General features: G+C 38.0%; 3 protein-coding genes across 5 annotated transcripts; 1 reads left to right on the top strand and 2 right to left on the bottom strand.

The window, feature by feature from the left end:
* Window positions 1-5,563: 5,563 nt before the first annotated feature.
* On the bottom strand, window positions 5,564-6,226 carry LOC142165328 (uncharacterized). Its single transcript, XM_075223905.1, has 2 exons — window positions 5,962-6,226; window positions 5,564-5,907 (listed from the first exon to the last, which is right to left on the bottom strand). Exons 1-2 carry the CDS (start codon window positions 6,224-6,226, stop codon window positions 5,564-5,566), a joined length of 609 nt encoding a protein of 202 aa, XP_075080006.1.
* An 11,835-nt stretch (window positions 6,227-18,061) lies between these two features.
* Window positions 18,062-26,465, top strand: LOC107771419 (C2 domain-containing protein At1g53590-like). The gene is made up of 12 exons (XM_016590777.2): window positions 18,062-18,715; window positions 18,866-18,940; window positions 19,391-19,534; window positions 19,805-19,900; window positions 20,004-20,135; window positions 21,306-21,458; window positions 21,544-21,585; window positions 21,838-21,886; window positions 23,414-23,506; window positions 23,585-23,771; window positions 24,828-24,951; window positions 25,162-26,465. Exons 1-12 carry the CDS (start codon window positions 18,587-18,589, stop codon window positions 26,155-26,157), a joined length of 2,220 nt encoding a protein of 739 aa, XP_016446263.1. The 5' UTR covers window positions 18,062-18,586; the 3' UTR covers window positions 26,158-26,465.
* A 502-nt stretch (window positions 26,466-26,967) lies between these two features.
* LOC107771418 (putative callose synthase 8) lies at window positions 26,968-50,469 on the bottom strand. Of its 3 annotated transcripts, XM_075223238.1 has the most exons (41): window positions 50,075-50,465; window positions 48,960-49,060; window positions 48,353-48,474; window positions 48,182-48,263; window positions 47,980-48,090; window positions 47,696-47,815; window positions 47,416-47,508; window positions 47,242-47,333; window positions 46,994-47,120; window positions 45,577-45,714; window positions 45,422-45,498; window positions 45,161-45,317; window positions 44,549-44,674; window positions 44,327-44,444; window positions 43,085-43,413; window positions 42,478-42,530; window positions 42,325-42,385; window positions 36,191-36,272; window positions 36,061-36,110; window positions 35,880-35,966; window positions 35,680-35,814; window positions 35,495-35,598; window positions 35,291-35,375; window positions 35,031-35,191; window positions 34,783-34,906; window positions 34,583-34,677; window positions 34,369-34,507; window positions 34,047-34,198; window positions 32,859-32,965; window positions 32,621-32,740; window positions 32,445-32,513; window positions 32,182-32,350; window positions 31,936-32,047; window positions 31,169-31,288; window positions 30,974-31,089; window positions 30,519-30,602; window positions 30,170-30,282; window positions 29,856-30,085; window positions 28,137-28,985; window positions 27,482-27,667; window positions 26,968-27,400 (listed from the first exon to the last, which is right to left on the bottom strand). In XM_075223238.1, the coding sequence occupies exons 1-41, from the start codon at window positions 50,319-50,321 to the stop codon at window positions 27,173-27,175; spliced, it is 5,871 nt and encodes a 1,956-aa protein (XP_075079339.1). In that variant the 5' UTR covers window positions 50,322-50,465; the 3' UTR covers window positions 26,968-27,172. The 3 variants fall into 3 exon arrangements, with proteins under 3 accessions (XP_075079339.1, XP_075079340.1, XP_075079341.1); XM_075223240.1 differs by lacking the exons at window positions 26,968-27,400; window positions 27,482-27,667; window positions 28,137-28,985 and adding an exon at window positions 29,041-29,174 and having other exon boundaries at window positions 50,075-50,469; XM_075223239.1 differs by lacking the exons at window positions 48,353-48,474; window positions 48,960-49,060; window positions 50,075-50,465 and having other exon boundaries at window positions 48,190-48,262.
* Window positions 50,470-72,089: the final 21,620 nt, after the last annotated feature.

Consider the following 72,089-nt stretch of genomic DNA (forward strand, 5'->3'; position numbering starts at 1 on the left):
ACGGGCCTATAAGGCCGACATGACCATTTGTAAACTCAAAACATAGGCCGACAAGGCCATACAAGTATCCATACACCTGACATCTGTCTACAAGCCTCTAAGAGTACATAAAATCATAAAGGTCGGGACAGGGCCCTGCCATACCAGTCGATACATATCCAAAGCATACTGACCAAATAGGCAACTCCAGAGCAAGTGGAGTGCACCAACACCTTCGTTGAGCTGATAGCCTACTAGGAGGACTGTCAACCTATCAATCGGGACCTGCGGGCATGAAACGCAGCGTCCCCAAACAAAAGGGACGTCAGTACGAATAAAGTACCGAATATGTAAGGCAGGAAAGCATAAACAAGAACAGTAATGTAAAGTGAGAGATAGAGGAGATACAACCTGTAACATCTGAGTGCCTCTAGGGGCTACTGATATGAAATGCATAATACATATATATACATAAACTTTTTAAAACATTCGCCTCTGTGGGCATCATCATCATATCGTACCCGACCTCAAAGAAGACTCGCTAAAAGCGTACCCGACCATCATAAGGTTCGGTAGAATCGTACCCGACCACGTGCAGCTCGGTAAACCAACTGATCAGTGGTTGCACAATAGGTGTTGTACCCGGTCGACTATAGCGCGGCTCGGTAGAGTAAAATAGATACATATATATAATGCATGCTCAACTCATGAAATCACATTCTAAACCTTTTGGAGTGACTTAAGAACATTATGGACATCCCTACCATCAGTATGAACCTTAGTAGGATTTAAGGATCATACACACTTGTTTAGAATAATTTTATAAGGAAAGAACAACATGGACAACCTTAGTTGCTAGGAGTAGAGTCATTATGAAATAGCGTAGCGTTTATGTTCATTTCATTTTAAATCATGCCAAAAGAAAGAAGAAAGTGCCTTAACATACCTTAAACCCGTTGAGTCCTTAATCCCTTCCAAGCAACTCTTCAAACAAGTCAACTCAATCTATCATAGTATACGGATATTCAAAATCAGTGCTGAGCAAAGGCTAAGTCTATAACTTAAGCTAATAGCTCGTTTACGTAAATTTGGGCAGCATCTCCCTTGTAACAAGGGCCTCCTCCAATACCATATACCAACAACAATGACCAGAGCAATCCATCAATACATAATTATCAATATCAAGACACCATATAATAACAACAAGTCACAACTACATTACGACGAGCGGCAAGCTCCGATTGGAATCCGTATACCCCTTATCAATCCTTATAGCCTTCTTACTTCAACATAAAAGTATCATTAAAATAATAATGAAGTTATTAATCAATGATTCCAACCTTATACCATATATTTATAACAACGAAAATAATCCACAACTTCAACTATCCTCAACTAGCAACTTTATTCACTAGTTCATGTCTAGCCCATCCATTTAACTTAGTCAGCATCAATATAACCTAAGGAACAAGCAAGAACACAATATACATACCTCCTACAGTAACTTCAAGTCAAAATCCAAGTTATATTCAGTTTACAACAACCCTTAATAGCAATACAACACCATAGAAGTGACTTAAGTTAATCCAAGTATTATCTTGTAGTTTATCATCCTAACAACTTAACCAACATACAAGCAAGCTTAAGCACAATTAGTAGGCTATTACACTCACCTTAGACAACAGCAACAACTTGGAATTTCATCCAAATACAGCCCACAACAATCCTCAATGACAACACAACCTCAAAGAGGTGTTGTTCTTCACTAGAACTAAGTTTTGATGTTGAAATATGGTGTAATCACTTTGAAATCACTTCAAACCCTTGTGGTATATGTTTAGGAGGGTTAGTAGAAGTTTGGAGACAAATTTTAGTTAAAAAATGTGCAAAAATAGGCGTCCAAATCATTTATAAATTGAAGTAGGTCAACCACCGCCTAAGTGGGTTCCATTGGGAGCTGCTTGCATGGTCTCGCAAAAACATAAATATCTCTCTACTCCGATGTCATATTGACGAACGTTTAATGCGTTAGAAAGTAGACTCGTAGACCTTCAATTTGGTAGGTAGAACATCCCATGATTCCAAGTATATTTGGAGAAATTCTCAGATACATTTGACCTAAATTTTAGCAAATTTATGAATGTAACTTGTGATGACCTTTGCCAACTCTTGTTCCACAACTTGCTTGCCTTCAAAATGTAGAAAATGAATATCATACGACTAAAATAACTCATAGAATAACCTCCTTATCATGTTAAGAACCCAAAGTACATGTTATAACATTCCAAACTTGTAGATTTTTGACGAAACTTATTTTCTTCAATTGGTTTAGCTTCTAAGATTTTCAACCCTCTTGGTACTCGTTATTCATGATCTTAAATATTTGTAACCTCCAAGGTAACATGATTAACTTACTTTATTTTCTTCCAAATATAATATCATTTCCGAGCTTACATCAATGACTTACGACGTACTCTCACGTATGAAAACTTGGGGTGTAACATCCGGGTCATCATAGCATATATCAAACATACCCAGAGGCGCGAAATAGTGGAATCATTGCTACTTGGTAAAATCTTCTTATTGATAAACCGTAATAACACTTTGGCTGGTAGCTGCAAATTGGCTCGAGTTATGATGGAATGTCAGTCTTCCATATCCTATTCCAAGCAGCCAAAGAATTAGGTCCGCAAAGAAGTTCGCGGATTGCTTGGTAAGCAGACCTCTTTCTAAATGCCATGAATTGAGCATGAGACTCATTCCTGAACCCCAACTCATCATTAATTATCTCAACCGAAAACTTGACTCTCTTCCCATGAATTTGGACAGTGTACCCCCCATCATAATGGAATCCAGGTACCTAGTTGGCATAGAACTCCTTCACTACACCAAAATTAGCTCCTCTGATGGAATCATACAGGTCATCCAATTTCATCGCGGCGATGTTGGTATATAACTCTGGATACTTCTTATAAAACTTCCACCAATCAATCCCAACATCAGTAGTAGGCTTCCTAGATGGGACAAAATCATGAAACCACTCGCGTGATTTGGACATCACTGATAACACCCCATATGTAGGCTCTGGAATATCAGAATCCGAGTATGGAATATCAGGGTATGAGCCATCTAAGGAGTCCACAGTTGAGGGTTCCCTCCGAGCTGGCAGACGACTACTGGAAGCACCTGCAAGAGCACCAGAATTTATACGTTTGCTAGCTTAGTGAGGCATTTTTCCTGCACAAGACGAACAATTTAGCTGCGACACAACAAAAGCAGAAGCAAGGCCAAAACAAGGGGAGAGCCACCCCACACTTATGTCACTAGCATGCTCACATGTAAGAACCAAGGGAATCAGACTACCCCATTTTTTCAACAAAACAAAACATTCACAACTCGCCAATAGAGATACAAAGGCTCAACAACCACCACAATTGTAGCAATGTATTTAGTCCGTGATCGCCCACCCCACACTTCCAATCCCTGAACACTCTATGAACAAAATATGCATCACCTCAAGCATTAACAAAAGTGCATCATTCTTCCATTCAAGCAATTAGTTAAACTCCTACCATACTCAATTTCTTGATGACAATATCGAGAACAAACGCACACAAGCCACTTATTTTCTAAGTACAACAAAGTATCATTTAGGCGTTACATGCTCAGGGTGGCTGTCGATTAGCACTAGTGACCAATTATACACATATTTCATTTATAGACTATGACCAACCACCCCTTGCGCACAATTCCATAATTTCCATCACATTCTAGCCAATACAACCCAACATGACCAAAAACCCCATCATTCCCATTCAAGCAATTAATCGAACACCTAGCATGCAATAGGAGAGAGGCACAACTACACACTTTATCAAAGAACAATTTTGCCCAAAATCAACCAATCCAAGAGCAATCACATCCCAAACAACACCCACACCAAGAATGCATTGGGTAACCAACTACAAAATTTCGAAGTTCATCTTCTTCATATCTTTTTTTCTTTGTTTTCTGATTTTTTATTTTGTTTTTTAGTTTTTTTATTTAAAATCTCCTAACAAAGACTACACAAAAAGAAACCACAAGAGAGAAAGAGAGAGAGAGAACTTACCTGGTTGAAAGAAGAGAGACAGAGAAGGGAGTTGAGGTAGACAAGTGCAAAGCGAGTGAGAGAGAGAGAGAGAGGGGGAACTTGGTGTGGAAAAGGTTTCTGGTTTCCTTTCTTTTTAAGGGTTTAAAGAAAGAGAATGAGGGCTTGGTGTGTTTGGGGATGGGTATGTTTAGTATTTTAGGGGATGGGGTGGAGTTTACTGTCTTTTCTTTTTCGATTTCCCTTTTTTTCAAAAAAAAAGCGTACCTGATGCGTCACATAATGCGACACATGCTGCGACGCACTTGTATCTTTTACCGTCTGCCAACTCTCTGATGTTCAAAATCCTCTGCTAAAAACATGTGTTGATGCGATGCACCATGCGACACACTAGTTCATTTCGGGGTTTGCCAACTCTCTAATTTATTCCTGAGCTCTGAACATTAATCGCATTAATGCGACCTCTAATGTGTGGCACTCAGCGACGCAGAAGATGCAAAAACTTGTGTCATTCTAATTTCCTGCTTCTTGACTACTCCCTCGAGCTTCATTCTACGTCAAAGTCATTACGATAGCTCCTAAAATACAATTAGTCCTAATCTATAATCAATTAAACTATTCTAAGAACAAGAATAAAAAGAAGGGTTAGAAGTAGTTCTGAGTTATAGTTGTCAGCTTGACTCCGTCACTTAGGCTCATTTAATCACGATGCTAGAGGATTGCTTGTCAAATCCTCCAACAAGGTACGGTTTCAACCTGTGCCCATTCATTTTAAATCTCTCATTCCCCCCCCCCATCTTGTGTCTCAATGACGCCATACGGTGAGACATGTTTCACCACATATGGACCTGTCCATCTTGACTTGAATTTTTTGGGGAACAACCTTAGTTTACTATTGTATAGTAAGACTTTGCCCCCTTCATGAAACTCCATTGGCTTAATCAGGCGATCATGCCATCTCTTTGTCTTCTCCTTAAAGATTCACGCATTTTCATACGCGTCTAATCTAAACTCCTACAATTCATTCATCTGCACCAACTTGTGTTCACCTGTAAGACTAAGATCAAGATTAAGCATCTTAATTGTCCAATAAGCTTTATGTTCTATTTCAACAGGTAGATGACACGATTTTCCATATATTAAATTGAATGGTAAAGACCCTATGGTTATTTTGAACACAGTTCTGTATGCCCATAGAGCTTCATACAACTTTATAGACCAATCCTTATGAGAAGCAGTAACTGTCTTTTCAAGAATTCGTTTAAGTTCACAGTTAGCCATTTCAACTTGCCTACTAGTTTGGGCATGGTACGGGGTTCCTGTTTTATGCGTGACCCCATACTTCGACAATAATGCAGTGAACTACTTGTTCACAAAATGCGACCTATTGTCAATGATAATCACTCGAGGTGTCCCAAAGCAGGTAAAGATGTTCTTCCGTAAGAACTCACACACCACCCAAACATCATTGATCCTAGTAGGGATTACTTCGACCTATTTAGAGACGTAGTCAATGGCTACTAGGATATACTCATAAGAATGAGATGATAGGAACAAGACCATGAAGCCAATGCCCCAAACATAAAAAATTTCACATACTAGAATGGAGTTTAGTGGCATCTCATCCCTCTTGCTAATGTTACCTGCCCTCTGACACTTGTCACGTGCAGCTACATATGCTCGTGCGTCTTTGTACAAAGTAGGACAATAGAAACCAGCTTCCATGATGTTTGTTGCAGTGTGATTTCCACCATAGTGTCCTCCAGCTGCTCCTCCATGGCAATGAGAAAGAATGCTTGCCATCTCTCCTTCAGGCACACCTCTTCGAATCACACCATCTGCACACAGTTTAAACAAGAAAGGGTCATTCCAAAAATAAATTTTTACCTCACCTTGAAGCTTCCTTCTTTGAGCACAAGATAGGTCACGAGGCAACCATCCGCTAGCCAAAAAGTTGGCTACATCAGCATACCAACGCGGCCTTTCAGAGACCACAACAATGGAGAAAATTTGCTCATCAAAGAACTCTTCCCTTATTTCAACTGTTTCAACCGGAGGTTTCTCAAGTCGAGACAGATGATCTGCGACTTGATTTTCTATGCCCTTCCTATCTTTTATATCAAAGTCAAACTCTTGGAGAAACAATACCCACCACATCAGATGCGGCTTGGACTCCTTCTTACTCAATATATATTTCAAGGGTGAGTGATCACTGTGTAAAATCACTTTACTCCCTATATACGGTCAAGATCAAATGCCTTCGATCTCTATACTTGAGAGGTCATCCTGAGTTCGAGTTCGGGTAAGATCAAGTCCGAGCTCGAGGGACCAGACCCAAGTTCGAAGGCGAAGCACGATGCATACTGAGGTCAAGTGTGTCCAACCCCGAAATAGTACCGTTGTAAATTTTTACCAGAATGAGTTAGATTCATGCTATGTCTCCAAAATCATAGCGCAAATCCCGGAATATAATTGTACTATTCTGTACTAGGCACTTAGGCAACTGCACCAAGAATATTCCTTACTGTAAATAGAAATATTCCTTATTTAGGGCTCCCCTATTATATAAAGGGGACCCCAATCATTTGTAAAATCATATTATGATCACTGAAAAAAGAATATACTTTCTACCTTTTTGCCTACTCTTCATCAGCATTGTTCTTTAGCTCCATTGTTCTTACTTTATTTTTATCACTCAATCGTTCTTACTACCCTAAGCCACCTCGAGATCACTAAGCTCGAGGTCACTGCTGCTAAGTAACATTGGTTTGATTCACTTCTATCTTCCATTTCTACTTCATATTTCTTGATTATTAATTGGTATTGAACTAAATCACATATCTTTAAAACCACTAATCAAATTTAACTGTTACTCGTATTTTCGAGGTAAACATTTTGGCGCCCACCGTAGGGCTAAATATAATAGTGATTATTTCTTTACTGATTCTCGTTACACATGTTGTTTTTACACTTTCTCTTGTCAAGATTTGTTGATTTTCAGGCTGAAACATGTCTAGCTCACAAAACGCACCCATTCACGATAACAAAGGTCTTGGAGAAAATAGCAACGCAGGAGTCGGTGTACCACTGATAAACCCAGGGGAAGCGCCAACCTGTTGATGTTAGTTCGTACATTACTTTGAATGCAAATCTAGGGACCCCGAAGCAGATATACGCAGGGAAGCCTGGCCTAGTGGCCAAAGAACTAACACATGATCCTCGTATTGGAGTTCCTTTACTTCAGTTACTAAAGAGGATGTTGTTGTATCCTAAATAGTAATTCCAAGACTAGCTAGGTGATGAACCTCATCAGCTATTCCCCTCTTTTCTGCCTGTAAATACGACAGGCTACCCATAGATCTACGACTGAGGGCGTCGGCTACTACGTTCGCCTTCCCTGGATGGTATAAAATATCAATGTCATAGTCTTTAAGTAACTCCAACCATCTCCTTTGACGTAAATTCAATTCCTTTTGCTTGAAGATATACTGGAGGCTTTTATGATCTATATAAATATCAACATGAATGCCATACAAGTAGTGCCTCCATATTCTTAGTGCATGAATCACCGCGGCTAACTCTAAATCGTGGGTTGGGTAGTTCTTCTCGTGCTTTCTTAGTTATCTAGAAGCATAAGCCACAACCTTACCATGCTGCATCAGCATACAACCCAACCTAACGCCTGAAGCGTTACAATAGATCACATAACCATTGGTCCCTTCTGGGAGCGTTAGAGCCGGTGCTGAAGTTAATCTATCTTTTAATGCTTGGAAACTCCATTCGCAAGTATCAGTCCATTGAAACTTTGCTCCCTTCTGAGTCAACTTTGTCAAAGGTGCGGAAAGGGAAGAAAATCCCTCTACAAATCTCCTGTAATAACCTGCCGAACCGAGAAAACTACGAACCTCCGTCGGTGTTGTGGGTCTAGGCCAAGTCTTCACTGCCTCAATCTTTTGTGTATCCACCCGGATGCCTTCACCCGAAATGATATGCCCAAGGAAAGCTACAGAGTTTAACCAGAATTCACATTTAGAGAATTTTGCATATAACTTCCCTTTTTGTAGAGTTGTGAGCACAATACGCAAATGATCTGCATGTTCAGCCTCTGAACGAGAATACACCAATATGTCGTCGATAAATATAATTATGAACAGAACTAAAAAGGGCATGAACACACGGTTCATCAAATCTATGAATACTACTGGGGCATTGGTCAAACCAAACGACATAACACGAAACTCAAAGTGCCCGTATCTGGTCCTGAATGTTGTCTTCGGAATATCTTCCTCATTAACCCTTACTTGATAGTACCCGGACCTCAAGTCTATCTTTGAAAAACACTTGGCACTTTGCAACTGATCAAATAAATCATCAATCCTCGGGAGCGGGTACATATTATTGATTGTCACCTTATTCAACTGTCTATAATCAATACACATCCGTAAGGAACCATCTTTGTTCCTCACAAATAACACAGGTGCTCCCTATGGTGATGTACTAGGTCTGATAAAACATTTTTCAAGCAAGTCCTTTAGTTGTTCTTTCAACTCTTTCAGCTCAGCGGGGGCCATTCTATAGGGAGGAATAGATATTGGATGAGTATTTTGTAGTAAGTCAATAGCAAACTCAATTTCTCGCTCTGGAAGAAGACTTGGAAGCTCATCGGGAAACTCATTAACCACAGGGATAAACTAAATGGTTGGTGACTCCACTTCCACATCCTAAACCCGAACTAAGTGATAAATACAGCCCTTTCTGATCATCTTCCTTGCCTTGAGATATGAAATGAATCTTTCTCTCGGCGATGCCATATTACCTTTCCACTCCAAAACAGGCTCCCCTGGAAATTGAAATCGGACTATCTTTGATCTACAATCAACATTGGCATGACAAGAAGCCAACCAATCCATACCCATTATAACATAAAATTCTACCATATCTAACTCGATTAAGCATGTTACGGTAGATCAACCATGAACTACTATTATACAACCCCTATATACTTGCTTAGCTATCACTGAGTCTCCAACAGGTGTAGACACCTCAAAAGGTTTAACCAATTCAGGTTTTATTTCAAACTTACTAGCAACCAATATGGTAATGTATGATAAGGTGGAACTTGAGTCAATTAGTGCATATACATCATATGAGGAGACTGATAATATACCTATAACAACATCAGGCGATGACTCCTAGTCCTGTCGTCCTACCAAAGCATAAATGCGGTTTTGAAGACTGCTCGAGCTAGATGCTCCGCCTCTACCTCTACCACGACTTATTAGTGCTTGTGGACCTTACTCTGGGAGGCATACTGAGGATGACGAACTAGCTACAGATCCCGCTGGCTGAGCCATGATTGCATCACCTCTCGTCGGATAATCCCTCATACGTGGCCTAGATAACCACAAGTATAACAAACACCCAATACCACACGGCACTACCCGGTATGCTGCTTAACATATTGATCACATCGTGGCAAGGGTGGCATCATCTGACTTGGCTCACCCCTATACTGAGAACCTGAGGCCCTGAAATTCTGACCAGACCCTGAATATGTGGAATGATCAAATCTCTTACCGCCAAACTGAGGGGGCGCGCTAGCCAATGATTGGGCTAGATACCTCGGGTACTGCTACCTCTGACCACTTTGAAACTCACTAGAAGGACTCGAAGACCTCGCTCTCTTATTCTGTCCCCTATCGTGCTCACGATCGGCCCTCTATTTCTGTTTACGCTCCTCAACACCCTGAGCGTATGCCTGAATATGAGAAATATCCATGTCTCGATAAAGTGAGATTGACATATAATCATTAAAGCAAGTGAGGCTCTAATCCGATCACAAAACCAGTGAACCCGATCTTCCATCTTACATACAATAGTGGGTGCAGACCTAGCCAATGAATCAAACTGAAGATTGTACTCCCGAACACTCATGTTACCCTGCCAAAGGGTCAAGAACCTATCAACTCTTGCCCGTCTAAGCTCTGGTGGCAGATAATGACGAAGAAAAGCTTCTGTAGTCTCCTGCCATAATGCTGGAGGGGCATCCTCACCTCTCGACAATTCCCAAGACTCGTACCAATTAACTACAACATCTCGGAGTCTATAGGAAGATAACTCAATTGATTCAGTTGCAGTGGCCTTTATTACCTATAACGTCCTCTGCACTCTATCAATAAATACCTGAGGGTCCTCGTTTGGATCTACCCTAGTGAATACCGAAGGGTCTAAATCAATGAAGTCACGAACCCTCACACTGACGGACTTATCTGCATGACCAATACCTATTTCCTGACGCCAAGCCTGTGCGGCAACTAATCGGGTTAATAGCTAAATAACATCTCTCATCTCCTGACCCAGTGCATCCGGCTGAGGTGTTGAATGTATAGGGGCGGGCGCTGGAGCTGGTGCCCCTCGGAGCTCTTCTGGAAAGGGTGTGGTATGTAACGTCTGAGATGGAATCTCACTATGAGACTCTCCCCGACCCCTGGTAACTCGTGGCGCTCGATTAGTAGTCTCACCAGCCATAGACTTTCCCTTCTGGGCGGCTGTAGTCTTTGGAGGCATCACTAAAAATATAACATAAAGTTATGAACATGAATTTCTTATATTGCACGATATAAGATAAGAAGAGAGGATAACATCCTATATGTCATGTAGCCTCATATTTATAAGTGTGGTGCACAAAACACCCATAAACAAGACTCTACTAGACACGGTCTGTAGACAATCCTAGGACAGAACTACTCTGATACCACTTTTATCACGACCCAAACCGATGGACCGCGACGGGTGCCTGAGTCCTACATGTCAAACACCCCTAAGCATGCGTCTAAGATATAAACCCGAATAACATTTTTTGAATTACGAAAATAACATACATGAATGAAACCTTCCAAAAAGGTATATGTACGTATACATGCAAAATACAGTGGGCGAGCCGGCAAGGCTGCTATAGACAACTATACACCCAAAACTGAAAGCCGACAAAACTACATACAACCCAACTAGACATACTATCTACAGACCTCTAATAGAAATATAATTGTACAAAGACGGGACTAAGCCACATCATACCCATATGTATATACAAACATATCGTAACAAAATCAAAAACAACTCCGAATCAAGTGGAGCACGCCAACTCTTGCTGATCAAGGATCCTAAGAAGGGGGACCATCAGCTTGCCTACCTGCACCTGCGTGCATGAAACGCAAGCCCCGTGAAATAGGGTGTTAGTACGAAAAATGTACTGAGTATGTAAGGCATGAAAATCAGTACGTAAAATACATGGATGAAACATGGAATAGAGAAATCTATCTGTAAATCTAACTATCTTTGTAAATTCTGAAAGATTTATAATGTCACGCACGTGCGTATAAATGTCATGTCATGCATAGGTATGAGTGTACATAATATCATCAAGCCACTGAGAGCATCCCATCATATCGTCTCGGCCACTGTGGGCAACATCATCAACATATACCAGTTGATCAGGTGGTGGTGCGTATATAACGTCGTAACCTTTTCCCATATCCCATATACATATATTTACACACACACACACACACACACACACACACACACACACACACATATATATATATATATATATATATATATATATATATATATATATATATATATATATATATATATATATATATATATATATATATATATATATATATATATATATATATATATATATATATATATATACACACACACACACACACACACACACACACACACACATATATATATATATATATATATATATATATATATATATATATATATATATATATATATATATATATATAACACCATCTAGTCATGGATCAATGTACATGTATAAATGAATGAAATGCATGAAAAATATATAATAATCTCAATATTCCTTCCGGATAAACTTTTTCAACTGCGTATTATTCTGAGACCCATGAACAGAAGATATAATAATATGTCACATGGGGAGTCAAGAACACAGAGACCCCTAGTATTTCTATGAATAGAGCCGTTTATGAAAACTGTGCATTTGCTCGTTTCTTCTGGATAACTTGGACCATTCCAAAAGAAAGAAGGGCTGACCTTAACATACCTGGAGTAGGAAAAACTCTATATAATATTCTTGAAGAAGATTTCACCGTACTCCTTTAGAACCGCAAATTTTTTACGTTGAACTATTGAAGACTTACGTTGCTACATGCTTAACCATGTTACTTAACGTATAAATTTTGATAGTGTTCTTTTGAGAATGAGAAGTAGAAGTGTTATACTTACGTTCAGAAATGAAAATGATGAAGTTATGTAACCTTTGAATAGAATATTAAAGTTGTCAAGAAATGAAATCCTTGAAATTGGAAAGGATATGTAGTCTTGTGACACATAATCTAGGAATGACCTTAGTCATATACTTATAAGGTGGCTAGCTGCCACGTTGCTTTTGGGGGTAAAAATTATTATTCTTTATCCACTTATTAGTTAATTAAGTAATGTCCCGTTACCTGGTAATTAACCAATTACCCGCATAATTAAAAATTATCTCAAATTGCTTAAAATTCTATTTATTTTTAATATACTTAATACATCATACTATCACGACCATACGGTATCTTGTATGGTACTAGTCCATAAATATCGGGTAGTATCGCTCGACCCGTATTTTATCCCAAATTGGCCACTTTCAACGAAACTCATTTTCTTTAATCCGTGTACCCTTTATCCTTCATATAACTTATTGATCGCTTGTTATAAATAACGTAAATACATTAACCCCAAGATAATCTCATCCCCGAGTCCATGTCAATTAACTGAAGACGAAACTTTTAACGTACGAAAACGCGAGATGTAACAAATTGTTCCTGGAAAAATCTCACTGCCTCCGCAGCCATATCTTTACTGTTTTCTAACCACTGCCTAGTGCTATTTTGAATTCTTCTCAAATGCAATCTCTTTCTTCTCCCATTCACTTGTGCATGAAATAATTTTGTATTTCGATCACCATCATTGAACCAGTTCATCCCAGATTTTTGTTTCCAAAATTCCTCCTCCAAGTGAAGATATCTAATGAATTCTGCCTATACCTTCAGAATCCTTTCTCGATTGTGTGGTGTTAGATGCAGTTCAAACTGTCTTTCATGGACTATGACAAGCTCCTCCAAGCTAGCAATCTTCTGGAAAATGTTACCATATGTGGCCTTGCTCCACAATGAGAGTGTTTTTTTTAGTTTTTTCATCTTATGGTTGAACAAGATGAAAGGATTACCACTGAAAATCTGCTAGCCAATTTTCTCTAACCACATCCAAAAATGTGTCATGTTCAGTCTAGAATTTCAGGAATCTGAATGATTTCTTGATGGGAGGAGCATTAGGATCACAAGATATAAGCATAGGGCAATGGTCTGATCCAGTTTTTGAAATATGTGTGATCTCCAATCCAGGTAACATCTATTGAAACCCCATATTACCTAAGAACCTATCCAACCTCTTAAAAATACAATCATCATCAGTTCTTCATTCCAACATGTGTAGATACTGCCCTTGAAGCCCAAATCAAACAAGTTACAAGTGTTGATACAATGTCTAAAATCTTCAATTTCATTCAAAGAAATCGGCCTCCCCCCAAACTTTTCTTTATTATCACTATAACATTAAAATCACCTCCGACAAGCCATGGAAGAGTCATATCACTGGCCAGTGCATACATCGTATCCCATAATTCAATTCTTTTAATTACATCACATTTGGCATACACTAAGGTGACTATAAATTCCTTATGCGTCTGGTTATTTAATAGTCTTAGTGTAAGATGTTGCTCTATATCAATAATCACCTCTATTTCATAGTCTTCCTCCACAAAATCCCATACCTTGTTAGAAATATTTACAAAAGTGTGAGGCATTCCAAGCTTTATCCTATATGTTTCCAGCTTGTTTCTATTTTGCTTTGGCCCCATTAATCTAATAAAATAAAAATTATACTGTCTATGCATTGTAACAAGCCTTTCAAAAGATTGAATTGTATTGACTAACCGGATATTCCAGATAATCGCATTCATATATAATTACTAGATTTAAAAAATCTCATTCTCATTTGTAAAACAATGACAGGGACACTAGTGTTCTCCTTTTGTTGTTTCTTTCTTCCTTTGCTCACTGATTTTGCTTTCTCAATCTTTGTTGGTGATAAATCTCCTTGTCTAGCAACCTTAATGAAATTTTGAACTGTGGATTCTACATCAATATCTTTTCCTCCTCTTGTGTGTGGGTCTTCCTCCTCCTGTGCCTGATTTTGCCCCACAATTTGAGTTTGCACAGGTTTTGGAATCATTAACTTGTTCAAGTTTTCCTTTGCCACCTTCAGAGGTTGATTATTTGGATACGTAGACACCACTGGTAGGTTCTTTGTAGCTGGATCATTCTCAACAATATCGGTGGTAATAGGGTTCAAATTGGTTAAGGTTCCATCTATCAGGCTAGGGTTAGGGTTAGGTATTTCAAGTGGATTAGTGATTCTGGAAGGTTTTTCTTTAGTTTTTGAGTTGGTTTCGTGCATTATAGGTTTGTCAACACCTTTAGTTCCCTTCGACTTGCCTTGATAGCTTCAGCTAAAGTCACACGATCCTCCTCTTCATCAACATCTACCAAAGCATCATTCTCCACTGATTGTTCATCATCTTCCATGTGTTCTTCATCATCTTCCTCTTGAATTTCTTCTTCTTCTTTTGAAAATTCCTCCGTTTGATCGCTCCATAATTTGTCCAGTTTTACATTGTCTGTGTCTTGCATTTGAGAAGGCAGTTCTTGGCATGACTGATTTGTAGTAACAAAACGAGCAAGGTCATCACACATTAATTCCTTAACAGCCTCCGGCCCATTACCATCTCCAGTTGTTGCATTGTTGCTGCCAAAAGCACGGCTAACTCATTTAGCAGTAGACTCTTTCCTTGTTGCACTTTCCTTCTCCCTGTCCCTAGTATTTATACTAGTTGATTCCCCATTCTTTGTAGCCCTAGTTCCACCAGGAGTAGGAGTGAAGCCTGACGCAACTGGGTTTAAACTTTTCCCAGTACTCGAAGGATTAGGATTAGGGCTGCGTTGATCAGTAGACTTTTCCACAAGAGTCAGTTGATTCCTACCTTTAGTTGGAGAAGATTTATATACCTGAATTACTTCTTGGACTTCATCTATCACTGCCAATTGTTTATTCTGCACTTCTCCAGCATCAATGCCATCTAAGGCTGCAAATTTGTTGGATGTTTGGACCTGCTTATCACCAACAAAAGCAACTGGAATGAGCTCTTTTCCAGTATTGGATATAGTACCTTGTTTAGCACCTGGCTTAACACAATTGTTCCTCACTTCCTTCCATTGCTTGCTAACATTAGCCACAACCTTTCCACTTGATAAAATCATCAAATGACCTTTATCATGTTCGTTAGTATTTTCAGCTTGTTTGTCATCACCGTCGTTCTCTATTAACTTAGGATGCAATCTCCAACATTCCATCTCATGGCCTTGAAGTTTACACTCCTTGAAATACTTAGGTAAATAGTCATAGTTCACCTTCAGCCATTCCATCCTTATTTCCCCAGTAATATCATTCTCAATATCTATACAGATTTTCTTAGGCAAGTCAATTAGAAGATCAATGAGCACTTTCACACGAGTACAACTAGGTCTAGTTTTATTTATTGTTGCCATGTCCAGGTGTCTGGGCTTACCAACTGCTAAAGCTACAGAGAAAAGATACTCCTTAACAAAAAATGTAGGCAACAAGTTTGAGAAGGAAATCCAAGCCATTACCTTAGGAGTTTCTTCTCCAGCTTTGAATTTTGCATCATATATTAATGTCCTCAACTGATATTCATATCCATCTTTGGCCTTGACATAGTACACACTTTTGGACGTAAAATCTATGTAATCCTGCCATAATGTCAATCTAACCAAGACATGTCTGTCTCTCAAAAACCAACGTTGCATTCACCTTTAATCTCACATTGACCAGGGATAATCCTCCGTAATTCATTAAGCTCGGGCCATCTATATGAAAATTTACACACTACAGCATAATGGAGACCTTCAATTATGTTCATATGTTCCATTTCTGATTCAGTGAGCTTCACAAGAGGCTGTCCATGCAGAAAAGTTACACGTCGAAGCAGAATGGGATCAACAATGTGGTTTGCATTAGGGTTCGCATGTGCTCAGTTATTTATCGCAGCCGATTTTAATATGTTTGAATAATTTAAATGATTGGGAATTGTTTTTGTAGGGTTAGGATCATTGGGGGATGATTGGGGGGGGGGTGACCAGTCAAGTTTGAGGGCTGGTCATGGCAGTGAGTCGCCAGTCAATCACCTCTGATCGCCTAAATCGCCAGAGAGAAGCTCTCAAGCGAGGGTTTATTACTCCATAATTATATTTTATCCTTTATGTTTTTTTTGTTTTACCCAAATCTCCAACCTATTGATCTTTGTCCATCTTTTCAAGAATTCGTTCTATTGTTCTTTTCAATCAAACCTCCTTTCGTTTCTCTTGTCCTCGTACATGGTTCTATGTTTTTTTGGTGCTAAGGATAGTTAACCTTTTTTTTAAAGGTTTTTGCTCTCGTTTCCAAGCTATATAATTGGCGATAAATCAGTAAAAAGGGATTTTTAAAATTATTTTTATGCGTAATTCTTGATAAATTTAATATTTTATTGAGGGTATTTTAATAAACTTATTACAGTACAGTACGATACAATCAAACCAAACGACAAAAATATTATTGAACAACAACAAATGATATAATCTATCTAAATATTATATTCATAAAATTTATAATATAATATGAATCGATAAATAACAATGACTCAAATAGAGTGTTCAATCATTAGAGGCGTCAAAATGGCCTTGGCCCATGAGGCCAGTCCCACCCAGCCCGCTATTTGGGTAGGGTTGGGTTGAGATTGTTTTAGCCCATTTAAAATTGAGGCTTATAAGCCCGGCCCAAATCAGCTCGCTGGCCCTTGAGACTTGACCGAGGCTGGGCCTGAGCTGGCCCGTGGGCCAAACATTAATTAAATTCATATTTAAATATTTAAAAAAAGTAAAAACTAAAAAATATTAACTATAATCCACATTTTCCACTCTTAGAATTCTCATTTATCCTTCCATATCAATTAGAGTTTATATTTTTGATATGTATGTAGTATGACAAGATTAGCTTTTCTTTTGCTTAATTAACAACGAACTAGGAAAGTTTTAAGTGGCCAATAGTAATTTTTTTCAAAAGAAATATTACTTTAAGTGGCCAATGATCGGTTTGGTTACTTTAATATATTATTAATTATTAAATTGCTCTTCAGTATAGAAAAAGGTCAAGTTTTAATACCCAAAGAAAATTGAAAAACACTAGCAAATTTCATAAATTTTAAAAAATTTCATGGACTATAATGATGAAATCAACAAATAATGTTACACCTAAATTTAAAAACCTGAACATATAAACTTATCGAAGCACTACTTGAATCTAAGGAAAGTGTAAGAAAAGTATTAAAAAAATATTCATGTAACGTTAAAAAAAGAAGAGCTAGAGATATAAAGAATTTGCATTTCAATTACGAGATTCTGTATCAAATATCAAGATTCTTGTACACTCTAAATAAACAGAAGTCGTTCATATGATGAAAAAGTTATGTCACGAAAAAATATCTAAAAATTTGAAGAAATATTTTTTTCTAAAAAAGTTGAAGGGCCGGCCCGCCCTAGCCCACGAACCTCTTAGGGCTGGGCTGGGCTGACCATTTTAAGGTCCGTATAGATGGAGGGCCAGCCCGTCCTAGCCCAGCAAATTTAAAAGCCCACAAAACTTAAACTGGGTTGGGCTGAGCTAACCCGTTTTGACAGCTCTATCAATCATGTTGCAGATACGTTCAGTTGGTTAAATTAGTACATTATTTTCTAACAAGTTGGTTAAATAATCGATAATTGAAAATCATCTCCTAGGCTATCCATTAAGTTATCCTTCATATGACAGACCGATTACCGAAGATGGAGCCCACAAACATAACTGGGAAAATTCTGCGGAAAAACACCAAAAACACGGACGCTACTCTTCCCAGATGGAGTCTCTTTTCAATTGAAAATCTTCACTCTCTTTTGATAAACTTCCGCCGATTTGCTTGACCACCGCGTCTCCGCTTCGTCCCCGTGAAGCTCAATTACCCCCCCTGCTAAACCCATTTCCAAACATTAACCCGATTCATCTGCCCGGTTTGAACACCCCCAAGTCAGTTTCAGTACGTATACTTGTGTGCAAATGTAATAAATGGCTAGGTTACTTTTTGGGCAATTAATGAGATTGAAGGAGAATAGACTTTGATGTTCGGCAATTGCTGGAGTTGTTTTGATCAGAATTGTGGGTTACATATTTTGAAGAGTCAGGCGTTTATGCTAGCGGGTCTCCTGTCATTTTTGGATCAACAACTCTGTGTACTAAAGAAGAAAGGAGTTTTTTGGGGATTAAGAAATGACTAGTATAACGGATGCTACAATAATTCATCATGTGGGCATTGTGTTGCTGCTACTATGGCTGCTTAATTCCTTTGATTGTTGCCACCCTTTTGCTTACTTCCTCTCCCTCATCTATCTCTACATGGTAAGTTGCTAAAAGATTGTATTTTTATCACTTCATGTACAGTTTCTTCGTCGACTGTCAAGTTTAGATGGTCTTATGTCAATTCTTTTTACTTCAATTTTCAGTTTTTTGATGTGGGATTTATCAAGATTATGCTCTTAAATTTTGAAGGTTCATGAGCAGTATGTGACTAAATTACGGAGGAAACTACAGTTTGAGGAAAAAAGACAGTCTTCTCAGCGCCGAGTAAGCTTTTTGCAATTTGTTTCCATCTTTTCTTAGTTGTCTTGTTTCCCTTTTTTCGGTCTGTTGAAGATACTCTATTTAATAAATTTGGAAACTTTATTACTTTTCTGTTGTTGGATTTACCAGACAAAACTAGTTAATTGAAGTGTGAAAAGCACAAGAATATTCTGATAGATTTGGGAACTTCTAAGATTTACTAGTAACAATTTCTAAAGTGACATATGCCTGAATTTATTCTGATTCTTGCTGTTAATAAGAAGTGAAAGTTTTAAATGTGTCTTTTTTCCTTGGTGTTCCTTTAAGACCAAAATTGTAATTCTAGTCTTTCATTATTAAGGGAATCTTTTAAGAGCTAGAGCAAGCAGCATCTTCCTGCTGAATCTAGATGTGGTTTCGAGTTATGACTTTTTTTTTTGGTTTGTTTAAAGCATATTTTTGGGCTTTTACCAGGTCCTTTCAGACTCTGAATCAGTGCGATGGTTAAACTATGCGATTGAGAAGATATGGCCTATCTGTATGGAGGAGATTGTTTCACAGAAAATTCTCCTCCCTATCATTCCATGGTTTATGCAAAAGTACAAACCCTGGACTGCTGTAAGTGTTCAAACTATGTGTGCTTTCTGCTAAACTACCTTCTTACCTTCTTGATTCGATGCATCATATGTCATGTAGTGCTTCTGTTTTCTACATTTTTCCTGTATTTAGTGTCTTTCTTGAATTCAAGCAGTTCTACTTTTCTTTGACAATATAGTTGTTCATTTTATGCCATAACCAGCAAATTTGTAATTTTTACTCTTAGTAATTAAGTTGTTTGTTGAGCTGAGTTATCAGGAGTTTTTTTTCCCTTTCCGCTAATGCATACAGAAAGAAGCTGCAATTCAGCACCTCTACTTGGGAAGAAATCCACCTATGTTCACAGAAATGAGGGTTCTTCGTGAATCTACTGGAGATGATCACTTGGTATGTAATTCTGACTCAAGAATGTTTGACTTATGGCAGCAGTTGGCTTCTGCACATTTTTGCTCTATTTGCCGTGGCTTAGATTTATTTATAACATGTGCAGGTCCTGGAGTTGGGAATGAATTTTCGTACTGCTGATGACATGAGTGCAATTCTTGCCGTGAAACTGAGAAAAAGGTTGGGCTTTGGGATGTGGGCAAAGTTGCATCTGTTGGGCATGCATGTTGAGGGAAAGGTGATTCACGAATGGCAATTAATATTGTGAAAACCTGATACTGAAGAGGGAAATGAGTTTTTTATTTTGTGTGTGTGTTTTGGGGTTTTTTTTGGGGGAGGGGGGGGGGATTAGTAGTATCAGTTTAATGTTCAGTACTTATAGTTGCAGACTCTGTGAAGGCTTGAAATATTCGTATCGAGTAATAAAAAACTTTGATGAGTATGTTTCGAATGACTCTCTTTTCACATAGAACTGCTTTACACACTCTTGATGTGAGCAATATTTAGCTTAGAAGAGCTGATTAAAATTAATTAGCTAGAAAGATAGTTGAAGATTGGATTTTAAGGCTTGAAATTCAAGGATTTGCGGCACCCAAATTCTTGTGTGCTTAGGACATACCATTCCCCCTTGGTATTCTTTTTATATTATTGCTATATTATCTTAATCATTACTAGGGTAAAGAACATGGTTTCACAATGTTTTCTTCTTTGTTTTTTACCTGGTGAAGTGAGGCTTGAACAGAGTTGTTATGTTAAAGCCTAAAGAAATATCTGATGATGAGAAATTAGCTGATTCTAGACATTACCATTCTCAGATAAAGAACATGCTCAATGTAAACTGGTAGGATCACATGAGATCGTGATAGAGTGACACTTCACATATTAACTAACTTTTCAGAAGGCCTGAGAGATTCTAAGGTGAATTGCTACAGAAATCTTTCAATCATAGGTTTAAGTAGCTCTTCCTGATGCTTTGCGAAAGGATTCTCCTGGTCTATTCTGGTTGTTCTTTGTTTATCCCATATTGTGCTCCACAGTCAGTGGGTGCATGAGTGCGCCACATAACATATAAATTACCAAGTGGTTCACATCTTCTCCTGATTTCCTGCACATGAAGCACCAAGTTTTGTGAGCTACCCTTCTATTCCTCAAGTTTTTAGCTGTAAAAATGGCTTTCCCTGCTGCTAGCCAAGCAAACAAGCACACTTTTCTAGGTGTTCTGGGCATGCATACAGCATACCAAATGAGGAAACTCATGACACTTTTAGAGAATTCTATGTTCAGCATTGATAGTTTAGCCGTTGAATATGTTTATTCTCCTCTCAACTCTTTTATTCCTCTGTATTGTTTGATGGCCATATTTTAATTCCTAAAATAATATATTTGAACGTATCGCTGTTCCATATAGGTCTTGGTTGGGGTAAAGTTCTTAAGGAAGTGGCCGTTTATCAGTCGTTTGCGGGTGTGCTTTGTGGAGCCTCCTTATTTTCAGATGACTGTGAAGCCAATTTTCACACATGGGCTTGATGTAACAGAACTTCCTGGAATTGCTGGATGGATGGTTAGTTCAATGGGTATCTCTGTGTCTGAAACATTGAATTCACATTTAGACAATCTTCCTAAGATTTGTTTGTCATCCTTATCAGGATAAACTACTTGCTGTTGCCTTTGAGCAGACACTTGTCGAGGTGCGGTTCGTTCATATTTAAGTCTGTCTTATATTTAACGTTATTCCCCTACTATGCTTGTGGTAGAAGCACATTTTAGACTTTGATATGCTTCAGAATGGTGAAAAAAGTTTCAAATAACTTACGTTTTTGCTGAAAATGGTTTGAATAGCATACAATCAGGTAATGTGGTCTCCAAGTATCCAAAAGAAAAGGAAAAACAGACAGCCTTTGTAGAGAGCTTTAGACTAAGTTATTCATAATATCTTGCAGCCCAACATGCTGGTGGTGGATGTTGAGAAGTTTGTGTCACCACAACCAGGTAATGGTCACGCTAGCTCCCGCTCCCCCTACCTTTTTGGTGCTTGGTTTGCCCCAATATTATTGGCTCCAACTCATTGACAGGGAATTTGAATTTAATTTTAGATACAAGAATTATCAATGCTCAAGAAACTATAATTAGAGAATGTTTCAATTAGTTGAGATGGAAATTTCATTTTTTTGAAAAAAATCATTATGAAGATTGTTAAAATTTGAAAAATGATGTCTTAATATATAAAAAAGATTTATATGCATTTTTGAAGTTTGATTTCAATCTATAAGTTTTACTATTTATAAAAAGTAGGTAAATAAGTGAAAACGGGCTTTTGAGAGTTTAAAAAGGCAAAAAGAGTCACGTGCATGGCACGTGACTTTTCTCCATCCAAAAGTTGAACCTTTTAGATCAAGTCTCGTTTTCCGGTAAGTTTACTTTCTCCATCCAAAAGTTGAACCTTTTAGATCAAGTCTCGTTTTCCGGTAAGTTTAGAGTATTATGTGCACAATTCAAAAATTAAGACAAAAAGCGCACATCCGCTTAAACCAGTTATCAAGAATGCAATCTTGTCTTTTTTGTTGTTCTTTTACTTTTGTTAAGGGGTTACCCTAACCGGTTCTGAACTTGTAACCTACTTAACCCATTCAGACATCAGGTTATTTATCTGGATTAAAGTAAATCAAGGAAAAGAAGTTTTACAAGGCCACCTCCTGCTTGAGTAAATAGATAATTATCCCTAGTTATGTTGTGATAGAGGGAAGATTATAGCGGCTTGCAAGCATTTTTATTCTACCAATATATGCTAGTGTTGTGGAAGAAGTCCCGATTACATGAATGGCAGTGAAGTTAACTTGAATGTGTGGAAAGCCTGGAATGGTGATATTGGGTGGTGAGTGAACCATGTCAGTTACTCATTTTTGAGAACTAAAACTGGTTGATAGTCTGATACACAACTTGTTGATGATAAAATTCTAACATGAGCCATTCTGCACCTGTAGGGGGTTGAATAGGATTTGAGGTGGTGGTCATGTTTTCTCGAATATTTAGTGTGTTGTAGTGGGTGTCTCGACCTAATCAATAATTGAAATTACATACAAGCATGCAAGTTTTGCTACCATTCACATCCCCACCCCCAGGAATAATAAAAAAGGAAACGAGTAAAAACCTTAGCACCTCAATGTGCTTGAATTTAGTCTATTTGATTTCTAGAACAGTAGGCAAGATGTGATATTTGAAATCTTTTTTATATTAATGGTGGAGATGCTCATAGAATTGAACACTGCATGCTGATAGTCAAACACAACACTTTTCATCTTTCATGAGTATAATAGTATAATACATACTAATTAATCATACGTTTGTACATGCTGCAGAACTTGTGTAGATGGAAATAAATGGGATTAGAGTTGTTGGGCTTCTGTTTTTGGAATGATGGAATTCAATTAAATGTGTACTGCTGTTATCAACAACAAAAAAAATAAATTAAATGTGTACAACTGCTGCTAGATAAGTCTTTCGTTCTCATTTTGTCAGAAAACTGGTTCTCGGTTGATGCTAAGGAGCCCATTGCTTTTGTTATTTTAGAAGTTCTTGAAGCAGCTGACATGAAGCCGTCAGATTTAAATGGTAGGTGAAAAATTGTCTTGCTGTACTTCTGTCAAATCATTAGAAATATATGCCTAAGAGCTGGGTGCTCTTTTTCAGGATTCGCTGATCCATATGTTAAGGGACGCCTTGGCCCCTACAGATTCAGGACTAAAACTCGGAAGAAGACATTGACTCCACAGTGGAATGAGGAGTTCAAGATTCCAGTCTGTACATGGGAGTCTCCTAACAACATGCTCAATGTAGAAGTTCGTGACAAGGACCATTTTATTGATGATACATTGGGGTTCGTCCTATTCTCTCTTGGCAATTTAAATACTAGCCACCTTTCACCCCTTGACCATGTAGTGATTGGGTTACGCTCAGAAATTTTCCTTGTTTTGTGGTCTCTTTCCGGTCTTGTGACGATCATGCTTTAGGGGCTTGAGTTCTATTTCTATACTCATCTTGTGCCCACAGTTTTTATCATGTTTAGCGTTGTGCTTCAGCTGTCTCTCTTGCTAATCTGGTTGCTATCGTACTATGCTGACATGCAAAATACCGATACTAGTTTTTGACCTATGTTTTATCATTTTCTTCACATCTGGAGTTTTCTCATACATGAGAGGAATTAGGGGTTTCTTATTTATGGGTCCTGAAACATCAGAATGCCTTGTGCCCATTTGCACATAGTGATTTTACCAGACAAATCTCATTACAATCTATTTGTTTGGATTTGTTGTTTTAGATTTGGTATTTTCTCCAGCAGACCCCACATCAACCCTCTGGAAGAGAATGAAAGCGGAAAATAAAATTTTTAAATAAAGGATCTGCATTTAGAATTTTGTTTTCTATTTCTACTATTGAACTAGACTTGTAAAAGTTCTTCTGTACTTTGACTGCTAAAATAGAGAAGTGTCTTTTTTGATGTTAATAACTGCATGAATCACCTCATCTAAAAGTTTTAAGTTACATAAGGGATCACTTCTAAGTATTTATTTTAAACCTGCAACACGCCCCTTAATGCATAGAGTTGATACTTCTTTGTGGGGCTACGCATGCAGAAATATATCCTTGGTGAGTGGAGGTGAGACTCGATCTTAGGTCTGCCTACTTTGATACCATGTTGAACTATGTGTACTGTGTCATCTAAAAGTTAAAACTATTAGATTATACTACTCTTCTAATCATTTATTTTGGCATGCACCAAACTTACTGGACGATAAATTTTTCCCTTTTGGTGTATGCATTATCTGTCATTTTCCTTTTTTCATTTTGACATCAGTATGTTCTCCAACTGGAATATTATTCAACGCTGACATAAGCAGCTTATTTACTTGAATGTTCTTTTTTGTGTGAACAGAGATTGTTCCATCAACATCTGCGATTTTAGGGATGGGCAGAGGCGTGATATGTGGTTGTCTCTTCAGAACATTAAAATGGGGAGATTGCATCTTGCCATAACTGTTGTTGACTGTAGCAAAAAGGTATATTTTCTTATGAAATTTGTCATGAACAAGAAATTAGAATGTTAAGAAGCAAAGTTTTCACAGGGATTATCTTCTTTGCACCTGAAAGTTCTTTCCGTTATTCTGCTGATGAATCATGAATGCACTAAAACTAGATAAGGACTATGCTAAGTTTAAGGCAGTGCTATTATGAAAATAAGCCAGCGCTAAGTTTTCAGCAATTTTCAGCGCGCGGAGCAGTCATATGAGCGAGGAAGCGTGGACGATGAACAGGATATCAAATCTGCTGAGATGGATACAACTGAACAAAGCTCCTTAACCACTGAATCAGCCGATAAATCATCAAAAGCTGGAGATAAGTATGAACCTATTAATATCGAAGGGCAGCAGGAGACTGGTATATGGGTACACCACCCAGGGAGTGAAGTAGCACAAGTCTGGGAACCAAGAAAGGGAAAAAGCAGGGTTGATGGGGAAGTTCTTGGCGTGAGTGGTGATTCCAAGGGAAGTTTTAAGTCAACTGCAGGGGGCTCCCCGCACAATGATGAGTGCAGGTCTGATGGAAGTGTTAATGGAAGTAAGCCAGATTCTCCTAGTCGAATTCACAGGGGTTTACATAAGATCAGCTCGCTTTTCCACAGAAGTCCTAGACACGAGGATAAGTCGGGCAATCTCGGAGAACCTGAGACATCTCAACACGAGAATCTTAGGGCAGTTAGTGCCAAGGAAATTGGAGTGAAGATTATAGTGGATGACACGGTTTCCCTTTCATCATTGGTCACAACACCTACAGAAGATGGAAAAGAGAGTCATGAGGGAAATGGGGAACGCCCCAAAAAGGGGAGAGTGAGAGACAAGGCAAAGAACATTCTTAAACATGCTGGTAAGTCTGTTGGTGGTGGCATAAAGAAAGTGGTGTCGCGGAAGTCATCAGGAAAATCTAAAGGGGAGCTAGAATCATCAGAGACAGAGAGAGTGAGCTCCCTTGAATCTGATTCTTCTGATGCAGAGTCTCAACCTTCATCAATTGATTCACCTCGAGTTGTAGCACCTTCAGTTGGCAACACTTCCTTAGCCAGCTCTGGTATTGAGAGTTTTGACACCACAATAAAGACCAGTGGACCAGTAGAGAGGGAAAGCATTAAAGCTCCAGATGAGGTAGCAGGGAACGCAAAAGACAATCATGCCTTTGGTCAGACTTCAAGTTTCAAAAGTTCGAGTTAGACCAATGAAGCGAGCTCTGTACGTGTTAAGGACAGTTTTCTCATTTTCCCCCTTGTACAGTCTCTTTAAGCAGATTGATGTTCTTATTCCGTTCTACTTGTATATGCTGTTATGTCCTGCCTGTAATAGCTTCATGTAGGCTAAAGCAAACTGTACCATAGGTTCAAAGTGTCTAGTTCGTTCAAGTTCTGTAAATCATGAAAATTTTGGAAAGATCAGTTTTTTTTAAATTCATTTTTCCTTGTTGGATTCCTCTCCACTGTAAAAGTACTGGTTTATCTTAGTCAAGTTTGAAGGTCATGAAACAATTTAATTGCATTTCTTTGTTGGTTCTTTTATTTTTTTCCCGTCTAGACGCCGAGCAATTTCAGGTGCTCCTCTTTCACATGGATTTTGCGTTAGAGGTCTTTGAACTGGTCTTGTTTGAGCTAAAGGAAAGAGGTCTAACTAATTCAATTAATGATCCAGGGATTTCTCCGTATTACTATCTAAAGTCACTTCACAAATTGTGTAATCTTCGGGTTGCTATTGTATTTTGTTCTTCTGCTCAATCATTTTCTTTTCATAAAATTAGTAGTTGTGCCAAGGGGACTACGTAAAGATGTACCATATTAGCAGTCTCTTCGATTCATGCCACAAGTTACCCCATGCAGGAAATATTGCCAAATTCCAAATTGGACCATTCAATGGTAACCATACAAGGAGACCAGCTAAGGCTAGGTCGACATAAATTGTGTAGTTATCCTATGTGATTAGGTATGTAGCAAAAATAATACTACGTACTACTAACTTTTCAGAAGGATAATAAATTGTGATAAATGTGGAGTATTCATCAATGTCTATGTACTGTACCTTGTCAAAGTAGTATATCTATACATAAAAAAAATATAACCTAATGCTACCCTATCCACATGACAAGATGTTTTTACAAAATTATGTAGACATCTTGCTCTTCTATAGTACTAAAAAATGAAGTATATGCACGTGCAAGTTATGTAGTGACCGAGTTGTATCACTAATGATTCTTCTTTCCTGCGAGAATTGGCTGAATTTGCAACCTCCTACTGAAAGCCTCATTAAACAGAAACCGAGTTTGGAAAGCTGAAATTACTGGAAGCCAAGCCAATGAAGCTATAGGTGCAAAAAGAACTACACCCATTCCATAGTCATAAGCCCGAGCAAACACCCGAGTGAAGTGCCATAATCCAGTACCTTCAATCTTGGGTCTCACTGCTTGCCCAACCTGAGGAAACAACAACCATTTATGCAAAGCAGAAAGTAGTACAACATCAAGGCTTTTAGGAAGAACATATTCTGCACTTACCAATATGAAGCCCCAACCAGTTGGTAGAAAAGCTAGACAGCAGACAATCAAGTCTTTCACGGACAGATGACATATGATTGACAGGGTAATAATAGTAGCCACAACTCCTAGGAAAATAAAAGCTTTAAACAGCCGGAAAGTTAAGTGATGGTTTGCACTTAAAATCCGCCTTCCAATATTCAGCACCTGTGTCATGTTTGAGAATTCATTAAAAAAGTGAACAAGAATGTATCAATAATAGTACACTTAATACAAAAATAATGGTCAGATTCTCAATTTTAGTATTTCTTCTGCCATCCATTATATGTAAAGTATGTCAGCGTTGCAAAGACACTGAAAATTATATATTCTGTCAAAAGAGAAGTTCATGACACGAAACAGAAAAAGGAAAAGAAAAAAGGGATGCGAGGTTCAGAGTCTCAATTTCTTTGTTGTTTATATTTAAATTTAGTTTATACAACCCTTCTACATGGTCTTGTGTCACAAATTATGTAAATGATTTTGTCAAAACTCAAATTAAAGTTGGATTGTTGACGAAAGAATTCTGGATCAGATGTTCAATGCTTATAGCAGTTTTAAGGGGGACATACAAGCACCATGCAAATAGAACAAGAACTTAGATACTAGTCAAAACAATGTGGAGAAAGAAGCTTACCTTGACCAAGAGGAAAATAAAAGCAATGACAACCCATGAGAGCACATAGACCAGGAAATTTTTATGGGAGCCGGATATGTCTAGGTGATACACCAGTCCATACTGGTAAAGGAAAAATCTTAGTGAAAGGAGTATCTCAATTAACCGAGAAAATAGCCCTGCATGACGAAGATGAGCTTGTTCGTCATTCCACCAAGACTGCCAACTTTTGTCTTGTTGTATCCCTATACCACCTTGCTGATTGATCCACTTGTTCCAATCTTTCCAGTCATCCATTATCTTGCCCCAGTCAAATCCAGAAGGATTAAATAGAAATGGCGCAAACAACCAAGTCAATGACATGAACCATATCGCATAAGTTGTTAAAACATATGCAATGTTGCTCTCGTATGATCGCCTATACAAATCATAAACAATCAACAGAAGCAGAAGTTCAAATCCTTTGATGAAGTGACTCCTAGAGTAAAGTCTATAATTTTCGGTGAAGCTGGCGTGAAAAACCACAACTTTACGACCAGTGGGTCTATACTTGGCACCCCCATGAAGAATTGTTCTGCCATAATAGTGAGATTTTGTTCCAAAGGAAAAAGTAAAGAAAACAGCAGCCAGTTGCAATTGCATGAGAACAAAATCTTTAAGGGCATTAAGATACCCTCGCTCAAGTCCCAACTCTATGACCATTGGTAAACCCGTTAAAAGTCCAAGCTGGATAAATGACTGAGAGGCTAGAGCTGTTTCCAGTGATTTTATGTTTTGCAATTTCGCCTCAATGAGAAGCGCTCTTTGTAGACCACTTAATACCAGGTACAGCTGCCCGTATAGAAACACATATATCGTAATCACTGATAGCTGCAAAGTTTTGAGAACAGGGATTAAAAGAGACATAGAAATCAGCATAGCCAAGTGTATCTCAGGAGACCAAGAGAATATGGAAGCTGAAACGCTTGAGTAATTCATAAGAATTACCATTTACCACTATAAATTTCTTGATTAAGCAATAAGGTACTCCCTTGGACTCAGAAAATATCACAGTCTAACCTACACAGTTAATCAGAGTAAAATGTTTGAATTGATTATTCTATGAGTTTAATAGAAATAATTCTTAGAAATACGAAGAAGTAGTTGATTCAGATGATGTTCCATCAAATTTGAAGTAGTGGTTCATAATAGTTTCACGTGTTAAAGTGAACAAGAGTCCAGTTTTCTGGTAAGGACTGAAGGAAAATAGGTCAAGTATTGGGTTGGATGGAGTAATAATAAAATTGCAGCATTTTTTTTTTTTGGTTAAAGGGAAATATTTTATTGATAATCACACCACGGTTCCAAGTCGCGCATACTAATGCTCAGTTATAAAGTCTCGTACTCGGAGACAGTAAAAAAGGATAAACTCCAAGTTTGACTAAAAACTACTGAGTACTGAGTATTAATAAAAGTTACAAGTGAAGTATTGGTTATGTTAATTTCACTTGTTGGAGGAAGAAAGAGGTCGCCTTTTTCAAGGACCTAACAGAAAGCAGGAAAAGCATTTCCGGCTGGAGGAAGAGAGAATTGCATCAGTTAAGCCATTTTGATCCCTCACCATGCAAAGATTTTATTAAAAAAGGTTGCAAGTGTGACGAAGCAGGTCAAGTTTCCAAGTAGCTCATTCATGACTTACTAACAAATTTCATGTTCAAAGACAGCAAAAAGAAGATAAACTACAGGATGTAACGTAGTTACCAGGCTGTTGAAGTAGAAGCCAACGGTTGTAAAATAACACGAGAGCATTCGGAAGAAGTCAAATCTATGACCAAGGCGGTATATATCACGGCTGATTGTTTGTTCGCTGTTTCCATTGGCAACTTTAGCTTCAAACTTTGAAATCTGGTTAAGGCCTACATCACGGCCTTTTCCGACTTGCATGTACTCAAGATACATGACATATCCCCGTCTCAGAGTTGTGTTAAATCCTACATTACATCAGAGTGGCAAGTGTTTGCTAATCTGTACAACTTTACGATGTTCAAATAAACATTTTGCATTAACTGGAAAACCTGCAAAAACATCTTCGCTCAAGTTGATTGTTTTGGATGCTTTGCTAATGCCACCTCTTGTCAAATGAAATACTCGGTCAAACAAATCCGGGTGCCCATAATGGAACCTGACCCTGAAATTTTCGATGGAAAAGAAGGGAAAAAAATTATAAAAAGAAAAGAAGCGACAGTTGCTGTAAGCAAACTGAATATATTCTTATTTTCCTTTATGCAGAGAACAAGAGAAACACAATGTCACTATTGGAAAGGAATATAGAACTGATATTTTATCCCCAAAGACTACTTCCTTATTACTCATTTGATTATTATAACATAACAGTAAGCATGTCAAAAATAATCCTTAAATTACCTGAGTGGATTAGCCAGAAGCCTCTGGCCAATGGTAACAAAACTGGTCTCTTGATAGGACATAAACCAAGCTAAAGAAGAAACACTGCAATCAGAGAAGTGGATGAAAGCTTCTTTAGCATTTAATTCAAAAATTTCTCTTCTTTATTTTCCTCTTTTTAGAGTTAACTCGTTCTGCGAAACAAGCATTAATTGATGCAGGAATTCCCAATCCACATGTATAGCTAAAAACAAATGGCACTGGATTCAAATAGCCAACTATGGTAATTCAACTTAGTAAAGTTCAGAACTCAAACTTTAACTTTAACCCAAGAACAATGTGTAAAACTGGCTATCTCCATATTGGAGATTAACAATGAAAAATGAACTCCAGATAACATTCTTACCCCTAACTAAAGCTGGCTATTATATAATTGTATAATCAGGTCATTGTAGTCATAATTCTCAGATGCTGACCTTCCTGTAAATATGTGCTCTCTCATGCCAAGTACCGTGGGATGCCGCCGACCATGATCTTTCAGGAACTCTTGCAAGATATTTCGCACTTTCAAAGCTTCTTCTAAATAGCTATCCTGTAAGAACAAACTATTAGAACAGATATATGAGATTATTCTTTTTTCTTTTTCCAAAAAACTGAAGGCTGATGAATACCTGGTTCATGTCAATGGTTTGGAGAGCTTCACCACGTGTGAAAATTATGGAATGATTTTGATTTTCCGGTTTCCCCTCTCCAATATTTGGTGGGCCAGGAAGCTTTATGCGGTATACTTCCTATAACAGTTGACAAACAATTGTAAGAATAAGATAGACCACTAACAGACATTGTTCATTCAGATTAATTAAGGTACCTTATTCAACTCAATTAGAAGTACCTATATCAGAAGAATTTGATACTAAAAGGCCTAAGCAAGTGAAAAAAAGGACAGAGTAGGGATATTCACCCTAAGAATAATAACATAGGGAATAATAAAAACTTCTTGTTGTTTTTCTAATAAGGAGTATTCATCCGAACACAATAGAGTATATATCATTTACAAGTTTCCAGACTTCAAATCTATTAAACAGCACTAGAACAATCAAATTAAAATTGTCTTATGCAGTCCAAAAGTATCACAAGTAAAGTAAAACTGGAAGGAGGTAGTATCATCTCATTAACATATTAACTACATACACTCTTTTGATAAAAGCCAACTATTAACTTTGAGCCTCTTCAATTAACACCAGCAATACAGCATGCAGGAAATCACTTGTCCTTGACCCTAGTAAAATGCCACAGAATATGGATACAAAGATATACAAAATCCATTAATGATCATGAAAACCCGGGGGTAACAACTCATTTCCTATCTGACAAGCATGGTGGCATTACACTTTCTTGAAGTTAATATATTCAACCGCTGAGAGATTTCTTTTCATACCTGGTCAAAACCGTTAACAGCTTTAACTAGAATAGATGAATAAACTTTTCGCGGCTTGTCTGCCGTAATTTCTTCTTTCTCCTCAACATAAGCAACACGCAAGGAAGGGTACCTTTAATTACCCAAAAAAAAGAAGGAAAGGGTACCTTTCATCAATACATCCGCAAAATAACATTTCTAAATTGCTGAAGAACTTCTATTCAAGTACAATAATATCCAGAACGAAGTTTCATTGAAAAAAAGCACCTTATCATCAAATCAAGTATGTCTTTGGCCTGAGGGTCGCCAGAGTTCTTCTGTGATCCATATATTTGACAAGACACAACATGTGTAAATTTCATGTCTGCTAAGGCTTCAAGTTGAGCTGATAATGTATCATTTTTCTTCTCAATTGCATCATAACCTTGGAGGATATCTGGGGAAAGATAGAAAATGCAAACGACATCCTCTTTAATCAACTATGGGGATGGGGTGAAAAGCAAAACATCTGAACTGTTGTTTTGACAAACCATCATCCTCAGCCATGTCAAGAAAAGCTTGCAACTTCAGCGCTTTCCTGTAATACATCATTCCTCGGACTGTTTTGTTGAAAGAAAGAAAACAGAATAAAGAACATCTCTAGTAAGAACAGAGTTTAGATTTACAGTTTTAATGGAATTCACATTTAAATGAAAGATTATTCCACCTGTTCTGCTTAGAGTTTGCCCTCGGAAAGAAGCCCAATTTCGTTCTTCTTCTTCGAGTTCATCATTAGATTCATCTGATCTTTCCCTTTCCATGCGCTCCAAAAAGTTTTCCCATTCATCTGACAATATATAACTAAAATTAAGATTTAATGAATCACAATTGGTCCCTAACTTATGAGATGGAAAGAGCTCTCTCCCACAATCTCTAAAGCCACAGATAAGTTTTGTGGTAGCAACCTGGAAATATGTTTTTCATATAGAAAAGGATAGCGACCCCTTGTTTTCTTGAATTGAGCTCCTTCTTTGAAAATTTAACTTCCTCCATGTAGTGTGGAGTTAAAACACTGAGAGATAAACAAGTTTCATAAGTTGATCTATTGATGAAATCTGTTTACAAGAATATTGAGACTCTCATCTCAAAATGTTGTGCTTGACAAGTTCAATTGATTTGTCAGCTTTAGATGAAACAGGAAGAATTGAGACAGCATTTTGATAACCGAGAAATTCCCTAGGGCCAGTGGCATGGTTTGAAACTCGGTGGATAATGGGCCCATCCTCTACCCTTCTCCACTTAAATATCAGGATTTTATCTGCAACAAGGTTTGAACCTGTGATGTGCACCTAATCCACACATCACACGATGCGCTTTTGTATACATATTTATATTAGTTTTATAACCATCTCTTTATTTTGAAGAAAGATCTTTTGGTCCTTAACGAATTTTTGATCTTTAGTGAACCTTGATCATCTAGCAGAAAAGAAAGAACAGAAGCATCTTGCAGTTCCCAGGAAATCCTTCGACTTTTCTAAAGAAACAAAGGATTAAACATCTACTCAGATTCTATGAACAGCCGGAGAATTAAATAACCAAAAAGGTTTCAGAAACATGAGAAAGGAAGGTCCCAAAGATCCAATATTTCTTTACGTTGTTGAATCTCTCTTTGATCAATGACAATGCGATATTTCACATTCCTCACTACTAACAGAATTCAAATATCTTTAATAACGAGATCCTTTATACTACCTGAACTAGATCTTGTGCAATTATATTGATGAAAAGGTCGATCCTTGTTTACCATCCATATATTGTCTAACCAAAGCATTCTCTACATGTTTTATCCAAAAATGTTATTTGACCGAGTTCTTCTCCCAACTAACGAGGAGATCTTGGTGGCATGTCCAAGAATGAAACTGAACATAGTTTCGCAAAGAAATAGCACACTTGTTTCTCGAGAATAGATGAGAAACATGCTCTATATCATGTGATTGAATAGCTGACCCAGATATTTGTTGTTTGAAGGAAAAAAAACCTTCCACTATGATTGATATTTCTTTTCACAAAAAGCAAAAATGAGATAAGAAATTTAAAGTTACGCTAAGAGTTTGAAGTGACAAAAATATTAAGCAAATGTGATGAAATCTGACCTGAATGATAACATGTTCCGCACCTTTGGGGCATTAGGCATGTTCATAAACAGAGAAGTGGCGAAAAAGGAAATCCGCCTGCGAGCCTCCAAGTTCGTCGGTATATCCAGTGCTTTATCTTCGACAGTAAGCAGTAAACGGAACCGCTTGACCTACCATTGAAATTAAACAAGTCTCCATAAATGCAATGGGTTTGTGTAGCTATGCATACGTTTTTAGTAAGAGGGAAGTTCGTGGATGAAAAAAAGATGAACCTTTCAGATATAAGAACTTGCATATACAAGAGTAAGAGAAAGATAAGTAGTAAAGTGAGTTGCAGCACCTTTTCCATTAAAGAACCACTATCTGGCAATGGAAAATGGATTGAATGCTTAGATGCAAACAGTGGTGGTTCAATCCAACTGAAAAGTTCAGCGACCTCTTCCCCACTTTGCAGGTGAGCATAAAGTAACTCCATTGTTCTACAACCATGCAGGATGATTAGACACACAACAAATATAAGAATCTTATGACTTTAAATTCTTCAGCCATCTAACCTTGATCCATTTGACATCAAATCACTTGTTACGAGCTCAAAGATATCTTGAAGTGCCAATACGACTTTATTATGGTGGCTTTCATTTCCCTCAATCTTGATATATAACGATTTGCGTCAATATGGAAATCATGAGTGGGACAAATGAAGAAATTGGTAATAGTAAGGGAGCAAAAGGTTGATGTTTGTGTGCAAAGTTACCAGAAGCTCAAGCAAGGTAATACACTTAGCATTTAGAACCGGTAATTCACTCATTTTCAAGTCCTTGAGAAGTGTTGATCTTTGAATACTTTCCTCAATCTCATCTAATATGCCAGAAATGACCCTGAAAATTGGACACCCATGCCATGAATTGGGACTCTAAAAAGATAAGAGTAAAATTGCAGAAAGTGTTGTCCGCAGTATTGGTATCAATAGTAAATTGCATTTGAAATAATAGTCTGTACAACCTTCTCTCAAGGTCACCAACAACAAGAATTTCGAGGATGTATTTCAGTGATTCATAACACTCTGTCACAACCATGTACATGTACGTGTCCTTCTTTATTGTTCTTAAAAGCACTTCATCCTTTCCCTCAAAGTCTCGTGCAATACTTAGTGCTTTCGAAAGCTACCAAAACATGGAGAATAAGTCAACACACTCAACACAATAATGAATAACATGTAAGCTAATGTAAAATTAGACAAAGCTCCAAGCTTAACATGGTACCTTATCTGCTAAAAGAAAAACAGGCCAACAAACTCGACCAGAGAATAATTCTGAAAATACAGGCATTTTCATCAAATCCATCTCCCTGTTGTCAGTTATTACAGAGTTCTTAGCTTTTTAGTAAAGAACATCATGTCCACATAAGCTAGAGAGAAACAATTCTTTTTTTTTTTATCGGGATAGAGCTAGAGAGAAATAATTAACCTGTCACTTATCACGTCCTCCTCCCGGAAGCTACTGATGATTTGGTTCCATACAAGAACAAACTTTACGACGTTGTTCTTTTCCCTTTCTGAAAAGTGAAAGTTCTGCTAAACGGAACTCCAGAGGGATGAGATAGAGAATTTTAAAGAATTGGAAAGTAAACTTAAAAAACCAATTGTAAAAACCTTTTGGAACGTCAGAGGGATGAGCCAATTCTTTAGAATGTTTCCAGTATCTTTTGCTTGGGGTGGGACAAGACAAGCATTGAAAGCATCAGGTAACGTGTGAAATCTACTTCTCAGCATTCCTAGCGTCCGAATCTGTGGTGAACAAAAGATATGAGAGTATCCATATAATGGTTTAAAATTAACTAAAAATAACTCACCTCACCAAGATGGTGGAGGATTCCATACACTCCGCCAAAGATGGAACAGTAAACAGAATACCAGATTTGTGCATCCATGAAATATACCTGAAACAACAACAAATTCAGCACTGAAGAGATTTATGTAAACAAAAGAAAATGAAGCTTCATAAAGATAAGATGAAATCTTAATAGAACTTACAAGTACAATTGGAGCCCATATAGCAGCTATTGCTCCAGCATTGCTCTTGACTAAATTGAAGAAATCATTCAGAGGGATTTACATATCTACACTCTTCAGCTATTTAAGAAAATAAAAGGTTAGACATTACCTTTCGGGAAAAGCTCGTGCCAGTCGAAATTTTTCACTCCGATTGCCATGATCTGTCTTGTAGGTGATATAAGTGGTTTTATCTGGATATTCATGAAAAGTTAACAGGAGCTTGTGGGCAAAGATTTCAACACAGGTTAATTGAAAAGATGTTTCTTCCCAAGTTTTTCAGAGAAGACAAATAAACATATCCAGATGAATATTAAAGAATTTCTCTACAAGTCAAGGACTTGGGATTTACACATAATTTTAACATTCGTTGCTAACATCATTGTAAAGAAGGGATATCAATTTTTGCATCTGATAGTATGCTGTTTAATTGCAACGTTCAGAAAATCAAATTGTAAGGCCTATTTGCTATAACATAAAATGTTTTCGACAGAAAATATATTCATTGGGAACAGTTCCACTCAAGAAAATCATTTCCCACGTCAATTTCAGTGTCATTGGATACTGTTAAATATGGCAAGAATTGATACTATGTAAATATGAAAAGATACACAAATCCCTATAATCACACAAATCCCTATAATTAAGTAATTAGGAGATTTTGTAGGCTTGTAATTGTAGTCTTTCCTTATTTGTATTTCTGTCAAAGGTTATTTAAACCCAACAGCTTGAGGGAATAATAAAGAACTCTATTCACCATTTTTCTTCTCTTCTTCTTTCACATGGTATCAGAGCTAGGGTTTTTTAGTCCCTGCTCCATCTCATTTTTCTTCCTTGAACTAAAAGACTATAAAAGAACCAGATCCTCCTTGGTCGACTCTTCAGTTTTCTCTATTTCTTCCTGTTTCTCTTGTTTTTTGTAGTTACTCTCATTCACTTTCAGCTGTTCGTGTGTAATAAATACAACAATGGGAGATGATAAAGCAGTTGAAAATCAAATAACTGGAAAGTCAATTTTTTCCTCTTCACCATCTCCAACAATTACTACTGTTAAGTTGGATGGAAGTGGAAATTATACTTCTTGGGCAGCTTCGGTACAACTGTGGTTCATAGGTCAAGGATATGAAGATCACTTGATCAAGAATTATACAGAGATTGGAGCATCTGACAAACCAACTTGGGTTAAAATAGATGCTCAGTTATGCAGTCTTCTATGGAACTCTCTTGACAGTAAGCTACTTAATCTTTTTCAGTCATGTAAGACATGTTGCAGGGTTTGGAACAAGGCCAAAACCTTGTATACAAATGACATACAACTTATTTACAAGGTAGTCTCAAACATTGTCCACCTGCAACAGAATCAACAAGACATGGCAAGCTATCTTGGTCAGGTAGAATCTTTAAAGGATCAATTTGATTCTCTTATGCCTTTTACTGACAAGTTGAATGATCAGGAGAGACAGAGAGACAGATTTTTTATGGTTCTAGCCTTGATTGGATTAAGATCTGATCTCTCCTCAGTTCGAGACCAGATTCTTGCTAGCGCATCCGTTCCTACCTTGGAGGAAGTATCTGCCAGATTGTTGCGCATCACATCTACACCAGAGGTAAACTCATATGACACTTCTATAATGGCTGTACAAACTAACACTTTTCAAAATGGACCCAGAAAAGGAAAAGGGAAAAACACTAAACATTGCACATACTGTGATAAGGGAGGACATACACGTGATGTTTGTTGGTTGCTTCATGGTAAGCCTCCACGTAACAATGATCGTCATCGACATGCAATCAATGTGGCTCACAGCGGAGATGGTATTCTACCTACACCAGATGTCAAGGATAGATCATCTCACTCTATCACTTTGACTGGAACAGATTATAATGATTATCTTCAGTACCAGGCATCAAAGCAACAGTCATCTACCTCATCTACAGCTTGCACAGTGCAACCTGGTAACTCTTTTGCCTATGTCGCACAGTCTTCCTTTCCTGGACCATGGATTCTTGACTCTGGTGCTACTGATCATATATCCGGTAACCAAAATTTTCTTTCTGTCCTTAATTCTCCATCTGTCTTTTCTACTATTACCTTAGCTAATGGATCAAAGACTGCTATCAAAGGAATAGGTGCAGCTCACCCTCTACCTTCTTTACCTTTAACCTCAGTTCTTTTTGCACCTGAGTGTCCGTATAATCTTATTTCCATTAGTAAATTAACCAAGAACCTCAAGTGTCTTGTAATCTTCTCTGAGGATTCTGTTTTTGTGCAGGACCGGAGTACGGGACAGGTGATTGGAAGAGGACATGAGTCACACGGTCTATATAAACTATCTATTCCAAAACCACCAGTTGCCTTCACTTCCGCTATTTCCTCTGATTTGCTTCATTGTCAATTGGGACATCCAAGTCTTTCAAAGTTGCAGAAGATGGTCCCCAATCTATCTAGTTTACCTTTGTTAGAATGTGAGTCATGTCAGCTTGGGAAACACACTCGTGCTTCTTTCCCAAAGCGTGTCAATAATAGGTCATCCTCTATGTTTGAAGTTGTTCACTCGGACATATGGGGTCCAAGTCGTTTCAGTTCTTCACTAGGATTTCATTATTTTGTTACATTTATTGATGATTATTCTCGGTGCACTTGGTTAATTTTAATGAAAAACAGATCTGAATTGTTCTCTATTTTTCAGAACTTTTATACTGAGATTCGCAATCAATTTGGTGTTTCCATAAAGAAATTAATCAGTGATAATGCCCGAGAATACTTCTCTTCTTCTCTTTCTTCCTTCATGTCATCACAAGGTATATTACACTTGTCTTCTTGTGCACATACTCCACAACAAAATGGAGTTGCAGAACGAAAGAACAAACATCTCATTGAAACGGCTCGGACATTACTTATTCACAATCATATTCCTTTACGTTTTTGGGGTGATGCAGTTATTACTGCGTGTTATTTAATTAATCGTATGCCCTCCTCTATTTTGCAGTACAAAAGTTCACACTCAGTCATTTATCCCGAACAACCTATGTTCCCACTTCCTCCACATGTGTTTGGTTGTACTTGTTTTGTTCATGACCTTACCCCGGGAAAAGATAAACTTCAGTAAAAGGCTATCAAATGTGTCTTTTTAGGGTACTCTCGTCTACAAAAAGGATACAAATGCTTTGATCCATCTAAAAATAGGTACTTAATCTCAGCAGATGTTACCTTTTTTGAGACTTCCCCGTATTTTTCTCCTAATTCATTAAATCAGAAGGCCATATCCACAGTTCTTCTAGTTCCAACCTTTTCGCCTCCAACTCCAGCTCCAGCTCCACCACTCCAAGTCTATTTTAGACGCCCTCGACCTAATTCTCAACCTACTAATGCAGGTACACAAAGCCCATCGGATGACTCATTGCCTCCTCCAGCAATGTCTCATGCTTCGGTTGAGCACTCATCAAATGTTACTGATCTCCCCATTGCTCTACGAAAAGGTACCAGAACTACTGCCAATCAAACTCCCTCTTATACCTTTTTAAGTTATCACCGTTTATCACCTTCATATCATGCCTTTATTACTAGCTTATCCACCGTCAAGGTTCCAAAGACTGTGGAAGAAGCAATGGCCCATCCAGGTTGGCGTCAGGCCATGATTGAAGAGATGAATGCCTTGCACGATAACGATACTTGGGAGATAGTCCCTTTACCTAAAGGGAAAACCACAGTTGGTTGTCGATGGGTGTTTATAGTTAAGGTAGGTCCAAACGGAGAAGTTGATCGCCTTAAAGCAAGACTGGTTGCTAAAGGGTATACTCAGGTGTATGGCATTGATTATGGTGATACTTTTTCACCAGTTGCAAAGATGGCATTTGTCCGTCTTCTTATCTCTTTGGCAACGATGAATCATTGGCCTCTTTTTCAGTTGGACATTAAGAATGCATTTCTTCATGGAGAACTGGTTGAAGAAGTATATATGGAGCAACCACCAGGGTTTGTTGCTTAGGGGGAGTCTGGATTAGTCTGTCGACTTCGTCGATCTTTTTATGGTCTCAAACAGTCTCCTAGGGCATGGTTTGGCCGTTTCCGAACTGTTGTCCAACAATTTGGAATGACCCGAACAGAAGCTGATCATTCAGTATTCTATAGGCATTCATCTCATGGTAAATGTATCTTTCTAATTGTTTATGTTGATGATATTGTCATCACAGGTGATGATCATGAAGGTATTATCCAACTTAAGCAGCATCTTTCAAGTCAATTCCAGACTAAGGATCTGGGCAAACTAAAATATTTTCTAGGCATTGAGGTGGCACAATCTGGCAGCGGCATTGTCATCTCACAAAGGAAGTATGCCTTGGATATTTTGGAAGACACTGGTATGTTGAACTGCAAACCTGTGGACAGTCCCATGGATCCAAATACTAAACTTGTTCCGGGACAAGGGAAACCTCTAAAAGATCCAAGAAGATATCGGAGACTTGTTGGCAAACTCAACTATCTTACGATCACGAGACCTGATATCTCATTTGCTGTAAGTGTGGTTAGCCAGTTTCTCCAGTCACCTTGTGACAGTCATTGGGATGCAGCAATTCGCATCCTAAGATATGTCAAAGGTTCTTCGGGACAAGGTTTATTGTATGAAAACAAGGGACATGCAGACATTGTTGGGTATTCTGATGCAGATTGGGCAAGTTCTCCCTCTGATAGACGGTCCACTTCAGGTTATTGTATTTTAATTGGAGGCAACCTAATATCCTGGAAAAGTAAAAAGCAAGATGTGGTGGCTAGGTCAAGCGCAGAGGCAGAATATCGGGCTATGGCATTGGCTACTTGCGAGCTTATATGGCTAAGGCAACTTCTACAGGAGTTAAAGATCGGAAGGGACGAGCCGATGAAATTGATTTGTGATAATCAAGCCGCATTATATATCGCTTCAAATCCAGTATTTCATGAAAGAACGAAGCATATTGAAGTAGATTGTCACTTCATTCGACAAAAGATTGAGTCCGGGTGCATTGTTACGAGTTTTGTCAACTCAAAAGACCAACTAGCAGATGTCCTCACAAAATCACTCCGAGGATCCAGAATTGGCGATATCTGTAGCAAGCTAGGAGCATATGACTTGTACGCTCTAGCTTGAGGGGGAGTGTTAAATATGGCAAGAATTGATACTATGTAAATATGAAAAGATACACAAATCCCTATAATCACAGAAATCCCTATAATTAAGTAATTAGGAGATTTTGTAGGCTTGTAATTGTAGTCTTTCCTTATTTGTATTTCTGTCAAAGGTTATTTAAACCCAACAGTTTGAGGGAATAATAAAGAACTCTATTCACCATTTTCCTTCTCTTCTTCTTTCACAGATACAAAAGTTGATAAATGTGATAGTGGAGGAGGGTGGGCGTCAAACAAGGGCTGGAGGCATCAGGTGATATTTTAAGATCAGCAAAGAACATAAATAATGTTTTACAAGTTATTAGCAACAAAGTATATGCATTAGGAGTCAAGGAGTTGGACTAGAAATTGACTTATGCAAAATGACGTAATCATTTACCTCTATTTGGTGAAAATATTCTCCTTAATAGTTTTAGAAATGAATAACTTTATCAAAGGAAGGATTATTCTTAAGAACATTATACATCATACCAAGAAGAGCAACAACAACAACAATAACAACAATAACTAAGTGGAATCCCACAAGTAGAGTCTGGGGAGCGTAACTTGTACGCATGCCTTACCCCTACTCTGGGGAGGTAGAAAGGCGTAAAGCAATTATTGCAGGATACCACAGTAATGTTATTCAACTCAATTGTTCAGATAAAGAGTGTCTAAAACTCAGATAATATTGACCATGTGTTCTTTTAGAAAATACAGCACAACAACTACAACTATACCTCATCCCAAGCTAGTTGGGGTCGGCTGTATGAATCCTCATTATCATAAATGCTCTGTTTTGGTCCATAATATTTCAATACTCTATACTTCAGGATTATCTAACACTAGAGGTTCTCTTATTTACTCTAGTATTTATATCTCTATTATAGTAAGAGTCATCTAATAAGCACTAGTTTTCTAGACAGACAACACTAACATACTAAAAACTTTGGGCAGACAATATATAAGAAACTCATAAACATTCATAAAATAAACTTATTTTCTGATTCACTGCTCATGCATTCCAAAAAAAAAGGGACATGCCAATGATCTAATTAGTAATACTAGCTTGTAAGCCAAAAATAAGGCTTAGAACCACTCACCTCAAATGCGTAGCTAAATATGAATTTGCTTATTAACAAGAACATCCAAAAAATGGTATACCTAAAACCAGAAATAAGGCTTAATGAGGAACCCATCAAGAGAATACTTAAAATAATAAAAAATAGGCTCAGAGTAGGGACAATAGGATATACTTTAGAAGGGAGACTTGTCTTTCTTGCATTCCTCGCCCAACATATAGCTTAGGCTGCATTTTGAATACCGAGAAAAAAATCAACACTGACCGATAATGAATAAGAAACACATACCATTAAGTATATGAAAAAGCACTTTGCTTTCTCAGAACTCTTTTAGGTCATAGAATTATAGGTCAGACCAACATGATATTGACTTTACTTCAAAATACTAAATATGATAAGTTCAACAAAGAAACACCTTATTCATGCAAATCCTGTTTGCAAATCCCATAATAGGATTAAGATTTGGTCAACATAAGATAAGTGACTAGATGATTTTTTATCGTTACTTCTATTTTATTCTTCAAATTTCTTTTGCAGTCTGTGGGGATTTATCTGCTCAAATAGTTGGCAATTGATATGCAGTTAAGCTCAGATATCTTGCTGATTCCAGAAAACATTCATGAATTAGTCCTAAGCAGGCTAAAAAATCAAAAGAAGCTGTAGCAGGACAAATGATAATAAACAGTATCAGTATGTACTGCAAGCCTAAAATATTTAGAATCTTTGACTGCATTGCTCCAATACATTTGTGCAGGCTAGGACCAGGACACTGAAGGTTCACCTGAGTCCACCAGGATAAGAACATGCATATCCGGTAATTGGAGGTCTCGATATACTTTCCAACCACAGGCACAAAAAATAGAACCATGTCAATTGCATTGGTCATCAAGTAGAATGCAACTGCTACCATATAGGAAGAATAGCACCACTCTCCAAGCCAACTCCCACTTTGCGTTGAATAACAAGTATATTTTCTACGAGAACTAGCATAATATATGGGAAGAATGATGGTCCACATCATAGCAACAACCACCCTCAGCACATGTTTCAGAGTTTGATTGGGGTCCACTGTACATCGAGCTTTCCATGTAAAGATGATATCAAGAATAGCTGCAAGAATGAGAATCTTCACTCGTTTTGTCTTAATTTATGATAGGCAAGTAGACAATAAAATAAATCAAATAAGAAAAACAGTAGACAATAAAATTACAAGAGACTTAGCGGTCCTAGCCAAAATATTTGCACACCAATTTACATAAGGCGATTGGACTATTTGATGCTTAAGAGCAAAACTAACTATACATAGAAGAGTGACCATTGCAATTTTGGAAAACTAAAATAGTCATGAAAGATTATTTAACAGTGAACTCGGAGGAAACATTTTATTCAGGAAAAAAGGAAACCGTATTTTCAAGAAAATTTAAATCTTGGACAAGATAATTGCTCTTCATAAGAACCACCAAACAGGTTGTGTACTCAAATAAAAACTCACGGGGAAGCAACTTACAAAAGTAGACATCTTTAAGAGACATTAGCATTTAACGAGATTATGATATGAAACTAAGTCTTTCTTATAGCCATTGAAGTAATACCTCCATAGACAATATCCCAGATTCATTAGTTACCAGTCTAAAGCACACAATCACACACAAACAAACTCTATTAGCTACAGAGTAATTCCCTTCAAAAAAAAAAAAAAACTATCAGTTCCCAGAGAATCCCACTTATTGACTAAAGAGTGCCCGTTCTAATAATAAAAGTTGAAAACTAAGAAAAAAGTAACTTCAATGGGTGCCAACATGCTGATATGGAACGTTTAGGACGCTCTGAGATCTCTTCTTATGAAGTAGTCAAAATGCCATAATGCAATCACTTCTGTCCTAAAATGGTTCTGTACCTTACAGGAACCACTTATATTCAAGCAGATATTTACAATCCTACTTTTGTTTTAGACTCACTATATTGTGTTTCTAGCACTTCTTATAGATTAAACTCTAATAGATTTCTCCAAATCATGTCATACCATTTACAAGTTTAAGAACCGCTGATGTGATGAAGATACTCATAACATCCTCGAGTACTGTTGCATCAAAGACTTGTAGAGGAGAATCCAAATTGTGAGATGCCATAATTATCATTGCCTAAAAGAAAACAGGCAAGAAAGGAAGAAAAAGAAAAGGGATTTAGTAACCAGGTAAGAATGTATACTTAAGCTATTGTTAATATCTTCTCTTTCCAAACACACCTGAAGTGATAGGATAAAAAAGCTCCACATCCTGTCAAAGCTTCTGTAAATCTGCCAAAATGAGCGGATTTCTACAAAATTCATCTTCCCCAGCCACTTTGGTTCCTGCACCTCATCCACTAGGATCTGAAGATCACAAAATGAAACTGTAATTCTGAAATTTTAGTATCTTAAACATTGGAAAAAACAACTGATTTGCACATGATTAGTCCTGCTGTTGCAACAAAGCTCAACATTTCATTGTAAAAGGTGGAAAAGCAAATAGGAGAGAAGCAAATTACTTGTGTCCCCACTAATACAGAGAATCTTTAAAGCTAACTATGTCACCATGCTCAAACACATAACAAACAGGAATACCACACATTGATATACAGAAGGCTGCATCATTGAAGGAGAAAGCAAATTTATCCCTTCCCATAGACTTTAGGCAGTCAAAAGGTTTTAAGCCCAAGTATTTCTTGATTCAACAGAAAGGGGAAAGTGGTAACGATACAAATACGAGATACATTGAGATAAAACACAAACTTGCATTATCAATGAAATGACAGGCCACTTTCTTCTGTCTACATACATTATTTGGTATAATTTGAAATGTCAATAGTTGTATCTTACCCCCATTTCTTCATCTTCATTAGCATCCTTTTTGTTGCCTTCTTGGTTGGCAACAGAAGCCTTTTCTTTTCGAACTTTGCGATTAGTTGGAGATCCTATACAAAAGAAATCATGGTCCAGGCGCATGGGCCAACCTATTTGAAAACAATCTGGAGACCTGGAAAGGTGAAGCAACCAGCATATCATATAAACTTCCTGGCATATATTTAGGAGTCCCTCAACTGAAATATAAGATTGGCATGGAGAGAAAGTTAGCTCTACCAAAAGAACTCATTCAGATCATCATAGTTCCTCCATGTCGAGTGATCAGCTGTTCCATTTCTGCTTTTCATTGCTTCCTTAAGTGTTTCACAGATAAGGTTAGAAACTGAAATTGCAGAGATCAAAGGTAAATGCATGTCCAAACTTTGAAGTACCTTATATATGACATCATACACTGGAGACACTACGTTGTTCAGAAAAGATTCGGAATTTCCCTGGTAAGCTGGCATGAGCTTTTCTCCAGTTGTCATGCTTACAGCACCAATTAGCATGCTGTGCAACTCATATGCCATCTGCAAGAGAGAATATGTTTGTTCTGTTTTAATCTCCAAATGATCGTTGAAGCTTAAATCATGAATAAGGACTGCAGATGCAAAAACATATAATGGTGAAACTCTATTCTTCTGTATCAAGGATCAATGTAGATCCATCACTTTTGTAGCTTAAGTCTGTGGCAGATGGCTGATCATGTCCGCCTAACTCATCGTAGTAAGTGACAAAATATCACTGACATGAGCACGGGGCCAAATTTAGCATCTAACTTTATAGTGATAAACATCAAACAAAACAAAACCCATAACAGATGCTTCTATGAGCGCTTCTCTTTCCTTTTGTAATTTAATCCAAGAAAGTAAAGAATCAATTCTCAAACAAGACTGAGAATAAGAGTGAGGATAGTACATTTTCTTGGCTTGCAGTTACCTTTTCACTCTACTTTATTATATACACTTCGCGAAAAGAGTGTTTTTTGATACACCTAGGACAAGGATTCTATATGAACCAATGGATCATGACAAATCGTTTTGCAGTCCAAAATTGCAAGAAAACACTTCCCATCTACATGTCCAAACTATTTTCACCTCCACCTGTTCTCATTTCTAACCAAATTTAGATAAATAGCTGAATTATAGCTATGTCTCTTCTATTCATCAATTTTCCAGAACCTCATCTCTAGCTTAAGAAATTAATTAGACATCCCTTCTCCTAAAAATCAGGTCAATGATGGAGCAACAAGCAATTAGACCGTCCTAAATCATTTATTTTCTTTCTTCTAATTTTGCGGCACTGTACACTTTTTATAGGATTAGCCTTCAAACTAATAACAGAACTTAGGCATTAAACTTCACAAAGTCAAAAAGGACATGGACTGATTATAGAAAATTCAATTGATGAAACTTGAATACTTGCTTATTTCCTTTCTTTAGATCTTTTAGAATCTGTTTTAAGTTAGTATCAGAAGATACAGTAATTTAGATCAATAAGAGGAAAGGTTAATGTCATTAGCCCATTATGCGGTTATTTCTGTGAAAGTTTTAATCAAGGTCATTCTTGTAAGGCAAGCACACACTACCCTAACAGCTCAGCATGCGAGAAAAGCTCTCACCTTCTGAAGGTTGCTTTAAAGAGGAAAATAGAACCAACAACATAAATTTTCCAAATTTTATTTGAACCTCTGAAGACAGCTTGTATTAAATATTGGTATATGTTAATAATTCAGAGTAAAACTACTTTCCCTGCAACTCAAATCTTTTATGGAGTCACTTTTACAGAAATGATAAAGTGCCAGCTTACATGGTGAAATATGTAACACAGACATTCTGGCATAAATCTTAAATTAGCAGCCTCTCCCCATATCAGAAGATAGAGACCTATATACAGAAGTTTGTATTGCTGAGCCTCCTGTTTCAAATATGGAACCCTGAACAGTGATGAGATAATGAAAAAGTTGTTAGAGAGTGAAGTGAAGTAAGAAGAAAAACAACAACTTCCACTAAGCAGCAGGAATTTGAAATATATGGTTCTGTCACAGACTATCTTACCTAATATTGCTTTTTCGTCCCAAGAATTTGCACCAATCTGTATAATTTTTAAAAAACTTCTTCATCAGCTCATCAACGGCAACATCCCCTAGCTAATACCAGGAAAGCAAGCATAACATAGCTGATTAAATTGACACCTTAACTAGAAAGAGCCAGGTAATACTAGTACTGCACCTTGGGTACTAATACTTGCTTCTGAGTCTGCCGAACATGCGCATTAGCAAGTAATAAAATTAAATGCTCTCTCTGATTGGCTACATTTCCTTCCTGACAAGAGAAAGGTGATTTTAATCATTGATGCCATAGACAGGGAGGATAAAATGGTTAAATTGAGAAGTGCGTAGGAAATGATTTTTCCAGCTTTGATAATCTTGATACAAACAAAATGTACAAAGGAAGAAATGGTGATTGAACGGAGAATTTATGAATTGAAATGCAATAGAGAGGTTAATACTTGAAATCCAAAGCAAAACTGGAGCCAATTGAACAAATCCAGGTTGGTTATGTGTTTTTGACAATCTTCCAGGAAAGGCAAACCACGAACATCACGAACTGCTGCAACCGCAACTTTAATCTGTGGAATATTAAGCTCATTATTATAGCTGTCACACAAAAGGAAAGAAGACAAAATTGCCCAATAGATAGGCTTTTTTCACCTAACATGGGAAAAAAAGGGGAAGCAACTGCTACACTCAAAACCATTTAGCCAGTTAAACTCATATAATTATCTATACATACCTCGGGGAGTTGCATGATTGCATGATGAATTCCTCCTTGATCAAGAGGAAGAATGTTATACGACACAAAGAGTTCAGATTTGGCATCGCGCCTCTCACTCCCAGCTAGAGCCTAATAAGAAGACACATAGAAGGTTCTATTAGCACGCAACCAAGATTGAGCTAACCAAAGTAATAAGAGAAGGAAATCACATAAACAAAACCTGAACACCTGCTGCTCTGGAAACTGTATCCAATACTTCAAACAACACTGAAGCAATGGCACGTGCTTTAGTCAGCCTTTCTCTGTGCAAGTAGAGAACATGACACGGTGATTCTACGGACATTAGCGCTCTTGATGCCAAAGATAAACCCTGATAGAGTGGAATCATTACCTATTTTCTAGATGACTCTCTGCACCATATTTGATGATGTAGTCTTTATACTCGCGATAAGCACGTCTAAGTTCACGTAAATCAGTCCTTTCCTTCCTTTTCCTGAGAGTAACTTCTTCATCCTATAGTTCATAGAATTAGACAACATGACAATTCAATAGCATGGATCTAGATAGAAATAAAGTACCGGGAAACTATTAAAAAAGCTATTAACTCTGTTCAAACAGTTGAAGATGGTAGGTCCGGGATGAAATGAAATGCGCTAAATGTAGACCTGAAAATTCATATTGTAAGTTACAAACAAAGAACTGAAGCAAGATTTGAGATTGGCATTTCAAGGTCTGGTATGGACTGTACAAGAGGACTTGGTCCAATAGTTTCTGCTTTAGTACAAAAAATTGAAGTTTCTGTTTAGAAATTCAAATGCAGATTATGAGTATAAATTACCAATCTTAGATTTTCCAGAATACATTTTTTTCCCTCTGAAAGCTGTTTACTAGTTCAAGCCACTAATGACGTTAAACATGACAGGGAATCCTGCAGCTCTATTTCAATACAGCTATATTTACATTCAGATTGAGTAACTGTCCTTTAAGATAGATTGTACCTGTTCAAGCCGTTGAAGAAGAGCAGTTTTAAACTGCCGTACTCCTCGGCCATTCGAATTCCTGTCCAAGTTATGCGCTACTTCAAAAGCATGAAAACGACCTGCTTAAGAAATCTGGATTAATCACTTATCACTGAAAAGAAAATAAGTAACATTAACAAAAGAAGAAGGAAGGAATGAGAAATGAAAATAATTAATTATATTTGTTTCGGCACGTTCATCTCCTCTGTACATTATGGTTGTATGGATGAAAAAAAGAACTTTTAACGCACACACTACTCTTCAATTTTTACATTTTCTCAAATTTTTATCCCTAAGATAAAAACTAGCAAAGCAAAATGTAAAATCAGGCCATGCTCTTTTTGATATGTACAATTTCAGTAATACAAAAATGTTTCTTACCACAGTGTGGTTCAAATAACCTCCTTAGTGCAGGAAAGAAAAATACATGGTTGAAGGGACAATCACACGCAGCTAGAAGAACCATTAGCCAAAGATTTTCCAGATGACTTGAAATTCTCCAATTTTGACTCAAAGTTTATGGTCAAATGGAATAACTTAAAGTGGTGGACATACTAGCTAAAGAAAATGTTTTGATAAAGTTGAATTGGAAAATGACAAACTTGTTGCTACTTGAATTTTTTCGAATACACACACTATGCACATGTAATCCTAATTGAGTTTCGTGCACCGACTAATTTTTTTTAAATATAGGTATTAAGCTCGATAGAAACATGGAAAATAGTTCATGGGTTCAAGCCGTGGAAGCAGCCACGAATGCTTGCATTAGAATAGGTTGTCTACATCATTACTCTTGGGGTGCCCTGCATGAATACGAGATGCCCCTGCATGAATACGAGATGGTTTGTGCACAAGGCTGCCCTTTTAGTAACATGGAAAATGGTAGAAATAACCTATTATAACCAGTCAAATTGCATTGATAGTGTAAAGACTATTAACTTGCTAGTGTATATAACTTAAATCTAATTCTAAAGCGACCTCTTCGAATTCATTGAATTATCAACCCATGACTGAAAAGATTAACACACTGCCATATTTTTAAACTATAACAGCAAAACAAGCAATCACAGAGGAAAAATTAGATAAAGCCTTACAAAGATAAGCGACACGAGGCTCCTCTGACTCAATAAGATTAGCTACTCGAAGAAATCGTTGAATCTCTGAAATCAAAGTGACTGGCAACTTCTCACTGTCAAAGGGCTCAGGCACATGATCTCGCCCGAAAGTGATTGATCTAGTGAAGGGTCTTTCATTGCTTGTGGTATAATCTCTTCTGCTGGTACTAGCAGCAGTAGAAGAAGTACTTTCTTGAATTGGTTCTGCAAGAACAATTTCTGCCATTTTGTGGAAAGCCAAGAAACATTTGGGAATGCAAAGGAGAAATAATGCACGAGTTTGAGAGTATAAAAATAGGATCTTGAGTGTATATACATGTTGTTTGGTTTAGTACAACAAAGTGTGAATTTTGCTTTTTGGTTGCTTTTGGGAATGTGATCTTTTTCACTTTTGCTTTTTTGTGTTGTGTTTTCTGAATCTTTTGGACTGTGGAAATCAAAAAAGGAAGTTGAATCAACTTCTTGGCGGGTATTTTAATGTTAAAAAAACCTAACAAATGGGGGCCAACAAACCCATTGTTTACCTGGTTAAGGCATGACATAACATAAAGAGACCATTTAGATTTTTCACAAGAAACTTAACCCTAGGTTTTTGTAATTAGGTTAAAATAAACTCACCTTTGTTTAGTTCGCTCTTTTCCTTTTATAATGTCTTTCTTTGTCAAGTCAGCTTTAAGGCAAATTTAGTACTCCCTCCCTTCATTTTTAGTTATTTAATATTCTAAAAATAGATTTTTATATTTACTTATCACGTTTTGCATAATAAGAGAAGATAATTTTTGTTTCTGTTATATCTATAGTATTAATTACTCATTTCAAATTATTTTTTTAAATTCATTAAAAATATAGATCAATTAATATGGGTATCATGATAAATTATGTACTTCATTTATTATTTTTTACGGTATATGCAAAGTCCATAGTGGACAAGTAAAAATAAACGGAGGGAGTACATAGTTGAAAACTACGTAGAGAAGAAACGTCATGACTCATCCCTTTGTACGAACTTGTAGAATGTTGGGGGCTTTAATTTAACTTACACTGCAAGATTATGAAACAAAAAGGAACTTTGCAGTTTTCCAAAAACTAGGATGATCCTTTGCATTCTGAGGTTGGTCTAGCTTTAATGTAGTGAAGAAATACCAAAATATTAAGTAAATTATTTCATACACCTAAGCTTTAATGATAAAAGTTAGTATTCGATATTTGTGCTGATAAAAGGTGATAAATAGGTGATGGAATAATAGATGTCTATAAACTAGTCAAGACAATATTATTTCTTTTTGTCTAGTAGCTACTTTACTAGTGAAGTCTTATGTTTTGGCAGAGCTACTTTAATTGTTCACTGTAGAAAATGCCATACATGAAATTTATGGCTTACAAGTTGTCAGCAAACAAGTACTAGGAAAGATCTGTTGTTAAGCGATAAAGACTAGGCTTGAAGCAATTAAGCAAAGTTAAGTAAAGGGAAAACCTTTATTTGGGTGGAAAAAGTTTCACCTCCCTTTTTCTTTAATACAGACTAACTCCAAATAATTGACAGGAAAATGCTTCTACTATGTTGCTGGGTCATGTGGGGGGTGCGTGTAGGGTATTCAGCTTTAACCTTTAAAAAGGTCATGAGACTCATTTTTTGCAACTACTGTAAAAAAGATAAATAATTACAGATTTCTCTCTTATAGGCCATGAGGCAATCAAAAAGTATTACTACTACTAGCAGTCATTGGAAAAGTAGTCTTATAATATGACTGCCTTTTGCTATTCCTTCCCTGTTAAGGACCGCAAAAGGTCAGTTCTCATCGGAGGATCTGATGGGTTCTTCGGTAATTGGAAATATTAGTGATAGACAATACAGCGGCAGCCTAGTGCACCGAGCTGTCTTTTAGACACACATATGTGTAAGCTTCTACCTTTAAGCTACTGCGGAAAATGCAACTGAAGTCAGCCAGGGTCAAAGTTATGAGTTTAAAATTCTAGTTCTTTTCCATTATTGAAGTTTAAAATTAATAATTTGTACATATTTAATAAATTTTTTAAGATAAATATATAATTTGGACTAAAGCTACTGAGTTTATATGAACATGTAACCTACACACTTGGGGTCTTTCCTATAAAACCCAAGGATCCATCAGCTGTGATATTCTTCTAGCATGAGGAGTCTAATCTTATTTCTATGTCATTCCTTCAGAAGAGTATCAAAGGATTTTTGCTTCCAGATTTCCATTTATGTTTTTTCTTTATCTTGACTGATTAAGAGATCGGATTTGGTTATACTTTAGATGGTTAGATTCATACAAACTTCCAAATGTCACATCATATATAGTCCTCGGGAGTCTAATCTCTTCACCACTTTTTTATCACTAATTCGAGAAGGGGCTACAAATAGGCAGGTTAAAGCAACAGGCTGATCCTACCACATGGGCAGCAACATCAATGATAAAAATGTGCATCTAAATTTTTTACATAGTAAGTAGTCTTGTTTTGTGTAGAGTAGCATTTAGTTGCCAAAGTTTTAACTACAAGTGTGCGTGTTCATTATAGTGCACGCACCGAAATATTCGCTTATGAGACTCAAAGGGGAAGAGGACTAAGGTAGGAAAAAAAAGAAAGAACAGAATGGAACATGAAAATATTGACTGTATTCCACTAAAGTTACTAAATTATTTTTTTCTAACAAACAATTCATTCAACTTTACCTGAGTAAGCTAAAAGGGGGGATAACTATTTTTTGTAACAAAAAGATTATTCAACTTCGCCTAAGTATCACAAAAAATTGGGTGAATATTGGTGAAATTACCCCTAAAGGTCAATGAACAATAGGCATAGTAGCCTACTCTGTAGTGCAAGTTGCAACTATAGTGTAGGTATGGCTTGTCTTCGTAAATAGAGGAGGAATTCCATCACAGTGTAAGATTCTGCAGCTAAATACGTCCTAAGATTAGACCAGATATTTCACATAACAGAGAGCAAGAGCAGAAAAAGAAAAAAATGAAAATTTCACATTAAGGATGGCCATTCTACACTGATGTCCAGAAAAGAAAAAACAGTTAATAGGTCTTTGGAAAGAAATTTTTACAGTAATTTGGCAGAGTCGCCATTGTCACACCTCCTTTTTCCAACCCCGCGAAGGGCGTAGGGAGTTTTTCCAATTAAAGGACAATCAAAACGGGATTTATTTATTTATTTCAGAGTCGCCACTTGGGAGATTTAGGGTGTCCCAAGTCACCAATTTTAATCCCGGATCGAGGAAAAGAATGACTCCATATTACAATCTGCGTACCAGAAATCCGGATAAGGAATTCTGTTAACCCGGGAGAAGGTGTTAGGCATTCCCGAGTTCCGTGGTTCTAGCACGGTCGCTCAACTGTCATATTCGGCTTATTTATCTGATTTTAAATACAATTATGAACCAATGTGCAAATTTAACTTTTTACCACTTTATTATTATTATTATTTTTTTTAAAAAAAAATAAAAAATTGTGAACATCGTTTAAAACATGTCTTTGGATTACGTCACATGAAATGCACCCGCAATCCGGAACACATTTTTATTCAATGTTTTAGGATTTAGATTTGGGTCGCATGAAATGCGCATCCGAGTTTAAGAAGGTAAAATTGATTAAATCGCGCCTAAAGAGTCTAACGCGTCATTATCTTTGGGGAAGGAAGTGAAATTCACTAAACAATCCATCCCAAATTCTAAGTAATTTTTTTTTTAAATAATTAAATAAATAAATGAGATTGGAGAATCCTGTAAATTTTTGTATTATTTACATCTATTTATTTTTTAGCGAAATCCTTCCTTATTTTAAGAATATCCTTTAATGACTACCTTTTTATTATTACTAAGTTTGTTTATAAATATAAAATCAATATCTACATTCTTGAAAATGACATATTAAATAGAAGAGAAAAACAAATATTAACAGAAAGTAATAAAATTTATAATCATAAATACAACATGGAATTGTCGAAAAATAAAATAAAAATAAAAAAAACTAATTATCCCATAGTTAGATTAAAATTCAAATTGTTAGTAAGACTTAAGCTTATTGAAACTAATTATTTACAAATACTGAAAATTGAAAGAAAGAAAAATAAAAACTTGATTACTAAACCATATTTCTAACTTTGTTTTAATTCACATCATGTCCTAATACTTGTTCGCAAACTAATTCATGTTATAAATGAAATTGACTACATGATTCTGATTAACTTATCGTTGACGAAAAACCTTATGAATAAGGAACTTAGTTAATTTTTGCCAAACTGATTCAATAACGCCATTTTTACGTTATTTCTTCTATTTTTGTTATTAAACAATTTTAATTAATAATCAGGCTTAAATATATTTCCTAATAATCTGGTTAAGGCGTTATTTAATATGTCGCTATAATATGCCTAGTTATGCCAAATGACAGTGATTTACAGAATAATAATACATGAATAACCTAAATACAATACAAAAAATTAAATTAAACTAAATTAAAAATTTAACACTCCATTCTTCATTTCAGCTTACAAAATGCCAAAATTACAGTTGTGTACCTGATATTATCAATATAAGAAGAAGAAAGTCAGCAACGTAATACGTAACACAGCAACAGCAACAATAACCAGCAATAACCAGTCAACGAAAATCCCAGTGACAACTTTGAAAAATTCAAAATAAAATCCAGGAATGCCGAAAATAACGGACAGAAACCAAGGAAAATTTTCAGATTTTTGAAAGGCTAGTTAATCTTCAACCCTTAATTTCTACACCTGTATACCAGAATATTTATCAGGTGTGTACTACTTTCTCTTCTAATTTTCAACTTTTTTTTTAATTTTTCTTTGTATGTTTTTCTTTTCTTGAGAGTTTCAATGTTTTTTTCGGAATAAATGTTCAGCTCCTTTTTTTTTTTTTTCTGTATCTCCCCTCTTTTATTCTGATTTCAAGACTTCTTATAACTCATCCCATAAATCTTTTAATCAATTAAAATCAACCCATTTTCTCTACCAAACTCATTATCTTCTCACTCATCCCCATTATATTAAATAAACATATCATACCACCCCATTTCATTTTGTCCCCCATGCTTCTTTTAAAATAATGCAAGATTCCCCTTTAAATTAAATCTTGTCCCCCCTTTATATTAAATAATAATATCACAACTCACCCCATTTCATTTTGTCCCCCATGTTTCAAATAAACAATTACAAAATGTACAATTCCTAAACTACCCCTTCCGACCTTACTGAAATTACCAAACTACCCCTGAACGTATTACAAATTTACCAAACTACCCATCAGCTATAACACATCAATTAATCAAACTTAACCAAAATATAGACAATATGATCAATTTCTAACAATGTTCAAACAACAATATGAACACGGATGAACATCATAACAACAATATCACATGAACATGATTTTAACAACATTTCAACAACAAATCACATGAACACAAATTGAACAACAAAGAACAACTAAAATTTGATTGAACAATATTTTAACAACAAACAATCCTATTTTCGGATTCAACACCAACAACAAACAAAGTATGAAGATTTCTAAATTCAATCATATTAAACTTAAAATCAACTCTAACAACATTACAACAAACAATTCTTATATTAAACTTTAAACAAGATTATGAGAACAATTCAAGCAATAATCATAAATGGTAAACAAGAAATCAAACTATACAAAATTCGGATTCAAGAACAATCAAACAAAGTATGAACATGGATGAGTCTATTTTAAAACAACAAACATGACAGATTAAATGATTAAACCAACATTAATAATTTCTGGAAAATATATAACAACATGAAACAAATTGAAGAAATAATCAATTAAATTTCAATTTGAATCTAACAAACAATCAAACTAACAAATTCTTACCTAAACCATAAAACAAACATGAAATAAACATGAAAAACCACTAATTAAATTTTCACTTGAAATCTGAAAATTAATTCAACAAAACATATGAACATGAACAAAACCAAAAATCAAATATCTACCGATTTTAGATTCGAGAAATATCAAAACGAAACACGGAAAAAAAATAAAACTCAAAATCTACTAACCGGATCGACACGAAATATGTACGGACTGTTTCGACAAACTTCGACCAAACAACTCATGTCATTTCGGATTTTGACGAAGCATTCATGTACAAAGAATGAAGCAACAACAGAAGCAATACCTTGACCAAACAACTCGTCATGTAAAGCTCGACGAAGGATCTTGATTCGACGATAAACCTTCGAACTTTGCCAGACTTTAACCGGACTGCCTTGCGTCGTCAACAAGAATACGATGGTGAGCAACAAACATGACTCATGGAGTCGTCAATGACAATACGCAGCAGTGAAGCGACGCCGCGTCCATGGCTGGAGCTCGGGAGCTCGACCACCTAATTCGGAGTCGACGAAACAAAGAAGATGAAACAGTAACAGTAGCGCGAGCAGTGAAGCGTCTGAAGCAGACGCAGCTTGATGCGGAAATAGGAGCAGTGAAGCGACGCCGCGTCCATGGCTGGAGCTCGGGAGTTCGACCACCCAATTCGAAGTCGACGAAACAAAGAAAATGAAACAGTAGCAGTAGCGCGAGCAGCAGGTGGACTGTTGGGACGTGAAGTTGAGGACTGGTTCAGCAGTGGAAATGATGAAGGTGAAAGGGAGTCGACGGACTGGTCGTTGATGATGAAGACGCAGCAATGGCGACCATGGTTGTCGAGTTCGAGCTTGAAGGTGGTTGTGTGGTTTTAATGGAGGACGGGGGGGGGGGGGTCGTTTGGACGCGAGGGTGTTTGTGTGGACGAAGAAGAAAGTAAAGGGAAGCCATGGGAGGTGTTTTTGAGTTTGGGGAAGAAGAAGCCAAAATGGGGGGGGGGGGCGGATCCTTTCTTAGTTTTTTTAGGGTTTTGTTTTTTTTTATTTTTATTTTTTTGTTTTGTTTTGTGTTTGGACAAAAAATGAAGAATGAAAATGAAGAGGGGAAGTTGGGTTGTTGGTACTGGACTGGGTCGACCCAGTTTGAAATGGACTGGGTCGTAGGGAAGATTGGGCCATTTTTTGGGCATGTGGCTTGAAATCGAAGAAGAGGCCCAATTCCGACTTTCTTTATATTTTCGCTCTCTTTTCTTCTTTTATTTCTTCTAAAACTAATTTATAAATACTTAAACTATTATTAAGAATTAAATTAAGTTATAAAAGCGCAAATTAACTCCCAATAACAATTAACGCACAATTAATTAATAATTAAGCATCAAATTGTATATTTGGACATTAAACGCTAAAAATGCAAACGATGCCTATTTTTGTAATTTTTAATTTTTGTAAAACAAATTTAATTACTAACAATTTTAAAATTAAATCCTACATGCAAAATGTGACATATTTTTGTATTTTTTATTAATTTAGCAAATAAACACGCATAGACAAATACAAATAATTATTCAAAATATCACAACATATCACAAAATTGCACACCAAAGAAAAATTATTTTATTTTTTGGATTTTTTGGGAGTAATTCTCATTTTGGCAAAAATCACGTGCTTACAGTTGCCTCTCTTTGCCCGAAGACACGAAGGGTTTTCGTGCAAAGATAAAGCGTTTGCCCATCCGAGTACTCCGTGTGAAACATTTTTTGAAAAAGATTTGACCGAACCTTTGCTTCAAAGGTTTCCTACATATCCTGGGCTAAACAGGAATCAGGTCAATGTAGTTCGGGAAATTTTGGTAGCTGGGACTACCGTGAGACTGCAATGTTACTGCTATTGCATGCTGTTATCACTGCTTACCGATCTCCTTATTACACCGTGCTTAAAAATAAAACAAGAAGCTAGGCTAGATTGAAATTTGTTCCTGTTGCCTTGCTTTCTTATCGGCTTGTATTTCATCCGGTGCTTTTCTTCCTTGAATTTTGGAATGATACTGGCCATTTGCTTTTCTGAATACCAGTTTTCATCATTTTGCTCGGTCCGCTGGGGACATGGCTTTCTTCATTAAGCTTTTTGGCGGTTCCTCTGGTGGGTACGACTTTCTTCATCAGACTTGTTATGTTAATGTTCACCAGCTGCTTCTTTCAAGACGCCTCTTTTCTTCCTTTTGACTCAGGCGCCTGAATTTGTGCTGGGATCTTTTATTGCAACCTTCTGTTTCCTGGTGCTGGGGATTTTATTGTTTCCTGCTAGGGATTTTTGTTGTAACCTTCTGCCTTCCGGTGGGGTTACTGACTTCAAAATCTGCAGTATAAGACTGAAAAGTATTCCTCTCGTTATACAGGTGGGCGCCTGGACATGAAATGAAAATGTATACCCGCATTATACTGGTGGGCGACCTGGAAATGAAAAACTGAAATGTATGCCCGCATTATACTGGTGGGCGACCTAGAACAGAAATGAAAACATAAATGCATACCCGCATTATATTGGTGGGCGACCTAGAGCATGAAATGAAAACATAAATGCATACCCGCATTATACTGGTGGGCGACCTAGAACATGAAATGAAAAGATAAATGCATACCCGCATTATACTGGTGGGCGACCTAGAGCATGAAATGAAAACATAAATGCATACCCGCATTATACTGGTGGGCGACCTAGAACATGAAATGAAAACATAAATGTATACCCGCATTATACTGGTGGGTGACCTAGAACATGAAATGAAAAGATAAATGCATACCCGCATTATACTGGTGGGCGACCTAGAGCATGAAATGAAAACATAAATGCATACCCGCATTATACTGGTGGGCGACCTAGAACATGAAATGAAAAGATAAATGCATACCCGCATTATACTGGTGGGCGACCTAGAGCATGAAATGAAAACATAAATGCATACCCGCATTATACTGGTGGGCGACCTAGAACATGAAATGAAAACATAAATGCATACCCGCATTATACTAGTGGGCGACCTAGAACATGAAATGAAAAGATAAATGCATGCCCACATTATACTGGTAGGCGACCTAGAACATGAAATAAAAAGAGAAATGTATACCCGCATTATATTGGTGGGTGACCTAGAACAGAAATGAAAAGACAGAAATGTATTCCCGCATTATACTGGTGGGCGACCTAGAACATAAAATGAAAACATAAATGCATACCCGCATTATACTGGTGGACGACCTAGAACATGAAATGAAAAGATAAATGCATGCCCGCATTATACTGGTGGGCGACCTAGAGCATGAAATGAAAACATAAATGCATACCCGCATTATACTGGTGGGTGACCTAGAACAGAAATGAAAAGACAAAATGTATTCCCGCATTATACTGGTGGGTGCCTAATTGGTAAAGAATAATTTGAATTTGTTTCCTCGATTCTCCGAGAAAATTATTCTGGCGATCTTTCTTATGGCGTATCTTTAGGCCATCATCAACACTTTATTTTCCTGTTCAAATCAAAGAAAATTTAGTTAGTTTTTTTTTTTTTTTTTGAAATATGGCGAGTGGTCATGTCACTCCTGATGGGGATGATTGTTCTCTTTCCCTTATTCCTGTTCGGCGTTCTCAAAACTTGTTGGGGATGATGTTATTTGCTGGGGATAACATTCTGCTGGGGATGGTTTTTCCATTTATCCCTTCACCATTTTGTATCTCAAAAATTTCTGGAGGTTATTTTGCCGAAGATGGATTTTCCTTTCTTCCCTTCCCCTTTTGTGTTGTCCGACCACCTCGGAGCTTGGTCGATATTCGGTCGGAGTACTCTGGGGATCGTCTTGGAACTTGGCTTACAATTTCCTCAACATGTTTTTTTTCCGGCTCTTCCCCGTACTTTCCTTGCCATTTTAGGACAGTATTATTCGGCCTAGCAACCAACGTCTTTTGTCTTATTGCCTTGTCTCTTGCCTGCCCTTTTCACATTTTATGTTGTACCATTTTGGCAACTGGTAGTAAGCTCTAAAAAACCTTCCTTAAAACATAAATTTCTAGAAAAATTCTTTTAAACAAAGAAATGAAAAGATAGAAAAATGAGAAAATCTTTCTGAACAAATGATGGGTAAAAAAAAATGAACTTATCTGGGTGATATAACTGATTCCAACGATCATGTTGTGCATTCAGGATTAATCAACCCAGTTTATTTGTGTCGATCAAACTTTCTGATGTCTTCACTTGCTGGGGATAAATAGGTGCCCAATTATTCGCAAAATGCGGATCTTTTCCGTCAATCTATCTTGTAGCCTCATAGTGCCCTTCGCGGGGTTTTCACTAACAAGGCTCTCTCATTTCTCACAACTCCCGTCGCCTTATGGTGCTTGTGAAGGTTTTCACCGATAAGATTCTCTCATTTTGTATTTCTCAGCTTACGTCGCCTTATGGCGCCTGTGAAGGTTTTCGCCGATAAGACTCTCTCATCTTATTTTCTCAGCTTGGGATTGGAGTGTTGCCGATAAGATTTTTCTCTGCCGGGAATTCTTTTGGCTATCAATTCTTTCAATTCATGATCCTCATTCAGTCAGGGACCGATGTTTTATTCTTGGTTTTCATTTGCCTATCTTAACACCTCTCGGATACTGATCGGGAGGTCTTTTTTGGATATCAATATAGGTTTTAGAAGAAAAGGATATAAAATTCAAAATAACTTTGATGGGTAAAGTATTACAACTCTTGGAATCAAACTCTTTTTTTTTTCAAAATTTAGAAACATAATTTCTGCCCCAGTTTTCTTACTTGGGGATTTTTCTTTTGATTTTTTTTTTTTTTTTTTTATTACCTTATGACCGAGCCGTGAGGCGCCTACGTATCCTCTTTGAGGAATCAGGTCGAACGTAGTTCACTGACTCCTTTGTTTTCTTGCGACCTTCAAAAAGTTTTTTTTTCATACATTTTTTCATTAATGATTCCAAGAGAGGGGTATAAAAAGATAAGTATGGCTCAAAGGGGTAAAGCAAAGGTTAAAAGTGTTTGGATAGAAGAAAGAATTGCCTCCGTCATTTCATTATCCGATAAGCACTAAGTACAAACAAACAAATAAACAACAAAAGAAATTACACATAATATCTTTTGACTGCATCACAATTGATAGCCATGTCGACGCATCTTCCTTCAACATCTGTCAGACGTAAAGCGCCGTTGGATAATACTCTGGTCACAATATACGGCCCTTGCCAATTCGGGGCGAACTTGCCTTTTGCCTCAATCTGATGTGGGAGGATCCGTTTCAATACTTGTTGCCCTACTTCAAATTTCCTGGGGCGCACCTTCTTATTGTATGCTCTTGTCATTCTCTTTTGATATAACTGGCCATGACATACTGCTGCCAATCTTTTTTCATCCATTAAACTCAGCTGCTCTAGTCGGGCTTTGACCCATTCATCATCGTCAATCCCGGCCTCAGCGATAATTCGAAGGGAAGGAATTTCAACCTCTGCTGGTATTACTGCTTCAGTTCCGTATACCAACAAATAAGGAGTCGCACCTATTGAAGTACGAACAGTAGTGCGGTATCCTAACAACGCAAATGGTAGCTTTTCATGCCATTGTCTGGATCCTTCAATCATTTTCCTCAATATCTTCTTTATATTTTTGTTGGCTGCCTCAACTGCTCCATTCGCCTTGGGCCGATACGGGGTGAAATTACGGTGTGTAATCTTAAACTGTTCACATACTTCTCTCATCAAGTTACTGTTAAGATTAGCACCATTGTCCGTGATTATTATTTTTGGGATCCCAAATCTACAAATGATATGGGAATGGACGAAATCCACCACTGCCTTCTTGGTTACAGACTTTAAAGTTTTGGCTTCAACCCACTTAGTGAAATAATCGATGGCTACCAGAATGAACATGTGACCGTTCGAAGCTGTCGGCTCGATAGGCCCAATGACATCCATGCCCCATGCTACAAATGGCCATGGTGCGAACATTGTGTGCAATTCCGTTGGTGGAGAATGAATCAGATCTCCGTGTATCTGACACTGATGACATTTTCGTACGAAACTGATACAATCATGCTCCATAGTGAGCCAATAATATCCTGCTCGCAGAATCTTCTTTGCCAACACATATCCGCTCATATGGGGCCCACAGACTCCAGCATGTACCTCTGTCATCACTATCGTGGCTTGACCTGCATCAATACATCTCAGCAATCCCAGATCTGGGGTTCTTTTGTACAACATTCCTCCACTGAGGAAAAATCCATTTGCCAGTCGTCGAATGGCTCTCTTTTGATCTCCGGTTGCCTGCTCCGGGTATATCCCCATCCTGAGGTATTCCTTGATATCATAAAACCATGGCTCGCCATCCATTTCTTCTTCTATTATGTTGCAGTAGGCATGCTGATCACGAACCTGAATATACAATGGGTCAACATGGATTTTGTCTGGATGGTGAAACATCGATGCTAAAGTGTCCAAAGCATCAGCAACCTTATTTTGAACTCTCGGGATGTGTTCTGAACTCCACTGATCGAAATCGCTTGCTCAGATCGTGCAAACATTGTCGATATGGTATAAGCTTCAAATCCCGTGTTTCCCATTCACCCTGGATCTGATGTACTAGGAGGTCCGAGTCTCCCAAGACCAAGACGTCCTGAACATCCATGTCTGCAGCCAATCGTAGGCCCAAAATACATGCCTCATATTCAGCCATGTTGTTGGTACAATAGAAACGTAGCTGAGCTGTAACAGGATAGTGATGTCCTGTTTCTGAAATAAGTACTGCTCCTACTCCAACTCCTTTTGCATTAGCAGCCCCGTCAAAGAAAAGCTTCCACCCTGGTTCCTCATTCAGTTCTAACTCCTCTATATGTATCACTTCTTCATCTGGAAAATACGTCCTCAAAGGCTCGTATTCTTCATCAATAGGATTCTCAGCCAAGTGATCGGCCAATGCTTGGGCTTTCATGGTCGTCCTCGTCACATAGACAATGTCGAACTCTGTGAGTAATATCTGCCATTTTGCCAATCTTCCTGTGGGCATAGGCTTCTGGAAAATATACTTTAATGGATCCAGACGTGAAATAAGGTATGTAGTATGTGACGACAGATAATGCTTAAACTTCTGTGCTACCCAAGTTAGAGCACAACATGTCTTCTCAAGTTGGGTGTACTTATTCTCATAGACTGTAAACTTCTTGCTGAGATAATAGATGGCTTGCTCTTTTCTTCCTGTGATGTCGTGTTGACCCAACACGCAACCAAACGAATGATCCAGGACCGTTAGATAAAGGATTAATGGTCTCCCCGACTCAGGTGGAACCAATACAGGTGGATTGGATAAATAACCTTTGATCTGGTCAAATGCCTCCTGACATTCTGCCGTCCATTCTATCGCGGCATCTTTCTTCAGCAATCGAAAGATGGGTTCACAAGTTGTTGTGAGCTGAGCGATGAATCTGCTGATATAGTTCAATCTTCCCAACAGACTCATTACTTCTATTTTGTTCCTCGGTGGCGGCAATTCCTGGATGAATTTGATCTTTGACAGATCCAACTCAATGCCTCGCCGACTGACGATAAATCCTAACAGCTTTCCAGATGGAACACCAAATGCACATTTGGCTGGGTTGAGCTTAATGTCGTACCTTCGAAGTCTTTGGAAAAACTTCCTAAGGTCTGCTACGTGGTCTTCCTGATGCTTGGATTTGATGATCACATCATCTACGTACACTTCGATCTCTTTGTGTATCATATCATGGAACACAGTAGTCATTGCTCTCATGTATGTTGCCCCAGCGTTCTTTAAGCCGAATGGCATTACCCGATAACAATAAGTCCCCCATGGCGTAATGAAAGCTGTTTTCTCTGCATCTTCTTCATCCATCAAAATCTGATGATACCCAGCGTAGCAATCCACAAAGGAGCCGATTTCTCGCCCGGCACAATTGTCGATCAAGATATGGATATTGGGCAATGGAAAGTTATCCTTTGGGCTTGCCCTGTTCAGATTACGGTAGTCGACGCATACCCTGATCTTCCCATCTTTCTTTGGTACTGGCACTACATTAGCCAACCAATCAGGATATCGAGAGACCCGAATAACCTTTGCTTGCAGCTGCTTGGTTACTTCTTCTTTAATCTTCACACTCATATCTGTCTTGAACTTCCTCAGTTTCTGCTTGACGGGAAGGCATGCCGGGTCAATGGGCAATTTGTGAACCACTAGCTTGGTGCTTAAACCCGGCATGTCATCATACGACCATGCAAAAACATCTTTAAACTCAATGAGTGCTTTGATTAATTCTTCCCTGATGCCAGGCTCAATGTGGATGCTGATTTTGGTTTCTCGGACATTATCCGCATCCCCTAGATTTACAGCCTCGGTGTCATTCAGATTAGGCTTGGGTTTCTCTTCAAATTGGCATAGTTCTCGGTTTATTTCTTCGAAGGCTTTATCCTCATCATATTCAGACTCATCGTCATAATCGATCTCTTGTATCATTAAATCAGAGTCAGATTGATTTATTAGACTAGGTCGAAGATCCGTCGTGCATGCCATGTCATTAGAACCAGTAAAAAGAGAACTATTCAGAAAGAGAAAAGAATAAAACAAAATTAAAATGAGACAAGAAAAGAATTTTATTAAAATGCGGGATAACAGGGTTCACACTTTTACAAGATAAAATAAGATTTGGATTACACCCTGAATAATCCGAAAAATAAGAAAGCAAAAAATCAAAGCCTACTACCAGGACTCTCCCCGAGTAGGAAGATGAGTAACCGTCCAATTGTTGGTTTTGGCCTCAGGCCCCATAAACTGTATGTCTGTTCCGCTGGAACCCTCTCCGACTTCTACCATATTGACATCAGTGAACAATCTTTCGAAGCTCTGATTCAGATCTCCGTCAATCCCAATCAATGTCCCGAGAACTTTCGGGACCGGTGACCCCTTGGCGCTTGCTCTAACAAAAGATCTTGAGAGACGTGGCACAGGTTTGGGAAGAAACCAAACTTTCTTCTTCATTTTCCGCGCTCGTTTTACATCTGCCGCAGTCGGTTTGAACCCCAACCCAAAGGTCTCCAAATTCTTGGGCAAGGAAACAGGTTGAACAATTCCCTGAAGTTCAGCTCCCAAGCCTTTTCCTGGCATAAACCCATTACCCAGCATTTCTGAGACCATCATAACCGTTGCGGAAGCTATCCTAGGATGCTGAATGATTTCACCCTCGGGGATCTTGTTTGCCGACACTGCATCAAAAATCTGGTAGACCCAGGGACCTTTGTCATCATTGGTCTCTATGAAGGGTACAATGGCGCCTCCTACGGTGCACGCAGTGTCCTCGCCGTACAACACGACCTCTTGTCTATCCCACTCGAACTTGACCATCTGATGCAAGGTGGATGGCACTGCTTTGGCTGCATGGATCCACGGTCGTCCCAACAGAAGGTTATAAGATACCGTAGCATCTAATACCTGGAATTCCATGGTAAACTGGACTGGACCGATGGTCAACTCAAGTACAATATCCCCCACGGTGGCTGTTCCATTTCCGTCAAATCCTCGGACGCAAATGTTATTCATGTAGATTCTTCCGTGGTCGATCTTCAATTGGTTCAGGGTGGATAATGGACAAATATTGGCACTTGAGCCATTATCCACCAATGCCCGAGTAACTGCCGAATCTTCACATTTGACAGTTAGGTAGAGAGCTTTATTATGCTCCGTGCCCTCCACTGGCAGATCATCATCTGAAAATGTTACCCTGTTCACCTCGAAAATTTTGTTGGCAATCGTTTCCAGGTGATTTACAGAAATCTCATTGGGCACATGAGCTTCATTCAGTATCTTCATCAGGGCCCGACGATGTTCATCCAAATGGATTAATAATGATAGCAGTGAGATCTGGGCCGGTGTTTTCTTCAACTGTTCGACCACGGAGTAATCCTGCACTTTCATCTTCTTTAAGAAATCCTCAGCTTCTTCTTCTGACACAGGTTTCTTTGTTGCAGCTGGATTGGGTCTTCTCAACTCCGCCGGAACAAAACACCGTCCTGATCGAGTCAGTCCCTGTGCCTCACAACTATTCTCCTCCACTTGTTGTCCCTTGTACATCACCACTGCCTTCTCATACTTCCAAGGCACGGCCTTGCTATCAATCACTGGTGTTTGGACTACTGGTTTTATGATGACCGGTTCCCTGCAGACCCCCTTCACAACAACCACGGGTGCAGATGATGCTCCCGTTATTACCAACTTGGCTGGTTCTGGTTTCCTTATAGCGGCAGATGGATTCTTCCCCAATATCACCACTGGCTTGACATCTTCCCCCTTCAACTGTACCCCTGCTTCCTCATTGATCGATTTTTCTTTCGGAGTGGCACGGATCATCATCACTGTCTGTGAGGGTTTCTTCGGCTCCCCTCCTTCGTGCACAAGCTCGATCATGTGGGCTTCAGGGTGCTTTGGCAATGGGTTCTGGTTAATGTTGGGTGCCTCCGGTGCCTGTACCTCGATCTTGTTGGTATCAATAAGATCTTGTATTGCATGTTTCAGCCTCCAACATTTCTCGGTATCATGTCCGGGAGCTCCCGAACAATATTCACATCTTACCGAGTGATCCATATTTTGGGGTAAGGGATTTGGTAATCTAGGCTCAACAGGATTTAATAAACCCAACTGCCTCAATTTGTGGAACAAGGCAATATAAGTTTCCCCCAACTCAGTAAAAGTTCTTTGCCTCTGCAATCTATCATTTCTGGCGGCCGGATTTCCCCTAAAACCCATCCCTGGAGGGTTCCTGTAGGCTCTTGGTGGTGGATAGGTGTTTTGTGGTGGTGGGTATGTGTTATGTGGAGGTGGGTATGTATTGTGGGGAACCGACGCGCGCCATTGTGGGCGAACCGGAGGTTGGGTGTATGTCTGGGCTTGATGGACGGTGAAATGTTGTTCTTGTGGTTGGTAGTAGGGTTGTGGAGGGTAATTTGGAATGTGTGGGTAGTTTAGACGATGGGGTCTGGGTTGGTAATGAGGGGAAGGACCTCTAGATCTGGACCAATTGTCGGCCTCTAATGTCGTGACCTCCTCTCTCCTTTTCTTCCCTAGCGCACCTCCCGTGCCACTCTGAATGGCCTGAGTTGTTGCCTTAATTGCCGAATAACTCAGGATCTTATTGGACTTAAGTCCCTCTTCTATCATACCTCCCATTTTCACCACTTCATTAAATGATTTGCCAACTGACGTCACCAAGTGACCAAAGTAAGTTGGCTCGAGAGTTTGTAAGAAGTAATCCACCATTTCTCCTTCTCTCATTGGGGGATCAACTCTGGCTGCCTGTTCTCTCCATCGGAACCCAAATTCCCGGAAGCTCTCTCCGGGTTTCTTCTCGAGCTTTAGCAATGTGAGACGGTCTGGGACTATCTCAAGGTTGTATTGGAAATGTCTTGCGAAAGCCTGTGCCAAGTCATCCCAGGTGTACCACCTGCTCGGATCTTGTCTTGTATACCACTCTAATGCCGACCCGCTCAAACTCTGGCCAAAGTAAGCTATTAATAGCTCATCTTTGCCCCCTGCTCCCCTCATTTTGCTACAAAAACCCCGTAGATGTGCCATAGGATCACCATGCCCTTCGTATAAATCGAACTTGGGCATCTTGAACCCTGCTGGTAATTGAACGTCAGGAAAAGGGCATAGATCCTTGTAAGCCACGCTGACCTGGTTACCTAACCCGTGTATGTTCCTGAAGGATTGCTCCAGGCTTTTAAATTTCTGCATCACCTCGTCCTGCTCTGGGCTCTTAGCCAGCTTTTCAATCTCCGCCGGGACCTCAAAGTGGGGATTATAGGTATGTGGCTCGGGTGCTTTGAATGTGAGTTCAGGGGGGTAATATTGTGTATCGTGAGCCTAAAACAGTGGCTCACTAGATGATCTGTGCAATGGGGCTGGGGAAGGTGCCACAAAGACGGGAACATTTGGTGGAGGAGGGTTTTGAGTGGGTGGTGGAGCTTGGGAATCATAAGCCTCTCTTCCCTGATAATAGTGATGGCTTGGGAAACTTGTTGAAGGACCGGGAGAGGGGTAATCCGGCGTGTGTGTTGGTTGGAGGGTAGGAGTAACGGGTAGTTCTTGTCCCTTCTGGGCTCTAGCTAAGGCTATCTGCATTTCATTCATTTCTAGCCTCATTTTTTCCATTTTCTCCAGGGCTTCCTTCAGCATCTGATTGGCCATTTTTTCTGACTCAACGCTGTTGTCTGACCCAGTCATGCTTTCTGGTATAGGACCTTTTGATCTTGTTTGATAATGGTACGGTGCCAGTACGCTCTAACAACTAACTGATATTGATTGGAAAAACAACAAACTTGTCAGTGTTAGAGTCTTAACAGATATTGTAATTGCACGTTAGGGGGATGCAATGCTCCTAGGCAGTTAATCATTTCTAACATGCTTTTGCTCTGACCGCATGCATCATCCCGGCTTATTTTTGCTCTGACAAATATATATTCTTCCTCTTTTTTTTTTTTAATTACGGTCGAATCCTATAGAGATTGTCTACGTATCGTGACCCCGCACGAATCAGACCAAGCGTAGTTCGTGCCATAAGACCAAATATTTTTTTTATTACTCAAAATAATGCTATTACAAGCCATCACAAAAAAACAAAAAATACAGACTTTATATATATATATATATATATATTTTTTTTTTTGAGAATGTTTGAAGAAAAAAAACATATGGGTAGACAACAGACTCGAAAAACAAACAAGTGCAAGATTGAACTAGGGATACATTAAAGCTTTGAATTTTAGTGCCCGCGAGGCATCATTCGGCCTTTCCGCGGGCTTGGGGGCCAGGCTTCTTTGCAAGCTTTTTAGTTCCTCCATGATCTGATGGACATAACCCATGACTGAGGCAAAAAGGATATCACGAGGCATCTCTTCACATGTTAGGCACTTCGTGGTGATATAGCGCCCTATATCATTGATCCTACCCCTGATTCTATCCCTCTCTATGCACAGCTGTTCTATCCGTTGATTCTTTAGTCCCAATATTCGAGTATTGTCAATGAGCTGCTCTTGGAACCTCTCCATTTGTTCTTCCATCCGGGCTATCGACTCATAGCAGCGTTCTCTATCTGTTCTAGCATCCTGGGCTTGTTTGAGGACCCGATTATTGAGAATGGAGTTTATCTCTCTCAATGTCGCAACACTCATTTCGTAGTCCCTTTTTACTTGCCATAGGTGCTCTCTCCGTGATGTTGTAACTGTGGCCCACCTGACCCGCATTCTTGTTATACAAGCCTGGGATCTCTCCAAGTCTTCTCGGCTTTGGCTGACTTGATTTCTCAATTCCGCTATCAACCTTTCATCAGAGCGACGTTTCTGTCGGTCGCTATCACTCTTACCGACTTGGCGAATTCGGGCTTTCAGTGCCTGGTTTTCTTTGGCTAATTTGTTCTTCTCACCCTGCTCTGAGGCTACTTGAACGTTGTTTTCAAACATAAGCCTTTCAATTTGTCGTTTCAGCTTCCCGATTTCAACCCGGTAGTCTTCCTCTCTCACTAACCAGCCCCACTGTTCCTGCGAATCATCCGTAAATTGTTGGACGTGAGCTCTTTTGGCAGGCCTCTGACGAATCTGGAACCTTTTCCCGAACCAAACATCGTATTTTGGGTCTACCTCACCCTTAGCCAGCTCTCGAACCATAGTCTTGGGTTCAAGGAATCTACATTCGTGCCACAGCTTTCTAATTTTTCCTTCGGGGAACACGACTCCTGGACTCAACTCAATGGCGTGCTTGCTTAGATCCTCATCAGTGGGAATTACCTGAAATCTTCCTAGTTGGCGCAGTACCCGATGAGGAGCATATGGCTGGATGCTACGAAGTCCCATCAAAAGAACATGACATTCCTCGGCCGCCATGTATATTACCTCAGTATCATTCAACCACCCAAATGCCCATTCAACTTGGTCGGCTGTTGTTGACCTCAATCGTGCAAGCCATGCTTCGACGCCTTCGGGAAATATGACGCCTGCCATTCGTTTCTCAAAGCTGCTAATGCAGTTTCTCTCAGTCAACCCGTGGTTCATGTATCCCACTCGGTGATGGAGGTGTTCTTGCATCCACAGCTGGAGTAACAGATTGCATCCCTGAAAGAACTTGCCTCCTTCTCGGCATATAGTTAAAGCTCGGTAGATTTCGGACAAAATCAAAGGAACCACAGTACTGTCGGTTCTTTTGATTGCAACATCGGCCATCCCTACAAGGCCTATCTCTATTTTTTATCTTTGCGGGGACAGACCACAACTCCCAGAAATGCTGTGATAAATGCCAAAGTACGTCTTGCTTCCCACTTGATTCTGTTCCCAGTGTGAATTAATCCGAGGTTTGGTTCTTCCAAACCCTGAGGAATTCCGTACCGTTGATACAAGAATTGGAGAGTACAACATCCCTTCGACAAATCATCATTCTGCATCTTCCGACTAATGCTTAGCAAATCCAAGAACGCGTGCGGAGATACTGGTCTTGGTGAAAGTAAATACTGCCCTCTTAGTTTCCCATTCAACCCCGCATATCCGGCGACTTCCTCTAGTGTAGGTGAAAGTTCAAAGTCAGCAAAACGAAACACGTTGCGTGTTGGGTCCCAGAACGGTATTAGAGCCTCGATGATATCTGTCCTTGGCTTGATATTCAACAGATCGACAAAACCTCCCAAAACTCTTTCCACTATCTTTATACTATCCTTTCCCATATCATTCCACCACATGTGGAGTTGCAAAGGGACCTCGCTACACACTGAGAAGGGTTCATTTTGACTTGTGCTCATCCTGCACATTTATTATAGTGATTAAAGAAGGAAAAACTTTTATTTGACTTAAAAACTATCTATAATCTAACGAAATATTTTTTTGGATTTTAAATTTTTTTTTTTCGAAAAAAAAAACTTTTAAGGAGAAAGGAAATATTTTTGAACTAATATTCTGAATTTATGAAAGAAATACTACAAAAAAAATATTTTTGAATTTTGTTTTGAATATCTTTTAAACAAATAATTGGGATTTTGAGATTAAAAGGAAATATTTTTTTTTTTAAAAAAAATTGAGGTCTAAAAGAAAAACTTTCTAAAGAAGTGAGTAATGTTAAATATTTTTGAATTTTTGAATACGGTGAGCCGAAACCAAAGAGGTTTGCCTCTGATCTCACATCCGGTGAGAATCAGACCCGCGTAGTTCAGGCTATAAACTAACTAATTTTGAAAACAAACAAATTTTTCCTTTTTCTTTTATAGCAAAAAAAAACTATTTTCATTTTTTTTTAAATAAAGCAAATTAAAATAAAAGACTTATTCCTACACACTTTCTGCTTTCTAGGCAAACAAACAATTCTAAAAGTAAAAATATATATGTTTTTTTTTTAAAAAAATTTCGTCAGCATTTCGGCAGTACTTGGACAGTGATTTTTCTAAATTAATCATCTAACTTTCCACTTGCTATTTTTATTTTATTTTATTTTTTACACTCCCGAGACTCAGAAGCCGGTCAACATGCAAGACCGAGCAAATAAATGCACATAAAACAAATAAGATGCATCAGGATGGTTTTTTTTTTTTCTTTTTCTTTTCAGGTTGCTAGCCCTAGACGGACTCAACCCCTGTGTTGAGTCCCCTAAGTCAAAATGCACATGATGCAAATAAGCGTTCCTATTAGGGATCCGGCATGAAGCTGAGTTATTCTAGGTTCAGAACTTGGGTGTTTGTTCTAGACCTGGCTTACCCGAGCGGACAGCTCGAGCCGAGGGGGAGGCAGCGTACCGGGAATACAGAAGTTTCACCGGCTTTGCAACTTATCCAACCTCGTTCTAAATAGGGAATTTAGACACTATACAGAAAAGAAGTCACACGAAGTGCACCCTTCTTCATGATTTAGAAGACTCAGAGAGGAGATGGGTTTCGGCACAGCTTATATACAGTTCACATAAAATCAAAGCGGTAAAAGCAGTTAATTAGCACATTAAGCACAGATCATGTAACAAAATCAAACGAAGCCAAATACAACAATTATTCCAAGCTCGAATTCTGAACCCTGAACCAGAGAT

Source organism: Nicotiana tabacum, chromosome 10, assembly GCF_000715075.1.
Source record: "Nicotiana tabacum cultivar K326 chromosome 10, ASM71507v2, whole genome shotgun sequence".
Taxonomy (NCBI): domain Eukaryota; kingdom Viridiplantae; phylum Streptophyta; class Magnoliopsida; order Solanales; family Solanaceae; genus Nicotiana; species Nicotiana tabacum.

What these genes read in the sequence shown, in the direction of transcription:
- LOC107771419 (XM_016590777.2), top strand. Translation starts at nt 18,587, where the DNA reads ATGACTAGTATAACGGATGCTACAATAATTCATCATGTGGGCATTGTG. An exon ending in GACAGTCTTCTCAGCGCCGA is followed by an intron (nt 18,941 to 19,390) that starts GTAAGCTTTTTG and finishes GGCTTTTACCAG; the next exon opens with GTCCTTTCAGACTCTGAATC. An exon ending in TTTATTGATGATACATTGGG is followed by an intron (nt 23,772 to 24,827) that starts GTTCGTCCTATT and finishes TTGTGTGAACAG; the next exon opens with AGATTGTTCCATCAACATCT.
- LOC107771418 (XM_075223238.1), bottom strand. Translation starts at nt 50,321, where the DNA reads ATGGCAGAAATTGTTCTTGCAGAACCAATTCAAGAAAGTACTTCTTCT. An exon ending in TATGGGCTCCAATTGTACTT is followed by an intron (nt 35,967 to 36,060) that starts GTAAGTTCTATT and finishes TTGTTGTTTCAG; the next exon opens with GTATATTTCATGGATGCACA. An exon ending in GAGGACGTGATAAGTGACAG is followed by an intron (nt 35,376 to 35,494) that starts GTTAATTATTTC and finishes AACTGACAACAG; the next exon opens with GGAGATGGATTTGATGAAAA.
- LOC142165328 (XM_075223905.1), bottom strand. Translation starts at nt 6,226, where the DNA reads ATGTGGTGGGTATTGTTTCTCCAAGAGTTTGACTTTGATATAAAAGAT. An exon ending in TCAAAGAAGGAAGCTTCAAG is followed by an intron (nt 5,908 to 5,961) that starts GTGAGGTAAAAA and finishes AACTGTGTGCAG; the next exon opens with ATGGTGTGATTCGAAGAGGT.